Here is a 72,089-nt window from a genome sequence, read left to right as displayed (position 1 = left end):
AGTAAAAAATAGCAACCTAACTGGAAACGAGCAGTCTTCGTGCCCCAGCCTGTTGCCCAATCCAATAATATTTTTTTATTTTTTTCAATTTCCATTTCTAGCGCCCGAGGAAATTGTTACTTCCGCGGATTTTTTTGCTTGTCAAACTGTGGCTGTACTGTATTTCCTCTTTACTTAGCTGGTGACTGCTTGATTTAGATCATGGATTATACTCGCTTTTTTATTGTTGTCTTCAACAAAGGAGAATTTTCGTCCATTAAAATGGCAAATCAACGTCAGATGTGCGCGAGTATCCTTTTTTTCATAAACTAGCTTGTGTGAGTTTCCTGCTATAATTTGAAGCGCACCGACACAATGTATGGACGAGCTTCATGTGCATGCCAGACGCCTTTTTAAAAAACAGCCGAGTATTACACAATACTTGCACTTGGTTGAAGGCTAATCGAAAATTTTAACTAAAAAACCACCATCTCAGCTACAATTATCTCAACTATAATTATTTTAATGTAATTAATTGTTTATAATTTAAAATTATATTAAATTTATTAATTTTTTTGTGAATAACTTATATTTAAAAATTATAATCATATTTGATACATAAAATATGATAAGATAAAATTAAATAAAATTAAATAATATTATTTTATTTTATATTTGATATATGTAAAATTTAGAATAAAATAATTTATTTATTTATTTATCAAATTTTATTTTTTAAAAGTTTATATAATTTAAATTATTAATATAATTTTTAAAAATATAATTAAACATGTAAATTAAATTTCATAAATTAAAAATAATTCTTTTTACTTTGGATACAAATTAAACATAATACAGAATGATAATCATCTTATCATATCAATAATCTTATACATCAAATATAACTTATAAATCTTATATAATTTTTTACTATAATTGAACAATTATAAAATTATAATAAAAAAATTATAAATAATACACTTTTAAAAAAATAATTGAATAGTTAACAAATTTTTACATTAAACAAATAAATAGTAAATATCTTTAATTAATTTAAAATTAACATACAAGATTCACCTGAATAAAAGTATTAAATATAATTATAACATGATTAATTTAAAAGACAAATTGTCTAGAGTTAAATTCATTAAAATTTTATGAAAAAATAATTTCTTATAAATTTGTTAATTTCGACATAAATAAATCTATTTAGATTAACTCAAAGAAGAGATATACTAGATAATATCTAAAAACTCCTTGCACTAAATAAAAAAAATATTTAATATAAAAATTAAATTAAGTAAATATAAATTATGAAAAAAATATATAAAATAAAACATTTATTTTGAATCAAATTAAGGTAAAATATCGAGCAGAACCCTTAAAGATAAACAATAAATTTTATTCATCTTTTAAAAATAAAATGAAATTTAATATTCATCATGATAAGTTTATTTTATCCTAAAAAATAAAAAAAAATCCTGAATTAAAATTAAATTAATTTTTAATTATTCATTCATAATTGCAATCAAAGGATATGTTTGATATTTACTTGTTCAAAAAATAAAACAAATAAATGCATAGACACTTAAGCTTAACCATATAACTTTTCAAGAAACAGCTTCTTCTTTTTTTTTGTTTTCATTTGAATGATAGATGAAACGTGATTTTTATTAAGCCATCAAATCATTTTAAGACTGAATCTTTTCAATTTCAAAATAACATAATGAAGCAGTACAAATCCGTCCAAAAGAAGCCTTTATCAATTGTATTGATTAATTTTTTAGGAAACTTTAAATTGTAGTCACCTTATCTTTGAATATAAATTAAGAATCATTTACCAATTTTATTACCTTAATCTTCTCTAAACTCCGCAATCCTTCTATTTTAGGCTTTTTCTCCAAAAATAATTTTTTCATTTTCAAATATTTGTTTTACAAAGAATTGATTGATCAATAAAAAATTGTTGACTGATCAACAAAAAATAAGATAATTTTTTTGAAAATTATATTCCTCTCTTGAAAAGGAAAAAATAATTTTTGAAAAAAAAAATCTGAGTAAAACTACTTATAATAATATGTGATTGAACATAATTTTACTTAAGTCAAATCTTGTAGATGATTTTTTTAAACTTAAACTTAATTTGATATGATCCAAAATATTATTATATTAATAAATAATATTTTATTTAATTTTACTTAAATATTAAAATATTAATATTCAAAGTTTTCTAATATTTTGATTTTAAATATTTTTATAGTTTTATTTAATTAAGACTTTAAATATAATATTTTAAACTTAAATTTAACTTGATTCAACTTAAAATATTATTATATTTATAAAATATTTTATTTAATTTTAATTAAAAAATAAAATATTAACATTATTAGTTTTGATATTTCAATTTTAAATATTTTAATTTGTATACTATAAGCATAAATATTTTTACCATTTCAATAATAAATAGTATTATATTATTATTTTAATAATAAATAATAATATATAATATTTTTATTATTTTAATAATTAATGTTAAATAATATAATAATATTATTTTCTTAATATGAATATTTTAAATTTCTTACTATTTTTTAGTTTAAAAAATATAATTTTATATTTTTATTTATTAAGGTACATAAATTATTATTTCAGTAATAAATATAAATAAAAATATTTTTGTTATAATTTAATAATAGACATTTTCAATATAAAATATAAATATTTTAATAATAAATATTACTATTTTAATATTAATAAAATAATATTTTAAGAATAATAATACTATTTTAAATATTTTAAAATATTCATATAAAAGTAATAAATAGTTTTATTTTAAGTATTTTTATATTAATATAATATTTAATATTAAATATTATTATTAAAATATAATTATTCTTGAATATTAATAATAAATAATTTTAATATTTTAATAGTTTTATTAATATTATTTAAAAAAACAAAATTTTCAAAAAACAATCAAATAACAAAAAATATTTTTCATTAATACATCCAAACAATTAAAATTTTCTAATTTTTCCAAATATATATATATATATATTTTAAATATTTTCTGAAAATCAGTTTTAACAAAACAAACTAGCCTTAATCACCCACCAAACCAGCCGAATGGTTTGATGTGTTAGTATGGTAAGTGTGTGTATATGTGTGTGTATATATATATATATATGGTGTCCATACCCTTTTTACAAAGAATAACATTGTTACAAAAGAACTACATTTTTTGTAGTCTTAAAAAAAAAAGGGAAACAATTCTAAAATTTAAAGAAAAGCAAGCAAAACTTACCGACAAATATTGATATATCAATTATGTTACAATCCCAAGGCCACTTGATCAGCAAAATCTGGTTGTCGTTTATTGGGCATTCAAGAAGTCCTGTGATTCGGAGCTCTGTTACAGCCCTGCAAAAGCATGCTCTATAGCAAGAATGGTTAAGGAGTCTCATGGATGTTTATTCTCAAATAGGATTTAGTATGTTACAAAATTAAATAACAGACAAAAAAAAAAATCGAAGCAGAGAGGCAATGTTAAGTGAAGGCAGACTATATACAGGACATGAGTTTTAAGTTCAGCACTAATAAAATATAATAATTGAGTGTATCCTGCTCATAATCTGGATACCGAGTGGGCCCTGTCAATTTTGTTATTATATCTAAAAGAAAGAAATTTTATGCAATAAATATGCCTATCAATGCAACTTTTGATCACTCGATGGTGCAAGTCTCGATCTATCACCGCTCCAGTGCATGCCAAAAAAAATGTTACTGCATCAACTTACTGAAAATAAATCTAGAAGAGTGCTACACCGGAGCATACTGTATGGAAGCTTCACACTGGTTTTCTGATTCGTTTGTCTTTTCTTTTCTTTGGTAATGGGGACTGCATTGATTTCCTTTTAGTACTACTTGGAGAGAGAACTACTGATTTGAATGATTGGTGCCAGTCATGGAGATTGATAAGATCTCCATGCTCTTGAGCGAGTTTATACCTAAAACCACAGAGATGGCAATACACAAGTTTCATTGTTTCAACAAAGATGAGTTCTATGTCTCAATAAGAAAAAGAACTGCATATATAACTCCAGAATTAGCCAAGCTGGTAGTAATGGTCCATTAAGGATGTTACTACATAAAGGTACACCAACGACTAAAAGAAGACAGGTCTGGAGAAAGTGGGTTAAGGAAAATGCATCTCTTCAAACCCTCCACCTCATAAATCATAATATGCAATATGAGAAGCTAAAAAATACGTTAATGGTCCACTCATTGTGTTTTTTAAGAAGGAAATTATGCATAACTTCTCATGTGCTAAACTGGAATCTTAAATGAAAGGCTAAAGATATGAACACACTGACATTTGCACTCTTTCACAGGATGGATCAATGTAAGCATTAAATTCTTGGAAGGGAAGGAAGAAAGAAAAAAGAAAGCTTTATAGCTTATTCCTCTAAGTATCTGAAATCGTAAGGGTGAAGGAACTGATATGATAATAGGAGTATGTCTGATGTCTCATGGAGAACTCAACTCAAAGAAGGGAAGGAGGTTTGTCATTCAGTAGCAGGTCCTGGAAGCAGTGAGCTAGAACAATCAGAGAACTAGCCTTTTTTTTGATAAAAGTCACTGAGAATTTAAAATCTATCACTTATCACTTCATTAGGGAGACAATAGAGAAAAATGTCATATGGCGGGAAATTCATTGATGGTCTAAAATGCTTAAAACCCATCAACAACATGAGTGGGACCAAAAGAAAAGGGGGAAAGAGATCCAGCAAACTTGTTCATTATCCCAAATAAGATGCTGTATTAATAAAATTAGGTCATGCAATCTAGACTCATGGGCAGAAGGACCAAAAGAATGAAAACTAAATCCGATCCTCTCAAAAATTTGTCCATAACTCACAAGTCGTGTAATAGGATAGGACATGAGATGGCAGTCCTTAACAAGTTGGGGATCATAAGTACGATTTCAAATAGACCATGGCTACCATTTAAGTTATATGATTGTTCTCTTCTCTGTCACATAACTGAAAATGAAAAAAACACTTACATTATGGATGTATCTTGCATAGATGGTGATAGGGCACTGCAGCCACTGGTACAGCAACTACAGCTGAGGAGTTACTCGAATTCGAGAATATCAACTTGAATCCTACTTATAGGGTCCCCAATCAAAGCCGAATATAAAGTCAAAATATAGAACTTTGAGAACACTAAAACTTAAGTTCCAAGAACTTATAAAATGGAAAGAAAGTTAAACTTCATTCAAACAAGGAACAGGGAAAATTAGATACTATAATGCTATAGATTATTGCTTATAAAAAATTCCTATCCTGGAATGATTTTTTGGGAAACGCAAAGAGGATTTTTGCACTACACAGTTGAAGGCAAGGTTCATTTGTAGTCATTTACTCTTTTATATCAGTATTAAATAGCTAAGCCCACAACATAAACATGAACAATTCCCATCAGCATCCAATAGCCTCTTATTTTCATTTAAACAATAAAGACTAGTTTGTTCTTGTGAGAAATTTTCATGAACCAAAGAAATAGAAGAGACTCACCATGTCACTGCAAAAAGTTTAAAACATATCTGAACTACTTTACATTCTACAATAAAAATGTATATTTAAAATTGAGGACCAGCGTTTGTGCATTTTCATTGATTGGACAGAGCTGGAAGAACTTGGAAGGTACAAAGACCATCTGGACATGGAAAGCTAAATAAAGATCGGATATGAGATTTACACACAACACCATAACTGGAAGATTCATCACCCACAATTTGTTAAGCAGTTTATTGTTCAATCAATCCCCACAAGTAAAAATGGGATTAAGTAATAAAATTGGCATAAGATAAAGGTGGAATTAGACAACCCAAAGAAAGCAACCTTTGTTAAGCCTGAACTTACAGAAGAAATTTTGTTGTGAAGATCAACACTAAGTCAAAATTATTGTTGTTAGGACATATGAGAAAGATCTACACTCCATTTTCATCATCACGCAAAACATTAATCTAATTACAGAGTTCCCGCAAATTAATCGAGATGCGGAATCAGGTTATGGGTCAAGGAGTTTGACACTAAGAATTCGATTCTTAAAAACAGGAAGATTTGGAATTGCAATCATGTTTCAGAATACATACGTACATATATAGACGCATACATTTACTGTTATAACAGAGTCAAACTAGAAAATTTTCAATTATACTGGAAGTCAAATTCATTTCTCAAGATTGACATCAAGGATTAAAGTTTGAAGTCCATCTTTTTCGACTTTGTCACTTTCCCCTAATGAGATGTAGTGAATCCAGGCTTCAATCAAACACATCAAACAATGTTTTATTCCTAATTTTCACCAACCCTAGTCATAACATCAAAACGGGGCATCTATTGCAGACAAAAACTGTAAATTGATTCCATGACAAGATGGGAGACAAACATAACTACGTAAGTCATAACAATTTGGCATATCAAATTTACAACAGCCAGCAATTTGTTAACACAGCAGAAACTGTTATGATTGCCAGGAACTTGTATTAAGAAATATTCTTTGCAGTTTTAGAAAAGATTGCTTCAATGCATTTAAATCTTGCAAATTAAACCTCAGTGCTCACCAGTCAAAGTTTGTCAACATTTTTAAAACAGAAAATTTCGTGAAAAGGTATGCACTCAATGGGCTGCATATAATCCTGTTTCACAAAAAAAGTACAAGTCAGTAATTTAGAAACAGGGTATAAAGTGAACAAACCTGTCGAAGAGACAGATATAGCAAGGAACTAGAGTTGTTTTCACAATACAGTACCAACATGCGAAGGCTATAACAGTTTTACATGTTATCTACAATGCAAATAAGTGGCCAGTATGCCAATACAGATTAAACCATAGAGTTTCTCCTTCATTGCCTTGAAATAAGAATGCAATTAACCATTTCAAAACTGCTCGCCATAAACAGAGGCTCCCACTGGTATGAAGAGAAAAATGTGTTCAAAGAAAAAAGGGAAATATTGATGGAACTGAACCAAATTATTTTTGTACAAATAGAATGCAATCGGACTTTGCACCAAAGAAGCACAAGAAATAAAATATATCCAATTCAGAGTCAATGCACATGAAACAGCACCACATTTAGTACTCCGCCTCATTTGTAAGTCCATCGCAATTCACAAGAATGTGCCCCAAAACATAGCAAGAAACAACCTAGGCTATAAAACAATGTTAGGCATCCCAACTAAACCAATTGGCAATAAACGATGGAGGCCTACCAAACCTTAATAGAAGGCCGAAACAAACTTCTAGCCACATTGATATGGAATCTTCATCTCATTCACTAGGTTATTTTATGGAATTCACCTTAATGCTATTAGCACTCTGTGCTCTCAATTTTTACTTTCAGTTGTCTGATATGTTAATGCCATCTCAATTATTCAAATGCAGGAAACTTTTGAGAATGTTTGGACATAGGTCAAAACTCCCAGACAGGAGTTTTAAAATGGAGTATTAAAACACAGCACAACACAAGCTCAACAAGAGAAAATTTTGAAGCTTAAAATAGTGTTGCTCCTTTTATTTTGGATGTTGTAGATTATTCAGCATCATGATACCAAAGAGTACAATACTCATTAAGAACTGAATCAATTATCTATAATACATGATAATGTATAAAAACAATCATAAGGTGGTTGCATTAAACAGCTTATCAACCTGCATTACTTTCTTTTGCATAGACTAAAGTAGAAGAGAAAACCAGAATTTATAGATACAGATCAGTATCAATTCCATCAAGTATAATGGATAGAGGCAAGAAATGTAAAAACCAAAACCAAGAATAGAGATATAAAGATGGCCGCCCCTACCTAACCATGCACTCTATTAGTTTAGCAGCCCTATCACTCAATGATTTTGAGTTCTTCTCAATATACAATTGGATTCTAGAAGCATGTTTCCTGTCATATAAAACAGTGAAAATGAAATAGTAAGAAATTAGGAAAACAATAGCAAGTCAATTCTGAAATCACAAGCTACTACAATAACTGAAGCTTAGAGGAAGAGAGCAACTGATGGAGATTGCTGTTTTTACGAGCTTCAAATCTGTCAACGTTTCTCTATGCCTTTTTTCTTTATTAAACAGACGACATAAAATGGTAACCCAACAAAACTAATAACAGAAGGTACAGTAAAGTCTTTATCAGAAGATGTTAAAAGTGATAAAGCCTAGTATTAAGATTGTCTAACCAAAATATGACAATAGTCTAGAAAATATTTCACCATACGACACATAAAATCTTACTAAAAAGATCTCAAAGGTTTCAGGTAAAGTTGGTTAATCTTCAAGTTTACTAATTGATTGCAACATCAAAGATATCAAATACTTGAATCCAAGATGGTATGTGTATATTCATAAGACAGGAAAAGAAATTTTAATCCCAAGCTTATCATATTATGTGATCAATTTCTCCAAATACAAGGGTATTATTATTTCTGAAGCAATTGAAAAGCAACAGCAATTACTGGGGTGTTCCAATCAAATCTTTCTTTGAACTCTTGCCATCCTCTCTTTTAAGTAAAGACTGCAACTCCTTCACATTGTCATTTATCTATAACAAGAATACAAATAACTTAAAAGTTATATGGGCTGCCAGGTAAAAGGAACGTTAAAGCAATTACGCAAAAAGAAAAATAATAAAAAGTGATCAGATAAAAGAAGGACAAGGAAGCTAGAAGCCCGTTTAAACTTCCCTATCATGAACAAATAGAAAATAAAACTGGTGACATTTTGATCCTTACACAGCAGCTCATACCAAAACCATCTTCAGGGTAGCATCCATTTGTGAATTTATATATGAAAGTAGAATAGAACCAGCCATTTTGCTTGGCTAAAAGTAGCTACAACAAGATCTTAACTCTATTATTACTGTCAAGTAAATAGTCTTAAAAGATGGATAAAGAGAGTTCTTCATTTTCTTTTTCTTTTTCTTTTTACTTATTGAGAAACTACTCCATACTCTACGCTATCAGAAACTCAAAGGAATCTGCCCAATCTACAATGAACCATTTGCACTGGCAATGAAACCTTGATCAAAGAACAATAAATTTTAAATAATGCCCACAAATACAGTGGTTTTTATATTTTCCCCTTGCTAATAGAATACCCTTGGATCTTTATCCCCTCCCCCTAATAAAACGAAGAGGTCAACAAATACATCAGATCAAGAATAAAAAAGATCTAGCAAATATGACCTGTATTCTTTTCCAAACTTATTTGGAACCCTCCATAAGCAAAATTACAAATACTTAGTAGTGTCATTTCTATAATTCTTCGAATGGGAAAGCTGATGGTTTTGTTTGAGACTATATAAGTTTTAGGCATTAGGAGTAAAGCTGTATGCGTGTGATTGTTACAGTTGCAGGAGATGGCCTCGATTATGGCCCATGTATTTTGTTTGAGTCAAGTAATGTTATTAGGTTATTATCCTACATGTAAAATCAAACTTCTATAGATTCTGATACTAGTCTAAATCTTCGGATATCACACATTTGCATGTAATGCTTTGGTTTCAGTGAGGAGCAATCTAGAAAGGATACAAGTTCTACAGCCTTGGAGCTCTTTTTTGGACCATGTGATAAAATTCTACCTTAGGTGTCATGTACGCGAAAACTTGATGCCATACTTCAGAAAATTTTCTTCTCCCTTTATTTTCTAATCTATGTATCTGAGTCACATATTGCTGTGATAAGAATCTTTTCCATGCCCACCTAACAAAAACCTAAGTTGCATGGAAGCTTAATCCATCCCTGAATTACTCCCTTTTTAGATGTGCTAATTGATAATAATTTTTTCTAAAAAAGTAAAAATTATTCAACATGGAATATACATTAAAATTATAATTGTGCATAAGCAATGAGACAAAACATTTAATTTGGATGCAAATTTTATAATTAAACTGGTAGGGTTTTAAGAAATCTTAATGAGCAACTGCTTCATGCAAAAGCTTCGAAGAGACAAGCTGAGCTTCTTAAACTTCTATGGATGATAGTCAAGAAAAACAAATAATACTTTATTATCAAGATAATCAATATGGTGATAGATTTAAAAAAAGGAAACTAAGGCTAACAGAGCCAACCAACATAGTTGTTAATGGCATGGATCAATGCTTCATGAAGTGTCATACCTCTGTAATGCCCACAGTAAGCTTTTCCCATGTAATTATTTATTTTTAAAAACATAATTTTTTATTCATATTTAAAGATTATTGTCTTATATTTTGTTTTTGTTCATGTACTCTTATTTATTTTCGATTATCTTCTTTTATTTTAACATGTTCCAACAATTTTTTTAATATTTATGATTATCAAAAATTAATTTTTAATATTTTATCAATAAATCATATAACTGTTGTTGTCTAACAATTTTTTTTGTTATGATATGTTTTAATTATCAAACACAAAAACATATTTGTTTGTTCCCTTACATAATTATGAGTTGTATTCATTAATCTTCAAGGAACTACTTTCTTCTTGCATTTATTAAAATAAGCAAAACAATTAATAGACCAAATCTTGGAAACCCTTTTTTTTTTTTTTTTTTTTGTCATTTTGGTAGCCTTGTAGTCAAAGTTAGTTTGAGTAGATTTGATGTTTAAGATTGGCTCTGGAAGAAGTTTGATCATCTCATCCGTACGACACCACTCTATCATTTATTATTGAATTCACATTTATCTCAAAAACGTATTTTTTTCATGTCGAATGTATTTAAAATTTCCTAAAATGTTTTTCACAAAAATCAATCTTACATTGGAAAAGCTTGAAATATGATTGTGCGAATTTGTAATGATTAAAACTTGATATGTGTTGTTAAAAGTTACAACCATTGGAAAAGCTCTTTACAATTTTGAAGAAAAAGTTGGATTCCTTGAGACATAAGATTTATTATAAGTAATTTTCTAAATTTTTACATGATTCTTGTAATTTGTGAGATATTATAGCTGGACAAGACAAAGATCTTCCTAAAAGAAAATAATTTTGTTTATAATTTTAAGATAAACCAGATCCAAATTTAATTTTGATTTGAGGGTTGATTTTGTAATTAATTTTTAGAATATAAAAATGTGAGGCCAGAATGATCTTTTCAAATTTTCAGTTCTTTAGTTTTTCGAGACAGTGAAAAGAGACTTGTGTGGCAGTGCGTGATGAAATGAGAGAGAGGCAAATGAAAAGGGTTACATCACCATTTTTGAAAGCCAATTCACCACTTCCGTTAGGCTGCCCACCCTTTTTGCGCGGTACTAGGTTGCTGATCAACTAAACATGTTTACGTTTTTTTTTTTTTTTTGTTGAATGGTTAAGGATCATTTGCTAATGTAAAGCCAATTCTAATTATTTTTTAGCCAATATGATGATGATAAATAAATTTTTTTTCAATGAATAAATTTGATATTTCATTATTATTCTATCAATTGTACAATTTTTTTACTATGTATTATTTAATTTTTATATTAAAAGAATGAATCAACTTATATCAATAAAAATTATAAATTTTTTATTTTTTTAATTATCAAATTTCAAATTTATATCTTCTTAAGACGTTCTTAGCCACTAAGCCAAGACGCTTAAGACTTATTTACTGTGTTTTCATACTTTATCATTGGGTTCCTTCCATGGGAATAATTTGCAAGAGTGTGGCCTCTCAAAGGCTTTCAAGAAAGCAATGATGGTTGCTTTGAGGGTTGGTTTTGCCCTTAATTTTTAGGTATAGTCATGATTGATTTGTAGGGCATTTTGGTACGGACAAAGAATCAATATGTGGCCTTCAATCCTTTTTTTTTTTTTTTTTTTTATTATGGCGGATTGGTGGGAGAGTGAGAACCAGCTAAGCTTTTAACTCTTTTTGGGAAGCAGCCTACTCTCTCTCTCTCTCACACTCTTTTCCTTTCTCGTTTCTCTTCACGTGAACATGCGGAGAGAAACCGAGCTAACATTTTTCAGTGATAATTATATTCTGGATTTTTTTTTCAGATGTGACTAACTTCCTCGATGCTCTTTCTCTTTTTGATCACCACTCATCGATTAAATGAAATAGCTGGCAACATCCAAAACAATTATATGAATTCATTCATTTTTTTGGCAATTAACCCTAAACTTTTTTTCTTTATTTTCTTCTAGACTTTCTAGCTTAAGTTACTTCAAATACGATGTTGTTTTAATGTTATTCTAGTCTTTTTATATGCCTAAATATAAATAAAAATTAAATAATTATTTAATTTTAGTTCAAAGATTTTTTTATATTTATATTTTTTATATAAATGATGTCATAATTTAAAAATAAAAAATTTTAAATTTTAAATTTATTAAAACATATCAATTTTTTAAAAATAATTACACGAATATCTTTCTAAATCTCAAATTCAATTTTGTTCACATATAAGAATATTTGTCACCACATTTTTGGCATTTATAAATGTAAATTAAGTTGGAGTATCAACTAATTTTCCTTAAAAATTAAATCTAGGTGGGTAGGTAGCCAGTAACAGAACGTCAATGGGGCAGACCAAAGACTGAGATTTGACGAAGCAAGATCTGTAGAAGATCTACTACTTGCAGTACTACTAGATGGTTTGCAACTCCTAAAAATAACTAAGAGAATATTAATAAGTGTATTAATTATTTTTCATATGTTTAGTTTCAAAAGTTCCACACATCATATATCTATATCTATATCTATATATATATATATATATATGGTTCATTCAAAATTGGGTTGGCAGGTTGGTTAATGGACTTAGAAAAGTACGTACGTATGGCCAAAATGTCCCCCTAGAAAATATGCCAACAAATGAAGTCAGCAAAATAATAAAAAAAAATGATAAAATTTAGATGATTTTTTAGGTGAAGTTTTGTAAAGCTTTTTTTTTTAATAATTTAATAAAAATTTTAATAAAAAATACAAACTTAGGTTTTAATGTAAAAATTAGTAATATATAAAAAAATTTATTAAAAATATTATTTATAATTTAAATTCGATAAATATTTATTTAATGATAAAAGTTTTGTTAAAATTTTTATTTAAAATATCTATCTAAAAAATATTTTAAAAAAACTTTTTTAATTTTATATATTTGAGTTATATAATAATACATTTCAATTTATTAATTTTAATTTATTAATTTAATTTTTATTTAATCTTTTTAATAGATAATTTTATAAATTTTATCTCAAGTATTTAAAAAAGAAATTGCTTATTAAAATTCTATGCAATGATAAAGTTCACTCAACCTCTCCAAAATTCCAAATAAAAATTATGTTTGATATAATATATAGATATTATACATAATCAATAAATCATACAGTCATATTTCATATAAATTTTAATTTTAAATATATTTACTTTTTAAATTTTAAAATTAATTTTTTAAATAAATTATATAATTTTAAAATTAATTATATATAATATTTATACTCTAATAATACATTAAATATAAATAAAAAAAATCAATGCTAGGGTTTCTTTCCTTAGATCTTATCTAGGAGTTTATTTATTTTCCCTTCTTTTTATCCCCTATTTCCTTTTATCAGAAAAACATGTCACTTCCTGGTCCCTGTCTCTGTGTCATTATTTCATTGGGAGGGGAAGAGAAAATGAATCCCCCCCTCTCCTCTTCCACTACAACATGTGATGGTGGGTCCACACTTTGGAAAATTGTCTGTAAAAAAATGTGATTGTTTTAACCTTATTCCCAATCCCGTCAATTTCACTGTGGATGTAGGATACTAATGGCACCCTAAAAAAATACTATATTCATGGGAATGCTTTTGTTCAGATAGTAAGATGACTCCAAAAGCATGGTGGCGAAGGGTCAATTCTATAATTCACATCAATTTTAATTGCCCTCAACTTAATTAAAAAAAAAAAAATGGTGTCATTTTCACGTTACAAAGTTTTTTCCCTACTTTAGCATTTTAGATTTTCACAAATTTTATCATACAATTTAAAAATAATGGGATAGATTTAGTATTATATAAAATATTAATAATTTATATATTTTATATTATATTTCATATAAAAATTATATTATATAATTTATATCGATATAAAAATATAAAATATATATTTTATTCAAATTATTTATAATTTTTATTAAAATTTAATTTATATTATTTTCATATCATATTTAAAATTATCATATTTATATTTACGATGACATCAGCCATAAAATGCAACCTCTGACTCAATGAAAGGGCTTCATTTACTTGCCCTTACTCCCTTATCGAATAACAGATCTTTGCTTTAAAAAAAAAGAACTTAAAAGACTCACCATAAGCATGAGATCTAGAGTTCAATTAAGGTGGCAGTATTAATTTTGCTTTTCTGATACATATTTTAAGCTACTTTTGTACTGATAATTTAGAACCACATGAATAAAAAAATATATGAACTAAAATCCACCGGTGAATTACCGAGATGCTTCGTTCATTATTGCATAACCAATTTGTTATGTGACTTCTTCGTTCACATTTTGTAATTTTAAATGCAAAATAATCTATATAGCTTGTTGTACCATATTATCAAAGTGCCACAAGTTGTTGCATCCAACTATAGCTCGGCTTGGTTTGAGGTGATACTAATAAATAATTAAAGATCACACTAAATATTAAAATATATATATAAACTACAGTTGAACTTATTTTGAGAGGATATCTTGAAAATTAAAATTTTAAGATTTTAATTTGAAAATCTCAAATATGAATATCAAATGAATCGATTGAAATTTATGAGATACAAGAGAATATTATTATTATTATTATTATTATACAAGTCAAGATATCGAAAATATTAAATAAAAAAAAACTATACTTCTGCATGGCATTAATGTTGTGTGTCATATCTTCCTCAAGCTTCACCTTCCTTCATTTATTATGTAGGATAATGTGTTGGTAGTCAATTTGGCTTTCCAACAATTTCTTGGAGTAATGGCAAATTTCATAGTACACTTTAAAGCATTAATTAAAATATTTCTGCTAGCAATTCATTGTTTATAAAGGAAAAAACCAATTATTTTAGCCATCTAAAAACAAAATTTAAAAAAAAAATCATATTTAAATTAATTTATCGTAAAATAAGATAGTGCTACACACATTAATATATTGTACTTGAAGCATGTACTCATCTATTTTCAAGTTTATTACCATAACTTAAGCCAAAACTATTAAAATTCTGTGAGCTATAATAAAATTTTATGTCAATATGAAATGAGTATTAAATGAGTACATATTAATATTTTTCCATATAATATTAGTCATTTTTATTATTGTTTTGATAATTTTTATATAAAAGAAAGCAAATGCTAGGAGAATTAGAGAAATTAAATTTATGTTTTGGGGACTGAAACTCAGGTTTACAAAGAATCTAGCTCCTAATGGTCTAATGGAGATGGGTAAATCATTTACATTCAATTCGTTATTTTGATAATATGATAAAATATATTTCAAAATTTGTTTGAATCTAAATATTTTTTAAGATCATCAGTTTTAATTTAAATATCAATTTTAATAAAAAAATTTTAATATGTATTTTACTGTTATTTTTTTTCATAATTACAATAATTTTTATTAATATTTGTAATCTCATCAAAATTAATTTTACTAATTATCTAAATAAATAATAAATTATTCAAGACAATAATAATAAATATCATAACTCCTAAAAAGGGAAGATTATTATAAAAAAATGAGGTGCCAAATTCAAGAAATATGTGAGAGGGGTGGTCCATGGAATTTATGAAGAGGCAGTCCCACAGCACAATGTGATGCAAAACCCCAAAAAGCATCAAAACCTATGGACCCCACATTTTGTTATTGGCTTTTTCTCTTTCTATCTGTTGTTGCCCTAATCTGATGGCTGTGAGCCCCACCGTTGCATGTCACCTGGTTTCCGGCAACCAGCCGGTTAACTCACTCCGTGGTTGACCGTCTGCAGCCGGTTGGTACCTTTGGGCCTTTGGTCCAGCCCATCACGTGTGGTTGCTGTCAGGTAAAGGGGTGACAGTGGGTGGGTGAGGGGACAAATGATTAGGGGTTCTCAAACATTTTTGTTAAAGCTACTCACTGGTGTACTAGATTTGGACAGGTCACCATACCAAGGAATTGCATTACTTTTTCATTAGATCATTCATTGTTTGAGGTTTTTTTTTTTTTTTTTTTTAATTTACGAAGATATTAAAGAAAAAAGAGTGTTCAGATATTAGATCTAAACTTTTTGAAGAATAATAGCAATAACTTCTAAATCAAGCTTGAATTGTTGTTTATTTTGGAAGATTTAGGTTAAAGGGATAGATAAGAAAAATTATTGAAATCATGATTTAAGGTATGATAGAACAAATTTATTCACTTATAATCAGGGAAGGTAAAAATATCCGAAGTCGAAGGAGTTTTGATCCGATCTAACCTTTTAGAGTCGATTTTTTTTTTTTTTAAATTGAGTATCGGGTCAATAAGATCGAGTGGTATAAAAAAATTCAGGTTTGGATCGAGGTTCGATTTTAGGCAAACTCGACCTTATCTCGACCTGCTATATATATAAAAATTATTTTTTAATTAATTATTTAATTTTATATATTATATATATAATTTTATTTATATTTAAAATAATATTTTATTAATTTCGAGTTGGATCAGATCGAATCGAATTTAATTTTATATAATATCAAATCGAATCGATTGGAGTATTGAAAATAAAAAATTTGTTGGGTCGAATACATGTATGAATTTTATATGTTTAAAGTCAGATTAGATTCGGGATGAGCAAAAACCCATCCCGACCCGACCCGTTGTCATCACTAACTTATAATTGTGCCTTTAATCCCGTAGTATCCAAATCCAAATTGTTTTATCACTTTAACATTAGTTGTACACTAACAAAAATATGATAGATTGTGATATCTTAATTATATAAAATAAAAAGAAAATGTTTTGTGGGTAACAAATGAATGATTTTTTTTTTCCGATTTTTTTTTAGCTTAAAAGTCAGTGATTTTTTTATTAAAAAAATAAAAAAAGAAAAGTCATCTTTGCCACATGAACATGACACGTGTTAATATTTTGCCACCTAGCAATTGTTAATGAACCTCATATTTTATGACAATTTATCCTGGGGTGAAAATTTTTCAAAAAAGTCATAAATTCATATTAAAATTTGAGATTATAATAATCTTTTAAATGTGCAATATCACATTACCTTGTCCTATTTTTTAGGGATAAATTTTAATAATAACAATAATAATAAATATTATGATTTTTTTCCTTAAAAAGAATTTTTATTTTTTTGTTATAATTCTTTTTATTGCAAAAATCTCGCAAGCTAGAAACAGTCAGATTTATTTATTTCATTTTGTTTTTGAAGAATTTTTTTATTTATTTTTGAAACCTACTTTTTAATTAGTTATATTAAATACATAAACTTTCAAATTTGAAACAAAAAATGCACTTACAACTTAATTAATAAAAATATATTTCCTCCTTTGGAAGACTCACTTAAAGAAAAATTTTACCTTTTTAACAATCCCTTTTTTTTATATTTTTTATTTGGTTACTTTATTTTAAGTAACAAAATTTTTTTAATTCATTGATGATAAAATTTTTAATTTTTGTATAATACATATTTTAAAAATATATTAATTTTTAATTTTATTTATGAAATTAAAAAAATTTATTATCAACATATAAAAATAAACTAATGTACTATCACTTTCATCAACCCTTCTTTCCAATTGCACCTATCTAAAATAACCCTTTAAAATTATAAAGGTCAAATTATTTACTGATTTTTTTGTTGACAAATATACTAATTTCTTTATTTACTTCAACATTGCCAGCTAATTTCAAGCTGTTGTGGGCCCTAACCTATTAAAACTCACGTCACTATTGGATTGATGGCTCTACTTTCTTTCGTTGTTGATTGAGTTCATATTTGTTGGATGGCTATCTAAAGTTAAACTTTTTATAAATACGTTACGTTTAATGTAAATAAATTTATTTAAATCAATATAAAATAAAATGTATTAAATAAAATTTAAGAATCATTTGTTGCTAAATAAAAAAATTTACATTTTGATCAAATTTAAATGTAAGAAAAAGGATTTCACAAACACAAAAATGATAAAAAAATACATAAAGTTAATATAATTTAAAATTTTAATAAAAATTATATATAAATATAAAAAATATAAAAAATATATTATATTTTTATATTAATACGATATGTAATTTTTATATAAAATATAAAATAAATACATAAATTTTTAATATTTTATATAATATAATAAATAAATTATTAGATCTAAAATATATATTAAAAATAAAAATTTTTAAATTTAAATATATTAAATAGATGTTAAAAAATATACATTTAAAATGGTTAAAAAATTAAATTCCCAACGCTATCTAAAAACATATCATATAAAAATGTGTATTTAAAATAAATTGAAAATAATTAAATTCATACAAAATTTAAAAATATTTTTATCATATTATAAAAAATAAAAATAAAAAGAAAAAATTTTAAAAGCGAAAGAAATAAAAAAAATAAAAAAAAATTCAAAAACAAAATATACATATAAAAATAAAAAATTGTCCGTGCTCTCTCTTATCCACATTAGACTAGTTACCGAAAACTGTCTCACACATCACTTCATCTCAAGGCAACGCTACCTCTTCCCAACAACAACAACAAACAACTCTTATTTCAGACACCAGAGACTCTTGTCCTTTTTGAGGAAATCTCTTTATTACCATTAATTAATTAATCAATGAAAACAAACAAACAAACAAACAAAACCAAAATACACTCAGCTCTATTAATTTAAGTATTGTTAATGTAACCAATAGTTACTCAAACATCATTATTAACGCAATTAATTCGATATTAAGAAAAAGGCGAGAAAATATATGTATCTGTCTCCCCCTATAAAAATTAGACTAAACGTTGGGTTTTCAGGATTTCTTCTCACAGACACTGCTCTCCCTTTTTTTCTTATCAAAGCAAAGCAGATATACATATATATATATAATATTTATTATAGATAGAGACTCTGCGACATAGTAATACAAGGAACAAGAAATATGTTAGGCAGAGGTTCTTGTTGATCTATGTCCCATGTTCGTGGCTTTAAAAAGCTTTTAAAGTTAGAAAAAAAGTGGGTTGTCTTATAGGAATAAAAAATAAATTAGTTTTTTTTTTTACTATTGATATATTTATAAATACAAGTTTCTTGGGTGGTGGTGGTGGTGGCGGCGGCGGCGGAGAAGTGGAGATGAATACTGGTGGTGGAGATGGTGGGGGAGGGGGGGCTGGGAGTGGTGGTGGAGGGATGGGAACAAGAGCAGGGATGATGGCAATGAGGTCATCACCGTTTACAGTGTCACAGTGGCAAGAACTGGAACATCAAGCTTTGATCTTTAAGTATATGATGGCAGGTTTGCCTGTGCCACCTGATCTTGTGCTCCCTATTCAGAAGAGCTTTGAGTCCATTTCTCATAGGTTCTTGCACCATCCCTCCAGTAAGAACAAAATGAATTTCTTTCATCATTTCTTTCTTTTTTTTCTCTCTTTTATCTTCCTCAAAACCCTCTCTTTATCTTTTGTTATTAACTTTTAATGATTTGATGTTTTCATTTTCTTTTGTCCACTTTTCTGGGTGTGTGTGTGTGTGTTTTTTTATTTTATTTTATTTATTTATTTGAGGAATCTTGTTTAGTGTGTGGGTGTTTTCTTGTTTAAGAAAACTGGGAAAAAATTTTTCTTCTCTATTTTTCTCTTTCTTTTGCAAAGCATATGCAAGCATAATCAGATTTTTTTGGGTTTGGAATTGCTTTAAAGTTTTTGTTTGTTTTTCATAGGTAAAAGATGACCAAAATAAAGAGATTGCTCATTTGCAAGAAATGGTTTCCCCCTTTTTAATGGGTTTTAAGATGGAAGTTTTTGGTATAGATGAGTGAATATTTGATATCTCATGGATGTTTTTAGTTTCAATGGATAGTTTGGGAAACATTCCTTTTACCAGCTAAATTAATTGACTTTGAATAGCAGTGGGGGTTTGAGGGGAGGTCTCTTTACTTAGATCATTAAAATCATGTTTCAAGGACAAAGATTGGTCCCTTTTGCTATTTTTCTCAAAATTCTTACAGATAAATTCCAAAAATATTTTCTATGCTTCAATTGCTTTCCTTTCTTTTTTCTGTTAAGTTGGTTTCTTCTGGTGACATTACCTTCATCATGGATTTTGTGCTCATCTCATGTATTATCTTTATTGTTTCCTTTACTTTATAGTTGTTTATGTTAAAAGATTCTCCTAGCTGATGCCAAATCCTTTTCTTCTGTATTTCCTTAGTCATCCATGTGATATTGTAGATGTCTTAATCATCAAGTGTTTTATCACTTTTGACATTTTTTATTCATATTCTGATACTTGTGATATAGAGTTTAATAACATTTTTGCTATAATCTATTATGTTGTTGTCATTGTTGCTGATGTTATATTTTATTTAACTTGTAACATAATTTATTTATGTTTGGTCACACTTGTTCCCGTTTGTTCATGTAAACCTTGTTATAAATCAGAGTTGAGGTTAATTTTGCAGTGGGGTATTGTTCCTTTTATGGAAAGAAGGTGGATCCGGAGCCAGGACGATGCAGAAGGACTGATGGCAAGAAATGGCGGTGCTCCAAAGATGCATACCCGGACTCCAAGTATTGTGAGCGGCACATGCACCGTGGCCGTAACCGTTCAAGAAAGCCTGTGGAATCACAAACTATGGCACAGTCATCATCTACTGTGACATCATTGACTGTTTCTGGAAGCACTGGTGGGGCTGGAAGCTTCCAGAGCCTTCCATTACATGCCTTTGGTAGTACACAAGTCACTGCTTCTGGAACCACCAGTCAGTCCCATTATCATATGGAATCAATCCCCTATGGAATCCCAAGCAAAGATTATAGGTAATTCATTTTATGTGTTTAGTTTCACATAGTTTCATTCTTTGCACATTATAGAGAAAATTGAAATCAGAATTGGATCCCTTCATTATATTTCTTTTCCATTTTCAATACGTGACCATAAGAAAGGTTAGATACTATATTTTGTTGCCTTTCATTTGTGGTAATGTCTACACAATTAGAGAAAGGTATGTAACTTTGCTCGAATAATTTTTTTTTGGGGTTAACAATGTTAACCTTTTCAGGTTGTAAATTTTTGAAAATATGCTTTGTGGTATAAGTTTTGGATTTTTTTTACCTGTGGTACTGATGTGAGATATATTGTTTGTTGGGCCCATATCTGTTAGATTGTGTGTTGGGAGTAAAATTGCAGGTTCCTGCTCATTTGGGTAATGGAGATCCTGCAGAAACTTTAAAAGTTTCTGTTAAGCTCAGGGTTCTGGGCCCTGGTGTCCTCAAAGATGGATGATAAATTCAGTATCATCACAGCTGAAATATGTTCTTGGCTGACAGTCATTCTTTTCTGGTCTGTTTTTGCTTTTGTTTTCTGCGTGAAGTTCGTTTTATTGTCTGACGACCATGAGAAATTGTCCATAGCATGCTACTGGGTGAGAAATTGTCCATAGTATGCTTCTGTTTCTGCGTAGTGGGATGGGTACTTTTTTGAAGATTTGATCCAAGGATTGCCTAAAATCCGGCAACAAAAGGAAATTACTATTTCACTTCTAAATTTCATATTGCAAAAGATGGTTGTCCAAAGTTAATAACTCTTTTTTTTAACTTTTTCGTTTCTGGGTTCATGGTGATATATAAGTCTTATTATCATTGTAATTAGTTGTCACTCATGGTGTTCAAAATCTAGTTGTTCTCCGAAATGAATTTTAGAAAGCTATAGATAGTTAAATTTGCGGCTAGATTTGGTTCTTGTTGGGCCCAATGATAGTATAATGTAGTAGGTTTTATGTTGATATAGTCTTATGAATGTGGATAACGGATTGGTTCCTTGAACTTTTTAATTTTCTGCCATTTTCAGGGTTCTGGGCCCTTATGTCCATTAGGACAGTGTAGAATTCCATTGTCACAGCAGAGTGTGTTTTTTACAGTCTTCTTTTGTGTCTGTTTCTTTGCTTTCTGTTTCCTCTGTTTAAATCATTGCAGAAATCTGACAAGAATCCTGAACTAGTGGCATGTTGAGTTATTGACTCTCTGTTATCTGTCAAATGGGAAAGATGCAAAAGGCAGAATTTGCATTTAGCGTTGTTGCTGAAACCTTGTTTTAAAAGATACCTATAGAAAGTGTAACAACTGTCTGTGCCTATGTTTTACTTTCTATGATATGGTAATAAGACTTAGTAAACATCAGTTTCACAAAATTACTTTTGCCTGCTAATTTGTATGCAGTCTTTTTTTGTCTGTCCTGGTTAAACTAATCATTTCCCTTTTTATCTACAGTTCTTCACTGTTGGTAGGTTATTCTTAGCTTTAATATTTTTAAAAGCATGAGCTGTTCTACATTGCCATTAGCCTTTACTGTATAACTCTGTTGGCTTTGGACTCACTTAGTTTCTGAGTCTTTTATTGCAACGACTGCAAAAATGCTCGAGGAATTGAATCATTTTCATGTTTTTTTGGTTGCTATAAATGCTCTCTCATATGAAAACAGTATAATTTGGATGTCAGAGGTTTCAGTGTCAGACTGTGCAGATTCATTTAAATCTGTCATTTTCTCTAGCACATATGCTTGACTTGCATGAGTTTTGACCTGTGATGTTCTTATCATTTGAATTCCATAATTTTTGTTTTTAGCTCCTATTTTCTCCTGTTTTCCGGATGAGTTTAGAACTGCTTTTTTTCAGTGCCTTTATTTTATGTAGCTCCTAGATCTTAATCAGTTCAGGCTGCTATTGCATTCAGACAATGTTGAATTTACGTTCTTTTAATCATACTTAGTTTCGTGACATTTCGCTTTTGCTATTCTATTCAAATTGTTTGAATTCTGTGATTTGTTTTAAGTATATATGTGCATGTCTTACATCCTGTAAATGATTCCGACATAATTTAGCTGGATTATAATATGGATGTATCATAGTTTCTTATGCAATATCGAAAAAAGACCACGTAATCCTTGTCTATAACATCATTATAAAGATACAAAAGAATGAATTAAATGAACTTGTTCTGAATTTTCTGTCTGAAGATGCTAAGCATTATCTGTTTGTGTATTAAACTCCATGTTTATTGGTTTAATTATATTTTTCCCACCAGTATGCTGAGTGTACAAGCATGTCAATTTGTTTAATAATTAATAGCACTTGATATTTCAATCCGAAGCTGGTTGAACATATTTTTAATGTGTTTTACTTAATTTATTCTAACACATAGGTATCTTCAAGGAATTAAACCTGAGGTTGGTGAGCATAGTTTCTTCTCCGAAGCTTCAGGGAGCAACCGCGGTCTGCAGATAGAAACTCAACTGGACAACACATGGCCTCTTATGCAGTCTAGAGTCTCTTCGTATCCTCAGTCAAAATCCAGTGGCAACCCCATGTTACAGAATGATTACCCCCAGCATTCATTTTTCGGCGAATTCAACTCAGGAGAACCTGTGAAGCATGAGGGTCAATCTCTTCGACCTTTTTTTGATGAGTGGCCTAAAACCAGGGACTCTTGGTCAGCTCTTGAAGACCAGAGATCCAACCAGACCTCATTTTCAACAACCCAGCTATCGATATCCATTCCAATGGCTTCGTCTGACTTCTCCACAACTAATTCTCGTTCTCCACAAGGTGAGTTTCAAACTGCATACATGTTCCCCTCATATGTTTCTAAACTCTGAAAACTGCCTTGGAATTCTGCTGCAGATAGTTGAATGAACCGAAACTCGAGAATTCCGGAAGGGAATGCCCAGACAAGTTCTAGCTACTTGACTAATATTGTACTACTTGATGTTTTTCCTTTTACCTGTCCTCTATTGTTCTAGAACAGTGGGTTTTCAGTTTTCAGCTTCACTGTGTAGTATTAGTACACTGCCAAGGCTGAGGTTTTAGGTATAAAATAAAACAAACTCTAGCAGGTAACTGAAAAATCCAGAAAATTGCAGTTTTAATTGAATGAATGAAAGAGCAACAAATTTTCTGCGTGGATTTTTATTATTAAGTTGTTCCTCTCCATTAAAATTACAGCTATGTTTATAAATCTGAAGTGGTTTTGCCTGTCTTTGTGGTTGTGATTTGCTGTTATAAAATATGATAACATGCTGGTATTTTGTGTATTTATTTTATATTAAAGATGTATTTATTAACTTAAAAAAAATAAAGTCAAACACAACCTATGTGATAAAATTGTTATAAATCGATATTCAGTTCAAGGAAGATGATTGAACTTATAATTTTGACAAACGCTAAACAAACTTTAACAAGTACTGAAAAGGTTGAACGAATTAAGATGAAAATAAGATGAGAGAATTTAGCATTGAGCTGTTTTGTCGAGTGCGTAAGAAACATAAGATGACAGCACACAGGGTTGGTTAAGTAGCTGCAGGAGCCGGTTTTGATATATTGGTGGGTGGTCCTCTTTTTGGATGAACTATCAGGCCACGTCTATCATTCACTTTCCTAACTATTCGGTTCAAGCAGAACTTATTTCTTTTAGGTATTGTTTGGATAAAAATGTAAATGAATAAAAACTTTTTATAAATCGTTTGTATATATTTGATTTTTGTTTATTTATATTTATTTATTAAAATTAATTAATTATTTTAAATAATATTTTCATATTCATTTATTAAATAAATCAAATATAAATGAAGGTTTGTTTGATTTATTTATGTTATAAATAAATTTATTTAAGATTTGCTTATATATAAATAAGATTCGTATAAAATTCAATAATAATAATAATAATAATAATTTATATTTATTTTTTTTATATTTTATTCTAATCTTTTTATCCTAACACTTTCATTCTTTCAATTTATTTTATAACTAGTGACAAACAATTTTACACTTTTAACTTATTTATTATTTGTTTATTGTGTAAATTTGTTTGATAATGATTTGTTTATTGTTCATGAACATATTTACTTATTATTTGTGAATGTGTTTATTTAATATTCATGAACGAGTTCATTTCAATTAAACAAATTAAAAACAAACGACAGCGAATATCTTATTATTTAAATAATCAAACTTGAATGTAATGAATAATTTTCTTACTAAATACAAATTGATCCCAAACAATTTTAAAAATAAACGAGTAAACCACAAATATATATTTGCTTGTTTATATTTGGTTTGTTTACAACTTTATATTTGGTATAGAGTGCTCACTCAAAAAAATTGGTGGCCTATATGTGGCTATTAGATTACTTTATTTCATAATCACTTAATGATATTGTATGGTGATGATCTTAAATCATTAAAAGTGATTATATTACTACATTGAAAAATAATCTAATTTTCATAAAAAAATGGAATGCTTTTATCATTAAGGTAAAATAATATGTAAAATTAATAATAATTAATATTATCAATTTAATATATGAATTAAAAATTTACCTATTCTCAAAATCAATTGCAATTATTTTATATTATAAACTTTATATTTTCGAACCACATGCATTATAATAAGTTCAAAAAATAGTTTGTGTAATTTCTTTTGAAAATGTTAATTTATATATAATATAATCTTTTGATTTTATTTTTTCACTCAAATATTTTTACATAGTTTATAGTATAAAAACTAATTTATCTATCAATAAATATATTTTTAACTTAACAACATTTTATTATCAAGTAAATAAAATATTAATAATATTTTATAAATTATTAATTTTAAATAATATTGAAATCATTAACTTGTTTAGTTATTATAATGTGTATGATTATTTTGATATTTAAATAAAAAATATTTGATTATTAGTAATAACAAATACATTGATATTTAATTACTAAAAATTAATAATTATTAATCAAAATAAAATAATTTCAAATTATGAGATAATTTTGATAATTAAAATTTTATAATAATTTTTAAATAAAAATAAAAACAAAAATTAACATATTAACACTTGATAATTGAATTTTGAGCCATGATAGGATCTTGGGCCTTTGAGATTCCGTCAGATGCCTTGTGTCAGTCATCCAACAAATGATAAAATTATGTGCAAACACACGTGGTTTAGCATTTTCCTAGGGTTTAAAAAAAATTTTGTTCCTGTTTCTCCAAAGAATATATTAAATAAGGCTCCCACATCAATGACAGGTAATGAAACGAGATAATAAATAAACGACTATAATCACTCTACATTAAAAAAAAAAAACTCTTGCATCAATAATAAAATTAAAAAATTTCATCAACGATATTAGTAATGTGATATATATTTTGTAGAGAATATTTTAAAAAATTAATTAAAAAATAAAATATGTGATAAATTTTTTATTTGTTTGCAAAATTATTTTTTTAACAAAAATATAAATTAAAAAAAATTTGATTCACTAAGTGAACGCATATGATTATAAGATTGGTAATGGATCAGGTCAGAATGAATTTTTAATCATCTTGAACCCGACTCGATTTTGTATCTATCAAATCTGAATCTGATTGACCTGAAATTTTTTTATTTTTTTCTTACTCAATTGATCTGATTCGAAATTAATAAAATATTATTTTTTAAATATAAAATATTATTTTTAAATATAAATATTTGAATATATAATTATATAAATATATATAAATAAATAAATAATTTAAAAATTAATTTTTATATAAATATTAGATCAAGTTGAGTCGGGTTTGTCTAAACCTAAACTTAATCTGATCTTAATTTTTTTAATAATATCCGATCCGATTCTATTTGAAATCTAATTTTAAAAAAATCAATCTTATAAAATCAGATCGAATCAAAACTTGTCGAAAATGAATTAAGTTACTGACCTTATATGTGTTATATACGAATAACGCAGGTGTAGGCTTGAATGATTGAAGAAGTGTATTTAGGAAAGAATTTAATGTGGTTGGTAGACAATCAAATTCACGTTTTAAATTTCTTTTGTACTTCACTATAGTAAGCCTTTTGAATTCAATTATTGGGTGGGCAAGTAAATTTTAATGGCAGGCAAGGTTTTTCACAAGAAATCATAGATGCAAAACATTGATTTATCATTTATACTTAATATTCTATTATATGAATTTTGTTTTAATATTGATTAAGAAAAAATACTTAAGTTTGAAATTTTCGCACTCTCCAAAAAAAAAAAAAAAAACTATAAGAAAGAAAAGTGGTGGGGGCCCAAGGCCATGCTGGTGTTAAAGCCGTCGGTTATTGTGGCGGAAAGTTAAAGCTGCCTCAATGTAGGGTGTGCAGTCGGTTAATTTGATTAATTCGATTTGAAAAAATCAATAATCGAATTAATCGATTTTATTTTATCAGTAATCGAACCGATCAACAAAATTTTAATTAATTGATTTAATCGAACCGATCAAAAATCGGTTTGATTCGGTTAATTCGATTAAATAATCGAATTTTTCATTATTTTTTCTCTTATTTTGAATAATTATTTAGCTACAAATTTAATATAATAAAACTCAAATTAACATACCATTCAAACTAAATCACTAAAGAATTTAATAATTTCTACAATATTTTACAAGAAAAAAGACAAATAAATACTCATTTAAATTTATTTAATCAAAATAAATTAAATAATAAGTTTTAAAAAGTATTACTTTAACATATATCAAATAACCAACAAAGCCGTCAATACATAATAATTGTCATTTCAACACATAAACAAGTTTTCAAAGATCAACAAGCCAACTTAAAAAAGCAAATCAAGCAAATATGCATCTCATAACTTTGGTGCAAAACATAAAAGATATTTTAAGTTGACAAATTGAGTTAACAACTCATACAAAACATAAAATAAGACAAGAACACTCCGAGTTGACAAATGGATATAAAAGTTCATAAAAAAACATAAAACAAGCTAATTAAAAGATATTCCAAGTTCTAACAGCATTCTTCATACATGAACCTCATAACTTTGGTGCACATCCTTCATTTTTTCCTAAAATGTTAAAGAGATTAAAACCTTAATTAGTTGTCAATGAATACAATAAATATTTTTTAAATGTAAATATTCATAGAAATTAATAATGAAATTACCTCAAAAGGTCCATGCACCTTTGTTTTAATCAATTACTGGATCTAAGGCAATTTTTGACAAATCTAAAAATATATAAACAAAAAAAAACAAAAGTAAGCTTTAAACAGATAAAAAAATAAAAAATAATAATCCTTAAAAAATAAATGATAGTATAAATAAAATATTACCTAAATCCATTTTGTCAAGCTGTATCAAATCATCTTCAGGTTGAAATGAATCAAGATTAGAAGATCTACGTAACCAATCTTGAGCACAAATAAGGGCTTGCATAATTTTAGGAGTTAAAGAGCTTCTATATGCATCAAGCACACGACCACCAGTGCTAAAAGCAGATTCGGAAGCAACTGTGGATATAGGAATTGCTAACACATCACGAGCTAGATGGGAAAGGATAGGAAACCTATGGCTATTAAGTTTCCACCAAATTAAAACATCAAAGTCATCACTATTATCATCATCAGGCTCCTCACTCAAATATTTAGCCAATTCTGATTTATGTTCATCTTTGCCATGTTCAATCCTATACCTCTTATACTTGGATTTAAAGCTTTCCTTTTTCTTTGTCGTTTCATTTCCACTTTCATCATCGGTGGGCTGTGACATTTGGCTCACTTGACTACTTTCACCAACTTGCTCAGACTGAGGTTCTAACATTCTTTTGTATTCATTAAATAAGTCCTCTATTACTTGTTGTACTTTTTTAATCATCAATGAAGCTTCATCAGAAGAATACATTTTCATGAAGCAATATTCAACAAAAGAAAACTTTTTTGAAGGATCAAGAAGAGAAGCAATATAAACCAACATATTCATCTTCTCTATATTTCCCTAATACTTATCATATTTATCCTTCATTCTCTTTGCCATTGCATTCAACTCAACATCAGGATTTAATTGCCATTCTCGTAAAGTGGAATAAACATCACATATATCATCAAGAAAAGTATTAGATGTGACGTAAGAAGTACCTGAAACTTTCACGGTGAGATCATAAAATTGTTGCAAGAAAAGGCAAAACTTTCTAACAATTGCCCAATCATTTTGATCGGGTACCCCATCTCCCATCAAAAGCTCACTTCTATAATAAGGATTAACATCATCAAATGCATCAAATGCCCTTTCAAACTTTTGAGCTGCATCCAACATCAAATAAGTAGAATTCCATCTAGTGCTAACATCCAAACACAATAAACTTTTACTTAGAATATGTTCATTCACAATACATTCCTTAAACTTAGCTAACCTGGAAGGTGATTGTCTCACATATCTTATTGCCCCTCTAACACGAGCAATTGTTTCATTCATTTCCTTCAATCCATCACAAACAATAAGATTAACAATATGTGCAATGCATCTCAAATGAAGATATTTGCCTCCCAAAATACTAGTTCCAGCATTGTTAAATTTTTTCCTCAAATATGCAATTGCAACATCATTAGAACTAGCATTATCAACTGCAACAGTAAAAATCTTATCAATCCCTCAATCACTCAAACATTTTTCAACCGCCTTACCAATAGCTTCACCTTTGTGACTAGAAATGGGATAAAAATTTAATATCTTTTTGTTTAGTTTCCAATCTTTGTCTATGAAGTGAGCCGTAAGACACATATAATTGACCCTTTGTAATGAGGTCCATGTATCAGTGGTAAGAGATACTCTTGTAAAAGATGATTTCATGAATTGCTTCAAATGAGTTTTTTCATCAATATAAAACTGATAGCAATCCTTAGCAACTGTCCATCATGATGGTACACGAAATCTAGGACATGCAACTGACATGCAATGCCTAAATCCTTCCGACTCCACAAATCTAAATGGCAACTCATTTAGAATGATCATTTTAGCTACAGCTTTTCTAACAGCATCTTGATTAAATTTCCAAGTGCCTAAAGATTCCACTCCTCCTGACGATAACACCAATTCTGTTTGAGTACCATCATCCCCACTAACACGAGGAACCTTTTTACAAGAATTCATGTGATTCTTTAAAGCGGTGGTTCCATTCTTTTTAGGATCAGCAAAAAATTCTCTGTCACAATAATTACACCTAGCTTTACGATTACCTTTCTCATTAACAAATTTAGTAAATTGATCCCATACCTCTGACCATGGCTTAGATGCTCGTCTCATCACTTTGGAATTTGCAGTTGCACTTTTTGTTACCTCATCATATGCAGGAAGTTGAGAGGCCAATTGTGTTTGATTAGTTGTAGAATCCAAAATCATATCATTCACTTCATTTGACATCTTCAAAAAAAAAAAAAGCAAGTGATCAAATTATATCCAAACAATAAAAAATAAATAATTAAATTATATTAAAATAATAAATAAAAATAAAATTATATTCAAATAATGAAAAAAATAATAAAGTAATATTCACACAATTATTGAACACATTGGATATTCAAATAATGAAATAGTTTGTTAATCAAACTATATATTAGTTGCTTATTTTATCAACAAACAATGTAAGTGTCTAGCATAGTTTAGGCTAATTTATTTTAACTTTTAATTTAAGTATCTAGCATAATTTAGATTAATTAGTTGCTAGACCTAGTAAGAAAGTTAAAACTTAAAAGTGCTAGATCTCTGACAATAGATTTCTTTAAATTTTTTATTCCCAAATAGTTATGTTTTAAATTTATTTCTCTATGTATACATCCAATATTTACACACTCTACTTCAAGGTGTAAATCACTTAAACTATTTTTGTCTTTCGCTTGTGAGTTGTGGGACCATTCTTGAATCATCTTAGTCCACATCATTACCATGTTGCCATACCATCAGTCATCCCTAAATTACCAAAAGAAAGCAACAAAATCTGCATTTATTAAAGCTGCATCTCATTTCATAACCAAATGATCTCATTAATCTTTTGATTTCATTTCTTCTCATTTATTCCAACTGTGTTCTTCACACTTTCCACAGCACCCTGAGCCATGCCCTTCATTTGCTCTCTAGTCTACAACAGTACAAATTCCTATTTCATTAATTTCCTAACCAAAGCTCAAAATAACGTAAACTTTATCAATTGTCTATTTAATGTACCCTAAAATGAGGTATTATTATTATTGAAAAGCAAAAGAATTGATGAAAGGGAATGACAGATAAAGAAAAAACTTGCTGAAGGAAACCAGTAGTCTGCTGCAGGAAACCAGCAGTCTGCTGCAGGAAACCAGTAATCTGCTGCAGAAAACCAGCAGTCTGCTACAGGAAACCAGTAATCTGCTGCAGGAAACCAGTAATCTACTGCAGGAAACCAACAGACGTAGGAAACCAGCAGTCTGCTGCAGGAAACCAGTAGTCTACTGCTGTCTTTACTGAGCAGACTTTTGAGCTGATTGCGTAGCATTTGTTGCCTGGTCTCTAGCTGTATTTGCAGTATCCTTATAATTGCAGAGCTTGAATTTTGCTTGGGGAATAGACTTAACTAAATCAGCAGATAAAATTCATCAATCTGAGAAAGGTGCGCTTCACCACACATTAATTGGTTTCCCCAGTCGGTTTCCATGCTAGAAAATAACATTTTCTTTTACTTTTTCTTGAGTCCACTGTCCACATCGTCTTAATCCAAATAGTTGTTGCTTTCTTTTGGTAATTTAGCAAAGCAAGTCAAAACTGGCAGAAACTGTTATTAAAAATCTTGCTCCCTTCATTTTTATAAGTTAAAGTGCTTTCCTCGACTAAAAGGAGTATTTTCACAACTTGCTACAAATACTGTAAATCCAACGTGAGGCATGGAAGGTTTTGACTTTTGATCCTTTTGTTCTAAAACCTAGTCAATTAACTGGAGGAGTAAACAAGCCACTGAAAGTCCTAGACCTATTCCTTTCAGGCTAGAGATAGTGTCCATCTATCGAATCACTCTAAACAAGTAAACAACAAAAGCTACTGAAAAATACCAGCAAAAAAAAACATTATCGTGAGCACACCTTGGGGCTGAGGTTTGGCTGTTTGGGTTATGCTTTAGCTTAAAACATACAGGAAAAATACAGCTTTAAACATCACGCTAAAAGAAAAAATAAAGGTTATTAAGATTTAAGAACTTATGATGGCGTCTTGGGCAGATTGATCTCTACAATTGTGGATCTTGTGTAGCAAATTAGAGGGAGTAAGAGATTATGAGGCAAGTAGCCAAGCAAGAGAGTAAGAGGGAGGCAAAGATGCAGGAGATTGAAGGAGAGCAAACTACAAAGGGCATAACACAGTAAGCTGTAACAGAGAAAGAGCAAAGAGCAGAAAGGGGAAACGGCTGGGTGGACTGGATGAGTTATAAAAAAGGTAAGTTAAATTTAGGTTTTTTTAAAGAGAATTTACATATTTACCCTTAGTTATTATAAGATCGGTTAATTCGGTTAATTCGGTTATCAATTTTAAAAACTGATAACCGACCGATTTAACTAATTTAACCGATCTTAAAACTGATTACAACCGAAAATCGATTAAACCGAACCGAAATGACCATATTTCATAATTTCGATCGGTTAAAACCGATATATGCTCACCCCTACCTCAATGAACTAAACATCATAAGTTAGTAGTGTGCTTCCTCTCCTTTGCTTTTTAATCATTGCTTAAAAAAATATTAATTATGAAGTTTTTTATTATTCGATAAAGTTTTAATAAAACATTTTATCATATAATTATTAATCTTTAATTATATTTAAACTGATAACTTAACATCAATTATCAGTATCATATCATGATTTTATTATATCATTTGAGATAGTATTGTTGATATAACAATATTTTTTTCTCATTTTTTAAATTATTTCAAAATTCTCTTTTTATTTTTAACTTTTAAGTGCTTAAAACAGTTATTTTATTACATTAATTTTATTTATTTATGAAAATTGAAAGAAAAAAGAAATATTTTACAAATAAATTTTGAAAAAATAAAAATCAAGTTTCTTGATTTTTATTTTTGTAAATCTAATTAATAAATTAATACTCTTTTTGTTCTGAATTATTTTGATAGTATTAATTTTTACGGAGTTTAATAAAAATTTTGATTTTAATATATTTAATATTAAAATTTAATTCTTTTATAAAATTAAAGTTTCATAACTTTTAATGTCAAAAAATTTAAAAAATCATAAAAAATAATTTTAAAATATAAAAGGTAAGAGTTTTAAATACTAAAAAAATGACATAATTTTGAAATATCTAAAAAATGGACCAAAAAAATGAGACAGAGAGAGTAAAATTAAATATAAGTTAACAAATCGTAATTAAGAGAAAATTTAACAGATAAATTTAAAATTAAATTTATAAATGATGGAACATGATGAATATAAGAGTCTATTGGGTCAAGAAGAAAGGACATTATTGGGCCAGAGTTTGAACTACATTGGACCTATTTTCGCTTTTGGGCTTGGTCTTTGAATTCTAACAAATTCTGACATAAATTTTTTTTTTAGATATAAAAATCAGTTCAAGAAAACAAGCGAAGTAAAAAGAAAGAAACGGAAAAGGGGACGTTTCAACTGTAAATGGTACCCAAACCAACCGAAACCGAAACACAGCGTCCTCCCCATTGCTAAGGAAACTACTCCAACAGATCAGCAACATACAAACAGAAGAGAGAAAATCTAGAGAACAAGAAAGAGCAAAAGATTTGGAGAAAAGAGAAAAAAGAAAAAAGATGGGGTGGGGATGGGCGGTCTACGAAGGAATGGTGGTAATGGGATCGCTAGTTCTGCTAGGATGGACAGGTCTTTGGTTCTTAAACCGAAGGCTTTACAAAGAGTACGAGGACAAAAGAGCTTTGGTTCAAATCATTTTCAGTATTGTTTTCGCTTTCTCTTGTAACCTTCTCCAGCTTGTTCTTTTCGAGATCATCCTTCTTCTCTCCAGAGAGTAAGAGCCACAGCTTGTTCTCTTCTCTCTCTCTGTCTATCTGTCTTTGCATTTTCTTTTTGCTATTTTGGTAATGGGTTTTTGTAGTTTAGTCTAGGTGTTGCTTTTTTAGGAGTTAACTAAATTTCTATATATATTTAGGGGTTTTGAGTGTTTTTAGTTATATGGCTTTTGGTTGATTTGTTAATGGAAAAAAGGAAGTAGAAATTGGGATTGTTCCTGTTATTCCGAGACTGATTCAATTCTTGGAGACTGGTGAATGTGCTTTGCATATGGGGTTATTAGTTGCTTCTTTTTTTTTTCATTACCTTTTGGTTGTTATTTTGTTTACTTGCTGTTTGCTTTCAGAATATTGGTGTGCTTGTTCGTTTGTTTTAGAAAATCTATGGGGCATGGCTTTTACCTATGTGAATCTTTATGTCTAACTAATTCACTTCTATGTACATATGATATTTAGTTTCTCGGAAGAGAGTGTGATTAGGAAAAAAAGGGTGTTTTTAGAATTGATTTTGATGGTATTGGTTTCAAGGCAACTACTGAACTTGCTCTTCTATCCAAAGGGTAATTTCTAGTAAATTGATCCTTTTAAAATATGAATGTTTATACGATATATTATAAGTCCCCTTTTTGAAGTCATAAGATTATGAAGTACATCAGACTTCTGAATATTAAGTTTCTTTTGTTGTTCTGGAGAAATTATTATTGGTTTGTGATTCTTTTGTTCTTCATTTTATTAATTCCGTCTAGGGTGGTTGTAAACATTGATTTAATTATTTGAATGTCATAACACTCATTGTTAACTCACATTTTCCCTTTTGTTGGTAGGGCAAGATTGATAAACTGGAAGGTGGATCTATTCTGTTTGATTTTGCTACTAGTTTTCATGTTGCCTTATTACCATTGCTACTTGATGCTCTGCAACAGTGGTAAGTTTTTTTTATGATATTGTTTTAACTCCAATTTTCTTTTACAATCTAGAATTGTTTTCTTAAATTTGCTATTTCTCTTATGAGGGTTAATTTTGAGATGTTAACATTTTTGAGAACTTTGTTGCGTCTCCTTCCCCCAAATAAAGCTTTCTACATTATTGAATACAACCATCATCTTTAATCAGTTACCTCACTGGAGAATGGTGAACATACTATGTTTTTACAAAGGATTTATACCTCCTTGTTACACAATTGAGTTCTGAGCTGAGAGGGATCTGCAAGAGTGGTTAGAGTGTTTTTAATAGTGTCACTCCGTGCCTCTGTTTGTGGCAATACTACGAGTGAAAGTTTCTGAGGCCAGACATGCAAGTTGTGAAAGAGAAAGTAAATAATATCTTTATATTGGTTCAGTATTTTCTGTTAGGCCTCTTAATGTGTTTTGGATGTTCATCTCAGGCATGAGGAAGGAGCGGGCTGGACTGGGAGCTATCCTATTCTTGTTGGCGTTTCTCTATGCTTTTCGGCGCATGGGCATTCACTTTCCCATGCCCTTTCCTGACAAAGGTTTTTTATTTGCTTTTACTTAAGTTCACAGTTTCAATCTGTCTCACATGCATCGGCACAAACTCACCATATTGTTATCTGTTTTGATTGGATTTGGTTTCAATCCTTTACCTCTGACCTGGACAAAATGGCATCAAAGGTTGATCTTAATGATATGAATACTGCACCTGAAACTTGGGGGCTTGGCGCCAAATATTGGAGGATGTGTATAATTAGATTGCAATGAAGAAAATTTGGGGGCTTGTAAGATTTTAGAAAAATAATATAGGCTGCAGTATCCCTGGAATATTAGCTGGATGACAGGGTTGGAACTTATTTTATAGTTTTTGGAGGCCTAAGAGACATTAGGATTGGTTTGGAGGTACCAATTACAAACCACTGCAATAAAATTATGTGTTGTGGATAAGCCAAGGAGATTAGTCACACGCTTTATATTTTTACTTATCTCTTTAGAATATTATTCTTCTAACCCACTAATAATCTGCAGGCATAAAACTGGAATTTTCTAGCTTGTTGTCAGTAACCTAGATTCAAGGATAATGTTTTAATTTTAACTTTATGCATACATCTTTTATGCAAGTGTTTTAGAAATATTAGCTAATGCTTTCCAGCTGCTCAGCTCCTCCTGATTTTTGCTTTTCAGGTTTCTTGACAATGCCTCAATTGGTCAGTTGAATTGGTGTTATTGGAGTAACTGTCATGGCTGTCCTATCTGGTTTTGGTGCTGTAAATTTGCCATACAGCTATTTGTCACTTTTCATCAGATACTAACGTGTAATGATTATCTGATTTCTTGGTTCTTGGATGCAGGAGAGTTAAAAAGAAATTTTTTTCCTGCATGCTTCATATTAAATAACCATTTCCCCTCTATTATGTTTTAGATATCATTTTCTGCATTTTTGTCATTGCTTGCTTAGTATTTTGTTTGGTCATAACTTGTTGGTGCAACCTTAATTTTCTCTTAAATTTTCTTTGATTTATGTGATCCTCCAATGATTAGTTGGAAGTAATTCAGAAAGATGGCATGTCCTTGAGCAATATAATGGTATCATGTACCATATATTTGCTAGGTACTGATGAAAAGTGCTCAAGGATTGTATAAGGGGAAAACCAAGGGAGTAGTTACAGAGTGACCAATAAATGCAGGAGACATGTTTTCTTGTTATGGGACTTTTGCCTGTAGAATATAAGCGGTTGGAAGAAGATGGAGTGGGTGCTTATCAATTGAAAACTTTTAGAACAGCCAGACTCCAAGATAAGAATACTTAGTAGTTCTGTGTCATGTCCAAGGAGTGGCAGGTCATGAATGAATATGTTATGGTTTGAAAATAAGTGCAGTTGTAAGAAGTTGGAGGTTGCAACTGTTTCAGTTTATGGCATAGGAGAAGCAGTCCGAGATGTGTCTACTTGAATTTTTTTGGTTGAAATTGCAACTTTAAGTTTTCTGATGCACAAGTGTAGAGATTTAGAGTTAAATATGAAATTTGAATAGGTGCAGATTTTAGGGAACATTACTGAATTCAATTGTGGCAGCAAGGTAGATTCTCTTACTTTTTTAAAAATTTATGTACAATGTGGTGAAAGTGGTTGGAAAACATATTTGGGTATTTGACTTTTTTTACGGTGCAGCAACAGGGAAGGTCTAAATCAATGTAGTTCAAAAATTGATGTTTTGTGTGTTTAGAATATTTATTGCTATAATAAGCAGGAAGAAGAAGAAAATAATTGCAAGCTCTCAAGTAATCTCCAGAACTTGAGCAAGAAGACTTAATTCTAAGCTCCCAAATGATTGTAACTGCATAAAATATTTTCGGAAACAATATGAACAACCATGTTCTTGTATAAACATAAATGATTATAAAAGATTCTCTGCTAACTCTAAATGATTGTAAAAGCTCTGTTAAGTTGCTGAGTATGCAGCTTTAAAATATGTGGGTTGATAGCTCAGCTTCTTTACTTGGAAAATAGATGCAGCATGCTGTCCATGCTATTATAAACGGATACTGCCTTTGATTCATATACTCAAATGTTATGTTAAAGGTTCAATGTTGAACCTGAAGCTTAGTTTAGTTGGTTCATTCAGCCATTTTTAAGAGGTGGCATCCTGTAGGTCTGGGTTCAAATCTGAGCACCTACAACCCTTTCCCCTATCCCTAGGCTGCAGCCTCCTTTGTACCAAAAAAAGAAGGTTCAGTGTTAAACTGAATGAGGTTGATTACATGATAAGTTGAGCCTAGAAACAGAATAATGTCTGGAAAATAGCCCACTGAACTCTTATATATTGCTCTCATATGATGATAACTGTAGAAACTAACATGGTAACGGTTTGCACAAGCCAACTTTGGGTTTGTTACTCATGGTTGAGCCTGTAAACAGCACATGCAGTGTTAAGGGATTTCAAAGCCTTTTTTTATTCCCTGTCAGGCTTGGAATTTGTGGTTTTGCCATCAACATATTAGGAGTAGAAGATTTATATGTAGTTTATAATGTTGTGAAAGCTGATACTAATACTTTATTGACATTGATTAACAGATTAAAGCTGCCCTTTCTAGTATTTTTAGTTTTCCGGTATCATGTTTGTTTCTAACTTTCTATGTATCTAGATGATTTTGATTTCTTACATATTTATGCCTGTAATTATGGCAGAGAGATTGAGGAATCAGACATTAAGGCATTGGAGAGACAACTAATGCAATCAATTGAGACTTGTGTTGCAAAGAAAAAGAAAATCATTCTTTGTCAAATGGAGATGGAACAGATTCAAGTATCTGACGAGGTTTACTGATCTTGCTCTTTTTGTCTTAGTGCTTTGAAATTGATGTAATGTTATTGATTGGGTTATTTAATGACCCCAATAGAAAATATATAATGTTATGCAGTTAAGATGGAGATAGATATAAAAGGTATTTATATTCTGCTTTAAGTTAATTTATTACTGTTTTTAATTTCTGGCAAGTTTGAATTTGGTTTGGAATGTTCTGTCACAACGACTATATCATGTTGCCAAAAATTTCTTGACACACATTCTAATTATTTGCTGTTTTGTGTTCTTGTCTGGAGTGTTTGTTTTTTTCTTGCCATTATTTTTTAAATTTATTTAATTTTTTATATTTCACCCTAAAATCTAAGTACTTCTCAAGTCTTGTGATTGACAGTAATTATGACTAACATTTTCTTTTGGCTAATTAAAGATGTATGTTTCAGAGCTTAAAGGCCAGATCCTTCTTCAAAAGGATTGTAGGCACGGTCGTACGGTCAGTGCAAGATGATCAAAAGGAACAAGGTCTGCGTTCATTTTTCCTATCTTCAATATGTACTATAAAATTCCCTATAATGATGAACTTGTGATGGTATGTTCTACATAAAATCTTCAACTTATTTAGCTTTTGTTTTGATTCTTTTCGTTTTTACCTTTTTTAGGTTGCCTCAATAGAGTTCTTATAGTTTCTCTTTGGATAATCATCCTTTTTAGGAATCACAACTATCATATAATAGTCTCAAATTTGGAAACATCATTCATTAGTGGTTGCAATGGGCTTATGTGTTGATATTTGATCATTAAACAAGTGATGGCATATGCATTCATTTGTCACGCTTATTTTTCTCTTTTAATTTGATTTTTCTACTTTCTTCTTCTTCTTCTTTTTCACTATAACTTTGGATATATTATCTTTTTTTGATATTTGCATGCATCATGGCACTTCATGGATATGGAATTTTTTTATAGCTATTACACCTTAACTGTGAGATTGTAGATTGTGTTAGAATGAACTAAAGAAGAGGTATGCAGTATTATTTTCCTAGCAGTACTTTTTTCCTATTAGTTTTGGTGCAATTAAACTTTATATTTGCATGCTGCAAACTAGTTATCCACATCTTAGATAGGTGGTTCAATCATTGAAAGCAAGTTCTAGTGTAAAGGCATAATACTATTTTGCACAGGATTCTTAGAGATCAATCTTGCCCTTGAGTGTACTAAAGGATAAGATGGATTAGCTATAAGCATTAGGGAGAGAAAAGCTGTTGCCCTACTTTATCAGTCGAAATTGGTATTGAAAATGGCCTTCACGGCCTTATTGTTTTCATAGTTTGAACTTAAAAATTTCAAAGTTTTGTAGACAGTCTGAATTGCCAATTTAGATGTTTTGGATGTACTGATGTTATATTTTCACAGTCCTTTTGATGTTTTAGTGTTTTGCCAGTCATCTATGCTTGTTTCTGGCTGTAGCCTCACTGTGGTTTTTACTATTTTGCGTTGATGTACTTTTAGAATTTCCAGGGAAGATGTCTTATTTCACTTTCTTCACATTAGCATTAGACTTGTACATTTGAAGGGTACATAATACTTTTGATTCAATCTTTTCGAATCTATGAAAGGGTTAATCTTCTTTCTTTGCAGAAATTAAAATCTTGGACGACGAGGTTCAAGCTTTGGAAGAGCTTTCAAAGCAACTATTCCTGGAAATCTATGAGCTTTGCCAAGCTAAGGTATTGCTTTGTTTATAAATTTGTATTCTAAGTTTCGAACCATATTAAATATGATCATGTACCGTCTGTTAAGGTCTTCTAAATCTTTTAAAATGTAAACAAAAGAAGGCTTACACTTAGTCAAATCCCTTACTCTCATAGAAGCATTTTAAAAGCTGATTTTCTAGATGGCAGATTTATGTCTTAGAGCTAGTCAGAATTGAAATCAAATTGACATGTGATATTATGTTGTCACAGTTTCTATTATTTCTCTTGAAAATTGATATAGTGCACTGTTCTCATGTATAAGATTTACCATGTGTTAGACCAAAAAGATGCTGGAAAACAGAAAAAGATATGATATTAACAGAATGGTAGCCAAAAAATGTTTGATATGATATTAACAGAATGGTATTCAAAACGTATTTTCTTTTTGCTATTTCCTTTTAGTTTGTTAAGACCAAAATACCACTACTTGTTTGTTTGAGTTTCTTACTCCATGTTAAGTATTTTGATAAACATGGTCATCATGATCCTGGCTACTTGGTAATCTTCTGTTCACAAAAGAAGTACAATTATACTATATTGGTCCTCGAAGGCTGTAGTTGTTTGAGCTAGAGTTTTTCTTTTTTCGCATTTCCATTTAGATTTAGATTTATCTCAGGAAAAAGCAATGGTCAGTTTTCTTGTTTATGTTTTGCAGGAGGCTGCTGCTTATTTGCGAACATTGAGGGGCCATATGCAGAATTTGCTTGCTTATTTGCGAACATTGAGGGCCACATACTACTGATGGAATTTTTTATTGACTTGTATAGTTTGTTTTCTATGATCTGTGCTTAAATGATATTGATCAGTTCTTAGGTATTTTGTTCATCTGTAAAGTGCGAACTAATAATTCTAGCATTTCATTGGGAAAAGTTAACCATCTTGTTGCCTTTAGTTTTCACTCAACACTTTTACTAGCTATGATGTGATTGCACAGTCTCTTTGCTGGGATTGATGGTGGGCATCTTCTTTTTTGTATTTATTCTTTGCAGTATATTTCCCTGTTGTTTATTGGAATCTTGATTGCCGTATCAGTACGGGGTTTCTTAACAAATCTAATGAAGGTAATCTTGTACTCTTTTTGTGGGCTGTCATTTTAGTTTTGTGTTTCTTATAGTTTAGCAGTTTACTTGATTTTATCTGAAAATCTAAAAAGTCTGTCCACATTGCCTATCCATTGTTGGTTTAGCAAATGTTTACTCATTGAATTCTAATTGACAACTTTAATATCTTTCAGAATATAAACAATCAAACACAAACTTGTTCTAGTCATATCTACTGATTCTATGTTCCTAATTTGGCAGCTTTTGTGACGGTCATCTTTGTCATTGGTTGTTGACTCATCACTATTGTTGTTATTAGTATCAATTCACCTCTTCCTATGGAGAATATTGTGTTTTTTGTTTTATATATTCATTTCATCACTATTGGCATGAGCAGCACAAGCTTATGGCATCATGTCAACCTTGTGTGCCCTATCATCAATGTTAGAAACAGTATGTCTTTCCTATTATCTAGTATTCTGCAGCTTAACTTTCAATGTTTGGCTGCATGCAGTTCTTCTTTGCAGTCTCCAGAGTTGGTTGTGGATCTTCAAGCAATGTTGTCCTTTTCCTTTCCGAAATTATGGGAATGTACTTCCTCTCTTCAATTCTTCTGATAAGAAAAAGTTTGAGGACTGAATACAGGTATGGCCATGATTAATGTCAATTTATATATCTTTTGTGTTGCTTATTCAGGAAATTATGGGAATGTACTTCCTCTCTTGAATTCTTCTGGGCGTTTATTGTAGATCCCTTTCCAGATGGACAGAAATTGTTAATTCATAGTGTCAAGCATGTAGAATGCTATGTAATCGTTGACTTGAAAGGATTGTTTCTGCAATCCCCAAAAGTTTGTTAACTTTCTTAGCAAATTTATAGCATCGCCTTCTGTAGTCTCCCTGTCAAGTTTTCTCTTGAATCAAGTCTTTCTTTATAGATGTGAGTTTGTTATCAATAGATGGAAGTAACTGTAAGAAACCATACGAAATGCCAGTTTAATTTAATTTACATGTAAAATCCAAGTTATAAGGTGCATAGTGAAACCTAGGATTGAGAAATTATATTAATTGCTTGGGTATGCTAATATTGCTGAGAGTTGTATAGACAAAGCAGGTAGCTTCGGGATAAATGGATAAAGCAGGTATAACTATTCCTTTGTATCATATCTGAGCTGCCTTTCTGGCAATTGGGCCAAACTTTTGGAGATTGTTGAGGAAAAAGTTAAATCTATGATATTGAGCCTCTTTGTTTGGCTTGTCTTTGATAAATTAGAACACAAGACAAAAGAGAAGAAAAGAGAAACGGGTGAAATGAAGTGCTGTGCAGAAGTTAGTCTTGCTGTGTCACACATAATGGATAACTAGAGATGACTAAAAAGGCTGAGGACAAGGGGATGGATGCAGTCACTTGATTCAAACTTTCTGAGTAAACATATATGTTATGTGTCAAGTTGGTGCTGTGGTAAAGAAGAAACAAGACAAAAGAGAAGTGAGAGAATGGGTGAAAATGAAGTGTGGTTCTGTGCAGAAGTTACACATAGAAATGGATAATTAGAGATGACTCAGAAAGGCAGACATGTAAGGGATGAATAAGGTCATTTAATAAGACAGCCTGCTCGTCTGGGTAAATATAGATGTTCCATGTCAGGTAGGTGATGTGGTAAATTTAACACATCATTCTTGGTTAACTATCATGGAAGTCAAGCTGACTCAATCTTGGTAGACTTGCCTTTAGACACGGAATGAGAATGTGCATTGGGATCTATTAGCTATTATGCAGCCAGGGTCTCTGCATTCTAAACAATTTTTCTGAAATGTTCTTAAGTAGGAAATCAGGATGGACATAGACTTGAGATGGTGGTTAGTTTTATCAATTAGGATGGTCATAAGTAGCTATTTTATAAAGTTTTATGTTGCTTAAAAGAGACTTAATTAGAATATTTCCTTTGAGTGTTAGATTAACTATGTAGAACTCGATATGTTTGTGAATGGGGCCATTCCTTTTTGATCTTTAAGATTAGTTTTCCGATGGGTACCTGATTTGGTGTTATAAACTGTTCTTTTAACCATGTAGAACGTAAGGCTGGACTAAAGCTTTGAGAGCTGCAGGGCAAACCTTTTTCATTTGTGCATTTGGGAAATATGGAGCTACTTTTTATATGCTTCAGTATCATCTGGATGGGTAATAATCACATCAAATTATTTTTACTATTCAATGGACCTTGTACTGAATGTGCTTTTTTTATATTTTTGGTCTTGTTCTCTATGTAGTTGTCTTTGGCACGTATCTCATGACTGTAATTGCAATATTATCATGGTTGAGTTTCTCAGTTTAGGATTCTGTAAAACAGTGAAAACATCTTTTCATGAACTATTATGACTTAAATTGGACTGGGCTCTTATTATTATTTATTATTTTAATTGTTTAATCCCTACACTTTACAGCTTACAGTTAGTTGCATTTAAAACCTGGAGCCATATAAGTCATGTGTATCCCTTGGCAGGTTGATTATAACAGATGTTTTGGGTGGAGATATTCAGTTTGACTTCTACCACCGATGGTTTGATGCAATTTTTGTAGCCAGTGCTTTCCTTTCTCTGCTTTTGCTTTCTGCACATTATACATCTCGCCAGGCTGACAAGCACCCCATTGATTGATGTATTCTCATGTAAGTAAACATAAACAAATCACTTTATTTCAGTCATCGTCACTTTTAATCCCTTTCAGTGAGTGCAACAACATAGAATTTTATTTGTGCCAAAAGTAACATATTTTAGTGTGGAAAAGAGTAATGGTACTTCTTGCCTACTTATTTCACATACTGAATGCATCTTATTGCGCTGTTTTCCTTGTTTTAGATTTGCCACAACGAAGCATTAATATACAATTTCTATTCAGTTTCTAGCCTAAAAACTGGTTCCAATTTGTATGAATCCAACACTATTCATACCATGTGATGCCTCTTCATTCCTTTTATATGTGATATTCATATTTTCACTTTTTCATTTTTTTTTAAAAATTGAATTGATATTCATATGCATGGAATTAAGTCTGTTATTATTGCTCATTATTATAAACTGAGTAATTGTTGTCTCTTATCTTTTAATGCTTAAACTGGTGGCTCATCTTGAAGGGCAGCTGTCTCTAAGATCCCATGAATCATGTATGTTAAAACATTATCGTTCTGTGATCATTAAGATTGGCTTGGAATGTTTCTTTTTACCCCTCAAAGCAGCTAACCTGAACTCACCTAAGATGTAGACCAGTAACTTAAGGACAAGACAGCCATGATTCCTAAAATCAGCATTACTCTCACCCAAAAGTTCCTGAAAACACCACAAATGTCTAATCCTATTTAGGAGATCAAACCTTTAGTTGATATTTTGAAATTGAAATTTTAGGTATATATTGATTATGTCTATATGTTCAAAAATAATGTCACAATGTTAATTTACATTAATATAAATAAATAATAATAAGAGTTTTATTCCCCTCAAAATATATGTACTGTATAATTTTGAATTGGTTTGGAACTCGTATAAAAGCAGAAGATTCTTAAAATATTTCCTATTGTTTATTGAAGAAAAAAATTAAAAAAAATTTTAGGTTTTTTTTGGTGGTGAAGGTGATGATATCTAATGATTTTGTCCTGAATGAAATATTATTTTTTGGTCAAAATAGCCCGGCAGGAGTAAGACAGGTCTCACTGGATTATGGTGGCACCAAATGCAAAATACCAATAGAAGGTTAAAGCGTATTGGTTTTGCCCCCAAACTACGGCATACCATTTGATATCATCACCAGTACCGGTACATTATTGACAACTACGAGGATAATGTCAAAATGCTATTGGATTTAATGTAGCCGGTGATTCCCTAGCACAACATCCACATGCTATTGGAATCCATTAGCACGTTTGTCCTATTAGTTGATCAATTATTCAGAATCATAATTATTAATATCATATCGGCATCGATAGTATCGGTCTCTATATGCTAAATTTTCATAGAACCATTACATACATCCCTATATTTTCCAGTTTGCTTAGTATGCTGGTCTTTTATTGATTATATTCGATCATACCAACCTGTTTTGGGTTGTACCCATTGAAATATTAAGTTTAGCTCAGCAGAAGATCACTTTACTGTTACGTGTTTTTTCCAATCCAATTCCACAGATGACATAGAGTAAGTAGATTGCAACCGATATATCCCATCAAAAACCACAATCATGGTTTGTTTACTCCTCAACTAATCACATTTGCTGGCTGTTGCATGGTTTTAGTGCTTTTTGCAAGTGATTTTTGTATCTTCTTTTGTCCCCTTTCATTTCAGGAAGATGAACCAAAGCCACTAATTTGCAGATTGCAAATTACTTGTGTAACAAAACTTTGTAAATCCCTTAAGAGACTGGATTTGTCAACATCACCAATTAATCGATTGCAGGCCTGTTAACGGCCTTGATGTTGGCAGATAGGCAGCTTGTAGAGGTGTGTGGTGGTCGACCATTTGGGCTGCAATCCTTAGTTGGCAATGCTATTTTCTTGCATGTGAAAGGCCATTGAAATGAAGGTTTGGAAGTTGTAGCGTTTTCCCAGGGGAGAGATGGGACTGTCCCTCCTGATATAAGTTTAGAGATTTGCAAGTTCTACAACTACATAGGCTGTATTCTCTTCATGTTTTATGTTACAGCTAAAAGGAATTGTAGAAGGTAAAATGGCACGCAAAATGTGGCTTGAAGTAACAGATCAGAAACACAATGGGAAACCATAATTTTGCATGATTTAGACAATTTTTCCCATATTGTTTTGGATTTAGTGACTTGGCCAGAAAATGTGGTGTTAGCTTTTATAAACAATTTCTGGAGCTTTTACGTCTAAAATTTCATTGCAAAAGTTAGCTCCAATGGTCGGGTTGGGTGGAGATTAAGATAAATGTTTTTACGAAATTATTATGTTTTTCCATTTTTTACGGTCAGAAGAATAAACTATTCCTCCCTTTATTTCCTTTAAAAATAAATTATCATAACTAAAGTTGAAGTATATTTATACAAATTTGTGATGAATAAATAGGATTGTCTGATGATAGTTGACTGTCTTAAAATGAAAATAAAAATAAAAATTAAGGTATTTTTAATTTTTACAGTCTTATAATTAATTTTAATTTTATCATTAAAATATTTAATCTCATGTAATATTTACTGTTATTAATGTTTTCATTATTACGGAAGCTAATCTTACCATGCCTACACTATTTTTTAGGAATGCTCGTTGCATAATGTGTCATATGCATACACTGCTATGATTAATTTACTTCAAAGGGGGGGGGGGGGGGGTGGTCGTCCCTTGTGAACTGAGGTAGCTATTATTTGGATCATCACTACTTTCACATCAGAGTGAGAGCCCCTGTTTGTTCTTTGTCCTTCGGCCTTTTTTGTTTCCACTGAAAAATTAAAAGCAAGTCGCTAGAAAATTTTTCTCCCCCTAAAATTCATAGGGAAGGCAAGGACGGGAGAGGCTTATAGATCAGGTAATAATGAAAATCATGTTACTGCCAAAAAAAAAAAAAAAACAACCAATTATATGCCATCACACCCCCTCCCTACACCCTAGCTTGAGAAAACCAAGCCTCATCCATGGAGAAGCCTAGCAGCAGCCGTAATAAGTTTCGAATTAAGAACCCGATACGACATACGAGGGTGAGAAAAAAAATTTAAAAGTTAATTTGAAATTATAGTGTTTTGTTTGATTTGAATTAATTTTGTTAAATTAAAAAATTAAAAATTAAAAATTAAATTGAATTAAATTGTATATATTTTTAATTTATAATATTTTAAATTTTTATAAAATAAAATAATAATTTGATATCAAAATTTATTTAAATATATTAAAAATTTTTATTAAAATAATATAAAAAAATTAAAAAAAATAAATCAAATTAAATTCATAAAATTTAATTTGATTTGAATTAAATAAAAATTTAATTTAAATTTTAAATCAAATTTTAAAATTTTATAATATTTAAAAAAATCAAATCAAATTCAATTTAAATCATTATCGTCCTATCCTCCACATCAAATTCAACTTAATTGTTGGATATGTATTTGTTTAAGCAATGAAAAACTAAACCTGATTCATGTGTTCACAAGGCTCTATAAAATATACCCTTCTCAAAAACTAACCCCTCCATATTATCGAATGCTGTGAAAAATTCACGATGATTGTGCTAGAGGGGCCAAAAAAATTTAAAAAAAAACACATACAAACACGTACCAAACAAGTCTGACAAAAAAATTCACCCTTAACACTTCATTTCATAATAAGGAAAAATTTTCAATCCAAAGATTTAACAATAAAACATCAAATGTGATCATAAATCCCTATTATTAGATTAAATAAAATTTCTTCCTTTCCTGTTTCCGGTCTTCCGTTTTCATCGCTCATATTCATCACAATCTTAGAGTTGCATGGAAATATGAACAAAGTTAACCGGTTCAAAATCCAAAATTTAATCTAATTAATATATGTAATCACCTTAAAAAAAAATATTTCGACACTTTGAAATCCTTTTTTTATTTTCCAATTACAACCTAAAGAAAAAAATAAAATCAACCTATTCAGATTTTGGACTTGGGCCCCTCTAGTTTTTCACATTAAATAATTCAAGATTTATCCTACCTTTAGCTCTAGCTAAACCCACTTACTATCCGTAGCCTCCCATGTGACCCCCTCCGGCCCCTTATTATAGCAATAACACATCCAATGTCCCCCTAACCCTCTTTATATCTTTTTAGTACAATGAATTACCTCTCCTCCAATGACCCTCAAAGAGAAATAGCCTCCTTCCAATAACAACTCTATCTGCCTTATCCTAACCTAGCCTCCTTCCATTGAAACTTATCCCTGCTTCACATTGAAACATCCTACCTATATCCAACTCAAAGACAACTCTCATAATCATCCACAATTTGTAAGGACATACTTTAATGCAATGCAATGAAGATAAGAGCAATGTATTAAAGCAGTATCTACCTTCAGGTTATTTGAATCCAGAACGAAGAATTATACTGTAACATTCAAAGAAATGAATTCAATGCAAAAGTAGAAGAGAAATGGCAACAGTCAAAGCTTTCAGTAATGTGATGTAAACAATCAGTTGCCAACTCGGAAATTGATTTAAGGTCAATTATTCTTCTGAAGAAGCATAAATGGGGTACAAAAACAACAAGAACAAATTAATGACACTGAGAATATAGAAACCATAACAGATAAAGGCTCGCTGGTCTTCCAGCAGTCGATGTTTGCACCAAAGATCTGTGGCAAATCATTAACAACCCATTACTGCACAATTGTACACAAAAGCGCCTGCTCGATCCTTGACAGCAAGCACATTCCACTCTGGTTCATACCTGTTTCCCTCCTCTGGATCCCAAGAGTGCAGAACAATTACTCCATCATCACGCCCTCCATGTCCTCCAGCTCCTACTACTAGTAAACTGTTACCACATGCTTTAAATGCTAGTCCCCAACCATTGGAAGAGTCAGCCCTAACAGGTAGTCTCTTCACAACACTCCAAGAGTTATTAAACTTGTCATATTTCTTCACTTCATTAGTTGCTTGATCTGCAGAGTAAAGCTGATTATTCACAACAGCAACTAAGGGAGGTGAACGCATGGCAGGATGAAATGGACCTGCATTGGGTCCAGGGTACATATTTTCTATCCTCCTCCATGACCTTGTCTCAATATTGTACTCTTCACCACAAGTCAAACTATCAGTATGACTTGACATGCCCCCAATGACAAAAAATTTCCCATCCATAAAAAAGCCCGAACACAGTTTACGAGGGGAGTTCATATCTGGCAAGGTTTGCCAAGTACCCAGTTCGGAATTGTAGAGCTCAGCAGATTTTAGAACATTGCCATTCCTATCACTTCCCCCAGCTACAATGGCAATCTCCCCATGGCTGCTAGAACCAAACAAACATCGAGGCAAAGTCATTAACGGGCATCTGGACCAATCATGGGTAATCAAACTATACATCCAAATAGCAAATCCAGACAACTCACGACCAAACACAAGTAATGCAGTCCCCACTGCCAAAGACTCCTTATCAGCACAAGTAAAACAATCATCACATGGAATCCTAGGTAGCCTCATCCATTTCTGTCTCATAGGATCAAAAGCTTCCCAAGGCATCATATTACAGGCTAAATAAACCCAGTGCTCAATTTTGCCACGCTGACATCTCAGTTTATATAAATATCCACTGCCTATTAGTGACCTAAATTTTCTGTTTAAACAGGCCAGATTTGGGTAATCAGATCTGCTGCTCCAGGCAAGAATGTCCAGTGCCATGTCATCATTAAGACCTGGTAGGAGACTGTTATCTGATGCTTGTTGATCATGATTTTCTCCAGAACTTGTCACAATTATAGGTCTCTTTCCATTTAGTCCTATATAGCCAAAAGTTAAAGCATGCACTTCCTTGTCCATTAAACCTTGCCCAACACCTTTCTTATTAGTTTTATTAGCCAAGAGAATAAATGCCAATAGACACCATTCATCTTGCGAGACTCTCAGACAGTGAGTAAAAGACAGTGGAGGCTGCAACAAGACATGACCTTGCAAACCAGCAATTACTGGTGATTCATGTTCTGGCCGTTCTACTTTCATCTTTGACTCCTTAAGTGAATCTCTGAACACCGTTTGATAGAATATGCAGTACACAAAACTATTCCCTGAGAAAGGGAAAAAATTTTGATTAATAAAAAGTGACAATTACAAAATATAATCAATTATAAGAATATTTTATCAAAATTTCCCTTTACTATCCATCCTTTTATCCTACCAAAGGATAGGCTTTCTTCAAGTCTATCCATGTTTGACTTTAAACCAAGGTTTTCCCTTCTTAGAAGGGAACAGCACTGGCAGCTAATCGCAAATAGCCTTGATACAGACAATTTGCTTCTAAATTTTGCTTGTGACTAGTCAAATTAATGAAAACAATATTATTTTCCCAAAAGCACATAAATGTTAAATAAATTGACAATGCATCACTTCATCATCTTCCTATGGTCAAATTAACAACACTAAACTCATACAAGGATCAAGCCTGAGCTTGGATCCTCATTGATTTGAGTATGACCCAGGAAAAACAAAGATGAATACATGAGTTATAAAATCTGCATGAAAGAAATATATACACAATCTATGCAATATTGCATAATACTGATTCAAATCAAAGCTCCAGCCTTTTTTCATCATTAATGTCCCTTTTTTATTCAAAAGGAGCAGGAGGAACATATGAATAACAACTTCGAAATAACTTCTTCGTAATCAGAAACAACTATCATCTTTCCACCTAGAGATACTGGTTATTAGTCATTCCCCGCTCCCAGACATAACCAGTTCTTCAATCCTAGGATGAACCGATCCCATGAACAAAATTTTGTGCAAAACTCAAACTTTAATAGTAAAGGACTGTTTAAATTTATTAGACACTTAATGTGAAAGATAAGTCGATTCACAAAAAGATGATCAGTAGCATTCTAGCCAAATTTGCATGGCTTTGCATCCCAGACCAAATCACCCTAATATCATATAACTAGAACCAATTGATAACCTTCCAAATTGAAATTAATCATCAACACAACTTTCTACGATTTAGGAAAATATAACTAGCACTGCTAATTGAAAGGGGAAAAAATCACAGAACTCAGCAGGTTTGGTTACATCCCTGGCACATTTTAAAGTAAAAGTTGGAAGGTTTGGATGTAGGAGTTGGCTGCAGGGGCTTATCCATATTTTCTAATTGATTAAACAATTTTTTTCTGCAGATATAATTATGATGGAATCATTATCAAAGGTTGAATCTGAATAAAGTAAAATAACATTTTAAAACATCGCTGACTTTTTTGTGTCTTGATCCGCCATTCATCTCAATACATCTCCTACCGTAGTTGTTTTTAAAATAAAGAATTTTTTTTCCCAAGTCAAGATCAAGAAATTTTCAAGTTCTCTTATCAGGTAAAACTTATGTAAAGTCATTAAATTTGGCTAAAAGTTAAATTTATTAAACAGTTTCCCCAATAATAAGCTAAAGTCATTAAGGATTAAAAAAACAATTACAACTTATCAAACGTAAAGTAAGGTCTATTGCACTAGCCTTAGATGATCTCGTATTTTTGACTTGATGATTTTCTAATCAAGAACCAAATGAAATTGACCAACAAAAATTTACCTATCACTTTTGCTAAAATCATACCAAGTCATTGAACTTTTTTTTTTTTTCAAGTACACTAGAACTGGAATTTAAAACTTCCAAAACAGATTTATATGTTTGCCACGTGACCATCTAATTATAAATGTTAACTTGCAATTCGATGTTGATTTCTTTATTTAGAGTCAAAATGGATAGATGAGAAACTTTTAGCACCACTTGTAGTAGAGATTTTAAAATTTTTTTAGCACACACAATGGGACGTACCCTTCTCTCATTCCATCCCAAAATTTGAACTCGCGACCTTGCACACGAGGTCTAAGTTCTAGACATGGGGATGACAACGCTATGGATAGGAGATATGGTTACTTATGATCGTTATCAGCTAAAATTTAGTAATGTTTTGAAAAAAAGGTAATTACTGCTATAACTTTTCATTTGTTCTTGTTTTCGACATTAATTCATCAATAACCCAAAATTCGATTTTAATTACAATAAACTGATAAAATCTAATAATATATATAATTCTGGAAAAATAAAAACAATATCATATTAGAAACAAACAGAGCCCTGCAGATTTCAACTAAAAAGAAAAGGAAGCAATATTTTTAAGAAAAAAAGAAAATGAAATTAATTCAACAATTGAAGCTAAAATCTCAGCAAATCTCAACATGCAACAAATTAAGATTTAGGGGTAAAAAAACAAGAAGGAAGAAGAAGAAGAAGAAGTCATCAGTCATCACCTTTGAGTTGATCAAAATCCGACCCGATTCTTTCGCTCCCGGAAATTTCGGCAACACACAATCTCTGACGAAGATTTCAAAACCCAAAAAAAAAAAGAAAAAGAAAAACCCTAATTCACATTACTCTAAAGCTTCGATTATCGCAAATTTCCCCAATCTCTCTCTCTCTCTCTCTCTCTCTCTCTTTTCTCTCTCACCCTTTTTTTAAGCTTTCCGTTTCTGCATGATAGGAATCTCATTCTCATCCATATATCTATATATATAAAAAATGATATTATTTATTTATTACTATTGTTTTTTTATAAATATAAATATGTGAAGAGGATTTTTATCATCTTTCACTCTCTCCAAAAAACTTAGGGAGAAAGAAAAAATTAGGAAGTTATTTTTAAAAAAATAAAAAATATTTTCCGTTTTTTTAAAGGCGATGGAAACAGAGACTCTATCAACAGTTTCTAACGCCTATAGGTTTCCTTTTCCCTTTTTTTTTTTTTTAATAAAAAAATGTATTTATTTTGTTTTTTTCTCCTTTACGTGTTTCACCGCATTTTTTTTTCTTTTGCACTCCGTAAAATTTTCTTCTTCTTCTTTGTTTTTATTCTTCTTTAACTTCACTCTTTTTTAAGTTTTTTTTTTTTTTTTTGACTAGTCAACTTCGTTTTTCTTTCTTTTTCGCCTAAACGCTTACTTGCTGCTTGTGTTTGTACACGCGCTTGTTGCTTTTCCAGTTTCCTTCTTTACTTCACCATTTCCCTCAACTTTTTTTTTGTTTCCTTTTCTTCTTTCTTTTATCCTTTCCAAATTAAGTATGTTTGGTTTTCATAAAAAATACTTGAAGCTTTTGTTTTTTTGTTTTTTTTCTTTTGATAATTCTCACTATACCAAGCCAATGGATCAAAACTCGTGTATTAGCATGAAATTTGTAATTAAGTGAGGGTTTAAATTTCACTACACTTTCATATAAGTGAACTCATTGCACATTAATTAAATTTAAATGTCAATTTAAAATTTATTTAGTATAAATTTTTTTATAAATCATATAATAAAATTTTTTAATCGTAATTACAATAATAATAATAATTATTTTTAATTTTATCGTCCATTCAAATGAATCTTAAATTATATTAGTTAATAGTTAATTAGAGTTATCTTTAATCCAGTGTTTTATCCTCTCTCATGATTCAATTATTGAGTAATCTTATTTAAATGAAATAAAATTGAAATATATGAAATGTTTGTATGAACCATTTCAACATACAACATAGTTATTTGATCAATTCTAATATTTTGAATTTGTTATTATCAAACAAAAAGTTAATTTCTTTATCAAAAGGAGTTCGATGATTATCCAATTAAAATGATGGTAAGATGGTTAAATTTTTCACCGTATCTTCAAAGCTGTTGGCTGGTTATGATTTAGTATAACCTTATGAATGCGTCTCTTAAGATAATTTATAGCTTGACAAATTGATGGTTTAAAAGAATTTGTTTAAAGAAACTCAAATTTAATCTTTGAGATTTTTATTTGATTAAATTTGCCTAATAACAATAATGAACTACGAATCCGGAATTTATACTCAACAAGAGTAAATTTATTACATTAACTATCAATACTATTGACATAATAATTTTATATTTACATTGTGAATCATTATTTTATTTAAAATTTTTTTAATATAGTCATATACCTTTCAACATTATAAAAGATTCACTTAAATATCTCTTTTACAATTAATAAGGTCTAAAACCAAAAAAAAAAAGAAATTTCAGATTTATTTCTAATAATTTTACTTACTTTTTTTATATTTTAATGGAGACAAAATATAAAAATTATTAAAATTTCAGATAAGTTACTAATAAATAAAATTAAAATTTTAGATTCCAGTGGAGATAGTTGCTCCCATTGCCCCGATCCTGAACCGTCCCTGACTACTTATAAGCCAATCAAATTTAAAGTGATAATAACAAATAAAGATGTTGTAGCTATGGTAACTTGAGATCAAAGAAAAAAAAAACTCAAATTCTTGTTCTTTTGCTCTAAAATCTTTGAACGACTTGATTTTTGACAAAATTATTCATGTTTTTAGGTTTTATCAAATTCATGATTTTATCTCGTGGATATACAATAATCAGACACTAACCTTCGACTAAGAATAATTCTAAAAATAAGGTTTTACAAATTAAGTCATGAGAACATAGGGTTAACTCCTTAAACATGTATAAAACTTTATTTGTTTAATATTTGAATGGTTTTGCATATAAATAATATTTGAAGTGTTTTTGGGCACTATTATTATACATTTTATTTATTAATTTTATATAAGATTTGTAAAAATTCATTTGTATCTGGGGTCAATTGTTGTTATTATTTTTTTTCTTTTTTTTTTTCTTAATATGTTATAATAAATAAGGAAATTGAAGGGAGAGGGAATCATATCAATTCCCTGAAATCAAGCAATAAATTTGCATAAAACCAGGAACCGAATCGAAGGAATTTAAAGCCTAAGACTATTGGTCAAATCGGATAAAATTTAATTTCGGGATTCAAACCTAGACTAAATTGCTTTAAGCCCTAAAATTTTTATTGGAATCGGCTATAAATTGAGTGCGAAAATCATACAAAAAGGGGAGGAAAAAGGGGGAGGAGAGTCTGGGTTCTGGGTTGATATTGTTTGGTCGATTTTGTTTAAGGTTAGTTAACATTTGGGTTTCTGAGTTTGGTGAAAAAATAAAATTGTTAGGAATTTTTGAAAAACCTAAAAGAGGGGAACCTTTTGAAAAAATTTAGGGAATTCCTACATAAATCTAGAAAATTATGAAAAAAATATGGGTTTTAGGTTAAAGGTTTGAATTTTTTGATTGAATTTTTTGGTAAACTTTAAAGTTTTTGGCTAAATTTCGGCTAGTTTTCTAGAAATTAGTGATCAAACTCACTTTTCGATGGCTTATTCTGGGGTTTCTAAAGAGAAGATAGAGCAAAAAAATTATAAGGAGAGAAGGCTAAGGATTTTGAAGAAAAGTTGAAAACCTTAACTTTTATACTAGCATCGAACAATGTTGTTTCATTTAGAGTTACCCATGTCCCAACTCTAGACGATTCGTATGTGACCTGTTTCTGGACCTGACACAATCGCAGGTTTTCCTTTTTTTTTTTCTCATTTTATTTTCCAATTACATTTTTATTTATATATATATATTTTCTATTTCATTTTATTTGTTTTATTTGTTTTACATTTTTTTAAAATTTATTCTACTTGTTTTTAAATTAAATGATTAATTTTAAATACTTTCATAAATTTTATTTTTAAAAAAGAATAAAAAATAAAAAATATATAATAAAAAAATATTTCTAAAAACGAATTCATAAATTCAACCAAACTATTAGAGGTTTCTTCATGAATTTAAATTTTTATGAATTCTACTAAACTATTAGAGAATTTCATAAGTTGATTGCAAAAAAATTATTATCAAAATATTTTGTATTTTTATCTTACTAAACTACTGGATGATTTGCATCTTAAATCTTATCAAACTATTAGAAGATTTAATACACTTTCTAAAAAAAATTTTACAAAGAAATCTCACCAAACTATTGAGAGATCTACATCAAAGTAAATCTTATCAAACTATTTGAAGATTTTATCGATTATTTTTTTAACTAAAATTTAAATGAATCCAATGATAGAGCCTTTTCAAGGTAAGATACTAGTCTTTATGAATATTTTTAAGGTGAAAAAATTACCTTAAATGGCTACCAAACTATTGAAATAATTTTAAGATTAATTTTTAATATTAAATATTTTGATAAATCATAAATATCGTTAAGGCTTGGATAATTTGAAATTAAACTAATACTATTTTTGGGATGGGCACTGTAAGGATGCTATAACCTTCCTCATGCATAACTATACTTTCAAATCTTAAATATAATTTCGTGGACTAAAATCTACTATTTAACAACACCTAAGTCAATTTTGGGACTCTATTTTAAATAAGACGGATTCAATCAGGTGGCCAATCACACCTAAATAAAAAAAATTGGTGGTGACTCCTTAAAATCTATACCTAGCTATAGGTCCACAGATCTATACATTATGATAGTTTGACAATACCACTAGAGATACTAAGAGTCAGGTCAGTAAATAATTTCTTATTATCCAAGCTTAACCTAATAAATTTGAGATCTTTTTCTTCTTTCTTTTTTTCTTGCTTATATTTTATTTATTTATTTATTTATTCATTTTCATATATCTGTCATTCACTTGCATATGTATAACATGAGCTCTACACTCGAGTTTTATCATTTAGGAGGAAGTAAAGTACCTAAACCTTCGTGAGATTTCATGTTTTTGCATGAGTTAGTGAAATACCTCTACTCAAATTTAACCATTTCTACTTGTAACCTATAAAGGGTGAGGATTAGAGTATCTTACAAGTCTATGAAGGACAATAACGTAAGGAATAACTTGGGAACCTTTAGATTTCCAAACCTTTGAACTTGGCATGTAAATAAACCCTAAGGATCTGAACCTAGGTTAGTTCCATATCTTTTCTTATGTTAGAAAATCTTAAATAGGATGTATGATTGGATGTTTATTTTACTTGTAAGCTTATGTATTGTCTTTTTTGTATATATATATATATTTTACATACTAACCCTATATGTTGGTCTTTGTATCTATATTATCTTTTATGCCTACTAACTATTTTCGTTTACTAAGCATTCACATCATTAAATTTATCATAAAGAATATTTGCCATCAGATAATTTTAAATAGAAAAGTCTCAATTACACATATGAAAAGCCTAGCAAAGTCCTCTACTGGCTTGAAAAGTGAGTATGATGAGTTGAATCTTACAAAAAAAAGGCTAAAAAGGGAAGTTCAATCACTTGAACAACAAAATGATGAATGGAAGAGTTTGTTTACTGACCTTAACATAATACAATCATCCATTAATTGAAAACTGGTCTAACTTTTAAAAGAAAATGGACAGTTGCAAGCAAAGCTATAAGAAAATGATGAAATACTCTTTAAAGCACAAAGGCATATCCAAATGCTGAATGGAATGGTGGTGGAAATTAAAGCATAAATCAGGGCTGTGATAAAAAAATGTGAGCAAATGAATGAAGCATATGTGAGAAAACATGACCAGTTGGAGTCTTTACTTGATCGAATCACTGTGACTATTTATAAAGTTAAGGACATGATAGAAAATATCAAAAAATGGAAGGCAAGCGTGCCACCAGTGGAAGCACAGGTCAAGAATTGATATATTTTCTTAATGAAGTGCAAAGCCAATATCAACGAGTTGTGGATTTTTTTCCTCAATAAATTTTAGACTTGTCATCGATGTAATGTTGGATTTGGTTAAAAATGACTTTTAATTTAATAAAGATTTTCTTTGATAACAATTGTTATGCAGTAAATTCTCCTTATTGCATTCATGTATTTTACTTTTGCATTTATTCTCATGCATAATCTGATGGTCATATAAAAATCACCTAAATATGTACCCTAATTATGAAAAATTAAGGTTCAAGGATAACTTGACTAAATCACTACAAGTACAATATTTAGGCTCAAGCTAGAAGAATGGAACAAGATAATGCAATCTGTATTGAAAAGTTATAGAGGGCCCAAAAAGAGCTTAAAGGGGAGTTGAGCAAAATTTTAAAAGAGCTAAGCAAGTTGAATAAAAGAAAAAATATAGAGGAAAGGGCTAGACTTAAAAACCATTCGTTATAGGATGTTGTTGACTTTCTATATCTTTCTAGCTACAGCCCATATTAGGCCTAATCCATTCAAGGCACATCACCATAGTAGTTTACATTCCCTATAGGGTACACTTACACAAGAATGCCATTTGCCTCAATTTAAAGACAATATCAAAGTTTTGCTAATTTTGTCTTCACTGAAAAGGCAGCAGAGCTAGTCATAATTCCCAACTTAAATGACTTTAAAGAGAACGAGAAGCTAAAATTGAAGGTAGTTAAAAGTTTAAAGCACTTAAGGTCTAAACATAAAATGAACTTGCTAGAGGAGAGACTACGAGCCTTAAAGGTATAGACTTTTATGGCTCTATGGAGGTAGTCAACTTTTGTTTGGTCCCAGACGTTGTAATCCCACCATAGTTCAAGGTCTCTGAGTTTGAGAAGTATAATGGTACTAAATGCTCGATCACACATGTCACTATGTATTGTTAAAAAATGATTGCCCACGCTAGTGATAAAAAGCTACTCGTGCATATGTTTCAAGACCACCTTACTGAGCTGTTACAATATGGTATGTTCAATTGGACATGACTTGTATTCGAACATGAAAGGACTTGATCCATTTATTTATTAATCAATACTGCCACATTATAGACTTGGCCCCTAATCGCCTTTCTTTACAAAGTATGGAGAAAAAGATAACAAAATCCTTCAAAGAATATGCCTAACAATAGAGGGATATAGTTGTTCAAGTTCAACCTCTTTTGATTGAGAAAAAATGATCATATTGTTCATTAGCACCTTTAATGCACCGTATTATGAGAAAATGATAGGGAATGCAATAAAAAACTTTGCTAACATGATGATCTCGGGGGAGATTATTGAAAATGTCATCAAAAGTGGCAAGCTTGAGGAAGGAGAGGCTAGTAGTGCCAAAAAAAGTGAGATGCCTAAGAAAGAAGAAGATGAAACCCAAGCAATAAGTTTTGAGGGGTAGCAATCCATAAGTTATGCTTTATATCCATCATATGTTCATCTTGCTTACTACCTATTAGCCAATAATATTTCACAACTCTCTTACTAGCCTCATTGCTAAGCTATGAACAACATTGCTCTAAGTCCTTATTAATTAGTTTTTTAAACACCTACATATAGTCCTAATTTTGTTAATACACCAGTTTCAAGGCATTACAATCAAGCGAGTAGTTTGGAAAGATCTAAGGCCAATCAAGAAAGAGCTTATATTGATCATATCCTTATAACCTATACTAAGCTATTTTCAGAATTGGTAAAAAATAACCTGGTATCCTCGATCTTTTTGAAACCATTAAAACCACCATATCCTAAATGGTATAATGTTAATACTATATGTGACTACCATAATGAGAATGTAGGTCACTCTATAGAAATATACCCTACTTTCAAGCACAAAGTATAAAATTTGATCTGAGCAGACTTAGTGAGCTTTAACGAATCAAGAGAATTGAATGTTAATAAAGATTTTTGCCCAATCACCCAAAGGCATGATTTTGAGAAGGCTAATTGAAATTGCTTATGATCTTAGGATTTCTTTAGAATATGGATCTCTTTTATGTACTTGGATTTCATCTTATATTTTATCATTTCAATAAAAGTGACAGATTTGATCTATTTTCATACAATTTCTTCTTTTATGTGAGTTTCAGTTACATACTTTTACCTTCTTACATCTTTTCATTTCATCCCTTCTTTGATTCTAAATAATGAATGTTCAGACAATCATGACAATAATTTAAGATTCGATTTTGAAAATATCATTCCTGATGATTCTATTGATAAGTTGAAATTGTTGGTTTATTAAGATTATTGAATAAAAAGAAGATAAATCTAGTGAAAAATTTTGAAAGTGATGCAACACATGATCTTTACAATTGTTCATTCACAAGTCTGCTCTTGATCAATAAATATTCTTCATTAAGAGTATTATGAAAAATGGCTATTTTTCTTCTATCCTTAAAAAAAAAAGTAAAATTATCTCTTGTTACCTTATTTAAGTTTGTTGAAATTTTTTTTTTGAGGAACCATAACCAAAGATCATCCTTACATTGGGGGCAAAATTTGATAAGCTTATTTTAGGGGCAAAGCCCTTTTGTGCTCAAATTTTTCTTGAAAAATAAAAAAAAATGAAGAAAAAATTGATAGGGGAAAATGCTAATATGCTCCACATAAAAAGAAATGATTCTTGGTTTGATAACCCTTTAAATACAATTTAGGCTTGTTTTTTCCTAACGTTTCATCTTAGCCTACGTTGCGTTTCTTAAAAGTCCCTTTTAATCGAATGTAAATATTCGAATTAGATAATCATGAATTGAATTAAGGAAAATCTACTATTGGATTGCTTGAGACTTTGATTAAGATGTCATTGATGGACAATAGGGGAAAAAATGAAAAGAAAAGATGAGAAATGGGTGTGCAAAAAAATGATAAAAAAAATAAAAAGCAAAAAAAAAAAAGAAAAAAAGACTTAAACTGAAAACCCGAGAGGACGATTTAAATAAAGATGAAAACTTGAAAATATAGCTTTATTTGAGGATCACAGGGATATGAATAATGTCTAAAGATCAAAAATATCAATCGAATGTGTTTTGAAAGAGGATTTTGAGTTAAAGTTCAAAATTGTCTGAATAGTCATTATTCTAGATATTGATATCTCATTTACATAATCGCAGCATTTTACTTTCATTCATCTTTGAGTTGTTCTTAACCTTAGTTTTTTTTACAACGAAAACCTATGTTTCTTATCCTTTACCTAGTGTACATCTTCTTAATGAATTGAAAAAATGTATCATGTTTGTCATAAATTAGAATGATGATAAATAAATGAATGACGATATTCGTAAAAGATTTTTCCATCATTTTGAAAGAAATCTAAGATAAAAAAGCAAAAGAACTTAAGAAGATAATTTGAAAAAGGTGAATGAGATGACTTAGTGATGAATACAATACTGGGTTGGTCAACATAACCTTTAAGTTAGGATCGAATATGGAAAATAACATGGATTGAAAGCTAGGATGTGTTCTGAGATTGTTAATGCTAAGAAGTTGAGAAAGAATATATAAGCTGGTCGAGTCTTGAGAACTTTGCTACCACACTTGTAATTTCATGGTATTGATTTAGTAACATCTGCATTACATATAATGTGTTTAAATCCATGATAATCGCATTGGCATCATGGTTGAGGCATACATGTAAAGCACATTTGAATCATTGTATGACATTTGCATTTGCATCATTTAGTGAGAATCTTAATTGTTGCATTTAGAAGGCATTTGCATTATTAGTGTGACATTTATTTTTTTTAGGAGAAAATATTTGACTTTTGATTCCTCGAATAAGGAAGATCTTTCATTTTTGGATAAGTAAAAAATTTCCAAACTTCTAAAGTTCTAAAAGAAACTTTTTAAATGTGAATCCCAAAATTTTTTAAATGAGAATCTATGAAATTTTGGATATGAAACTTTGAAATTTTTCAGATAAGAATTTTTTAAGTTTTGGCAATGAAATGTTAAAGTTTTTGTAAGTGAATTTTGAAATTTTCTATGGGAATCTCTAAGTTTTTCAAATAAAAATTTTTTACTGTTAAATGTGAATCTCTAAAATTTTTAAATCTTTCAATTCGTGAGGTGAGCCTTGAAACTTATGTTGTGAATCTGTGAATTTGAATGTGAATTTTTCAATATAGTTTGTGAATATTTACAATGATGAAAATTCTTACGAACCTGAAATTCTTACAAATCTGAAACTCTTGTGAAACTTGAAATTCTTACAAACTTTTGTGAATTTTAAAATCTTTGCGAATTTTTTGTGAAACGTGGAGTATTGGGATCTTTCAATTTCTGTTGTGGAACTGTGCAAATCTTTGAATTTTTAAATTGTGAATCTTTGAGATTTCAAGCTAAAAACTTTTAAATTTTTTGACCTACGGTTCAATCCTGATCGCTCAGTTTTGATCTCGACTCGGTCTAAATCATTTTATTATTCAAGCCTGTAATTCAATCCTGTTCACTCAATTTTCATCTTGGTTTGGTCAGATCATTTTATTTTTTAGACCTGCGGTTCAATCTCGGTCACTCATTTTGATCTCAGCTCAATCCAGATTATTTTATTTTTTTGACTCGCAGTTCAACCCTGGTCACTTATTTTCGATCTTGGCTCAGTCCAAATCATTTTATTTTTTTGACTCGCAGTTCATTCCTGGTCACCTGTTTTGATCTCACCTCAGTCTAGATCATTTTCATTTTTTGACTCGCGATTTGATCCTGATCACCTGTTCTGATCTTGGCTCAGTCTAGATCATTTTATTTTTTTGACTTAGGGTTCAATCCCGATCACCTATTTTGATCTCAGCTCAATTTAGATCATTTTATTTTTCTGACCATGGTTCGATCTTGATCACCTATTTTGATTTAGGCTCAGTCCAGATCATTTTATTTTTTGACTTGCGATTTGATCCTGGTCACATGTTTTTGATTTTGGCTTAGTCCAGATTATTTAATTTTTTTGACTCGTAGTTCAATCCCGATTATCTATTTTGATATCGACTTAGTCCATATCATTTTATTTTTCTAACTGCGATGCAATCTGGGTCATTTTTATTTTGGCACAACTCGTTCACTTTCGACTTTGATTTAGTACAGTCATTTTCACATTCTAATTTGACTTCGTTTGAATCATTTTAACTTTGAATTTTGATTTGATTTTTTAGACCAAAACAAAATGGATGTCTTTTGTCTTTGCGCAATTCCTGTTTCACAGAAACTATCCAAATATGGACAGTTATAAACAACCATTTGTGTTTGGGGTTAACTTTTGTTATTATTATTTTTTTTTTCTTTCTTTTTTTTAAATATGTTCTAATAAATAATGAAATTGAAGTGCGAGGGAATCGTATCAATTCTTTGGAATCAAGCAACAAATTGGCATAAAACTAGGAACCGAATCAAAGGGATTTAAAGTCTAGGACTATCAATCAAATCGAACAAAATCCAATCTTGGGATTCAAGCTTGGACTAAATCGGTTTAAGCCCTAAAATTTATACTAGAATCGGTTATAAATTAGGTGTGAAAATCATACAGAAAGAAGAAGAGAGTCTGGGTTCTGGGATTGGTTTTTGTTTGATTGATTTTGTTTAGGGTTAGTTAACATTTGAGTTTTTGAGTTTGGTAGAAAAACAAAATTGTTAGGAATCTTTGAAAAATCTAAAAGAGAGGAATTTTCTAAAAAAATTTGAGGAATTTTTGGAAAATTCTAAAAAAATATGGGTTTTAGGTTAAAGGTTTGAGTTTTTTGGTTAAATTTTTTACGAACTTTGAAGTTTCTGATCGAATTTCAACCAGTTTTCTAGAAATCGATGATCAAATCTAGTTTTTGACGGCTTATTCTATGATTTATAAAGAGAAGGTAAAGTAAAAAAATCCTAAAGGGAGAGGGGGCTAAAGGATTATGAAGAAAAGCTGAAAATCTTGACTTTAATACTAATGCCGAACGATGCCTTTTCATTCAGCATAACGTATACCCCAACCTACAAAGATCCGTGCATGACCTGTTTTTGGACTCGATCTAAACATAGGTTTTCCTTTGTCTTTTTTCATTTTATTTTTCATTTTTATTTATTTTATTTTTATATATTTTTTATTTATTTTCTATTTCATTTTACTTGTTTTATTTTTTAAGATTTTTTCTATTTCTTTTAAATTAAATGATTTATTTTAAATGCTTTCATAAATTTCATTTAAAATAAAGAATAAAGAATAAAAAATATATAATAAAAAAAGTTTCTAAAAACGAATTTATGAATTTTATCAAACTATTGGAGGTTTTTTCATGAATTTAAATTTTTTCATGAATTCTATCAAATTATTGGAGAATTTCATAAATTGATTGCAAAAAAATTATTATCAAAATATTTTATATTTTTATCATACCAAACTATTGGGTGATTTGCTTTTTAAATCTTATCAAACTATTGGAAGATTTAATACATTTTCTAAAAAAAATTTTTTAAAAAATTTTTACCAAACTATTGAGAGATCTGTATTAAAGGAAATCTTACTAAATTATTGAAAGATTTTACTGATTATTTCTTTAACTAAAATTTAAATAAATCCTATGATGAAACCTTTTCAGAGTGGGACACTAGTTTTCATAAATACTCCTAAGGTGAAATAATTATCTTAAATTGCTGCCAAACTATTGGAGTAATTTTAAGATTAATTTTTAATATTAAATATTTTGATAAATCATAAATATGGTTAAGGCTTAGATAGTTTGAAATCAAATTGATATCATCTTTGACATGACCGCTATAAGAGTGCTATAACCTTCCTTACGCGTAATCACATTCTTGAATATGAAGTCTGGTTTTGTGGACTAAAATCTACTATTTAAAAATACCTAAGTCAATCTTGAGACTCCACTTTAAATAAGACAAATTTGATCTTGTGGCCAATCACTTCTAAATAAAAATATGTTATGGCGACTCCTTAAAATCTATGTTTAACGATACGAATTTATACGTTATAACAAGATTAATTAAAATTTTGATTTGGTTGATAGTTTTACTATTTACTTTTGTTTTATCGAATAAAAAACTCAACAAACAAAAAACAAAATATCAATCAATTAGAATTGAAATAATTTTAACAAAAAAATAACTCCATTAATTATTTTGTATTTTACTTGATTTATATAATATACAGCTATAAGTCTAAAAATTAGAAATCCAGCTTGTGTGGGCTTGAACCAAATTAGAGTACTATTTTTTTATCAAGAATAAAAAATGCTATTTAAAAATGTTAAATGTAATTAAAATTGCAAAATGAAAAAGTAATGTATTTACTTAATCTATTCTTCAAACATACATTTTTCAAATTGTATATATATATTTTTAAGAAATCAAATTGTATAATTTAAACATCTCTATACACATAATTGATATGATATAATATCAATATATATATTTTTTATAATAATAAATAAATAAATGTTTATTTATTTTTATATATTATTAATGTAATTTTTTAATTTTACAAGTATAATTAAGAGTTTAACATATGTCTCGCTTTTTTTTTTTTTAAGGTTTTAATATATTTTAATGGATATGTATTGTCCTACTAATTTACTTAAGAAATTTAAAAATTTTACTAAAAGTTGAAATAAATTCCCATAATAAATAGTATAATTTTGAACTTTGTAAAAATAAAAAAAAAATCCCATCATAAACTTCTTAAGATTCTTTAAATAAAATTGTTGTTGAAGAGTTGAGAAGATTGTTAAGAAGGTAAGTATAAAAAAAATAAAAAGATAAATATGTTTTAAAGAATCTACTTTTAGTAGTAGAAGAAAATTTTGAGAAGGAAGAAAGAAAAATTTAGGCACGGTTGATAAATTGAATAAATTTGTTATTACAATTAAATATTGAATTTTTAATTTTAAAAAATTTAAGTTTATCTAAAAGTTGTAGAATGTTATTTAAAATTAAATGTTAAGTAAAAATTTTTATTAATGTTTTATAAAAAATGACATATGCTTGGTAAAAACTAAAAAGGAAAAGAATAAATTATTAAAAATATGAAATTAATGCAATTAGATTACTTTTTTTCTTTAAACAAAATTGATTTAATACATTAAATAGGTAAAAGTTACTTCGTATTTTCAACACTTTTTCATTAAAAATCTTTAATTAAATGGTTTTAAAAAATAATTTATCAAACGTCTTGACAATATAAAATCATTAAAAATTTTAATTTTTAATAATTTAAAAATTTTCAATGGTTTATCGAACACTTAATTAAATTTGTAAACTACATAATAGTAATATTATTTTAATATATTTGGAAGAATTTAAAAATTTAAATAACAATAAATAAAAATTTCATCTTTAAAAATGTGTATGAACTTTCTTAAGAATACTGCTAATATGTTTGTTATACTTGGGCGACTATATCATTAAGACTTATATGTGGAATACACATGATTTTTAAGGTACATGACATCTATATAGAAAGTCATATAATCACTCATGAATTATGACAAGGAGTTGGTAAAGACATTATTAGGTAGTTTGTGTCTGTATTGTATTTATTTTGTGCTAAATACATGTAAAACATGAAATTTATTGTGTCATAATTCGTGAATACACACCAAACATAAAACTTATTATTTTTTTATTTTTGCCAAATCTATATATAGTTTTTGCTAAAATTTTAAATTGTGTAACTTTTGTGTTTTTTTTTTTGTATAATTTTCATATCATGTTTTAATTATTAGGTCTAAAATCACTATATTCTCTGTTGCTTTATTTACCTCTCTTTTTACCTATTTCTTTCTCTTATCTTAAATATTCCACAGATCTTAGCATTTTAGTGTGTCCTTGAGTCTTAATTTCTATGTTTCCTGACTTTTTTCTTTGACAAGTTTTACAAATTCACTAACACAATCTTCAGCAAGTCTTGCTTCTATTGAATCTAGAGATACCTTAATAATGTTATTGAAAATGAAAAATATAAACTTTAAAAATTTATTTTTCTCAAATTCATACAAACTAATGTTCACTTGTTGTTGACTATAATTTACCTTACCCACGTGTCACATTTTTCCCTTTTCTTTTTTCTGCTTTTGCTTGTCGTATTTCCCATCAATTTCTTGGGGGTTAAGTTGCCTTCCTTATTGCTTTTGTCATTAGTAATTTTGATTTTTTCTTAATTTATGTATCATGTTTTTTCTTTAATTGGTTTCTTTTTATTTTTTTATGTTTCTCTTTTTTCTTTTGGCTTATTCTTCTAATTTATCTCAATTACTTTTCCCGTCTTTTCAATTCCTCTTTATTTCTTTCCTTATTTTCTATTTTCTCACCCAAGCTTCTCGTTCATTGCTTTTTCAAGTTGGTTTTTTGTCTATATATTTTTGTTTAAACTTTTTGTTTATTTCATGAGTTAAAGTTTGCTATATTAATTTGTTTGGTCTATCATGTGTCAAATTGATAGGGATATGATATTTTTTATATAGAAGGTTTGTTAGGGTTGGTGTGTTTCATACTTTTTTTATTTGCTTTGCTCTTTTTTGTCTCAGTTTTCCAACAATCTATCATTCCTTTCAATTTTACAATAGTAACGGAAACCTCATTACTTCAAGGCATTTCTTCTTCATTACTTTCTTGGATTAGTTTTTTTTTTTTTTTTTTTTTTTCATCTTTAACCTATTTTGTGTTGTTATTCAATTTGGTTCCTTTAGCTTTAGGGTTTTTTTACCATTATTATTATTAAGGTTGTTGTTTTGTTCCTGGATCTAGTATGCACAATTTTCATACTATATTTTTTTTTCATTTTTGTTTCTTGTTTGATGATTTTTTGTTTGCTTTGGGTTTTCATTTTTTGTCTTATTTGATTTTTTTGGTTTTGATATTTTTTGTTCACTCTCATAATTTTGATGGGTTTCATTATGCAATTACTTTTTTCAAAATCAGTATTAAATGTTTGGTTTGAAGATTATTTTATTTTGATTCTTTGTGTCTTAAGAAAAAGTTTTATTTCTTTTATTTTTTTATTTGATATTTGTAGGCTTTTTTTAAGGGAAGGGTATTCATGATCATTTTCTCTTTTATTTGTTTTATTTCATCTTTTATGTCTTCAATTGTGCTTTTATTTTGTCCATGCTTTCTTATTGTTTTGCTGACTTTGTTTGCCATTGTAGACACTTAATTTTGTCTAGCTCAACTCAAATTTGTGCAATTCTTAAATTTGATTTTAACATTTCAGTTAAGGCTAACTTAGTTGGATTCAATTAAATTAAATTTGTTCAGGTTTGTACCAAATTAATAATTTTCAAATCAAGTTGCATAATTTGGAATTCAATCTAATTCAATTTGATTCAAAATTTGATTATTTGGGTTTAAAGGCCTAAACTTTGATTTTAAGTCATAATTAAATTTCAAAGCCCAATTTTATTTTTATTGTTTTATTTTTGTTATTATTTTTATCTTCGTTATTTATTAGATTAATTAAAAAAATGAAAAAGGATAAAAAAAAGTAGTAAGAAAACAAAGATACAAAACAAAAAGAATGGTTGGCAACTTGCAGGCAGAACAAGCCAAATTGCCTCCACTACCCTGCATGTTGAAAATTTTGGATGGTTGCTACATGTGACCAAATAAAAATTAAGGATGAAAAAACTAGAGGGGGTTCGAAGAGAATTTTTTTTCTGTAAGCACCTCCATCACTCAACCCCAATCTCGGCACATGTTTTTGCTTCACCTCACCTATACCTAAAACCCAGCTCAAGCTCTAGCTCGAAACCCGTTTGCATTATACATAGCACCCAAGCCACGCGTCTTTACAACCCCAGTCCTTTCTCCCAAACACCATCTTGAACCAGCACCTAACCCTTTCCAAGCTCTCAAGAACTTCATTGCATACACCAGACCCCTATTCATATTTTCCCCACAAAAAACCTAGCAATACCAGCCCTGGCACCTACCTAGAACCAAGGTCACAGCTTCAACCTACTCGTACCTTCACACTTAGCACTAGCTGAACCCATCACAACCCTTCATCACCGGTCTCTCCCACATAAACTCAACCTTAACCCATTCTAGGAACCACTATACCATTACCTTAGCCACTCACCAAGCCTTTGTAAAAGAAAAAAAAAAAAACCTTTTTAGTCATAGCCCCAAATCGACTCTACTTTTCATTTCTAGGGTCGACCTTCCTCAAGATCCTTCCCAAGCTATCAACCTTAACCTAGCCCTTATCCCATTCGGCTAAAAACCACCAGGCACTAGCCCTCACGTTGAAATAGTCTCTTTCTCTCCCTTTACCAATCCACGCTTAACACCTAACACAAACCCACTGCCACCATTGAACCACCACTTATGGTACCTCACTAAAATAGCCACCACCAACATCCATATCATTTGCTCTAAAAAAAAAGAACCATATTCCTAGGGTAGGGGAACCTCAGCATCAGTGTAAAAAAAAAATATAAAACATAAAAAAGGCAAGACGATGGTAAAATGGTTTTTTTAGGCCTTGAAGTTTCAGGTTAAAATTTAGATCTATAACTTTGTGGATAAGTTTCAGGGAATCCCAATGGTAATCAGTGAAAGGTGGAAGGAAGACTTGGTCAAGGTTTGGTGGTCATTGAAGAAGTTAGTGGCGATAGATAAAAATTTTTTGGATTTAGCTTTCTGTAACCTTTAGCAAAAAAAAAAAAAAGTCTGTTTAGGGAAATCTAAACAATTTGATTGAAAAAGGAGGAATAGAGGGAACTTTTGCATTTTTTAAAATTTTTTGGCACCGATAAGTGATTATCGACAGTAGCTAGTAGCTAGTGTGATGGACAACGATCGAGATCTAGGTTTGTGTTTGAAGGTGGTTGTTGTCTTTGATTTTGATTTTGATTTTTAAAGAGTTTATGTAATTTTTTCAGGGTGAAGTGTTGGAATGAAGTAAAAAAAATTTCTAGACTTTTGATTGAACTAGATTCGACCGATGCTCATTGACCTAGTGACTCGTATAAACCCTATGCTGTGACCCAATTGTGTGCCCGACCTGCTTTAAAGTTGGTAGAACCTCTGATTTGTTGACCTCTATTGACTTTTGACTTATGTTAACCAATGTTGACTTGCCTTATTTTTTGGGGTAATTTTTATTCTCGTTGTTGGGTTATTTACTTAGTTTATGTATGCATATTTAAATTTAAAATGTTTAAAACAAACATATCTATATTTAAAGGAAAACAAATGCTTTTTTTTTTCTAAAGGAAAGAGAAAAATGAAAATTTCGATGATGGGACTCCGAAAAGTCCAAGTAATGATTTATGAGAATTCTTTAGATGAGAAAAGATTTCTAAAAATTACCAAAGTATTGAAATTTTCAGAAACTCTTTTCAATATAAAGATTTTTCCCCTTAATTTGAATAATTTTCTTAAAAAAGAAAAAAGAAAAAATATTTATAAAGTATTCATTTTTAAGAAATAAATTTATTTATAGATAATTATATTATTATATAATTTTTAAATATTAGTAATTATTATAAAATTAAAAGAAAAAGTTTCCCAGGATAAGATCCTATAGAAATTTGAGTAATGATTCTTTAGGAATCTCTAGGTAAAAAAATTTATCTAAAATCCTACCAAGGAATTGGAGCATTTAGAATAATTTTCGATAACGATTTCTCGTGTTAGTATAAAAAATAAACTTTAGAAAATATTATTTAATTTTAAATTATAGATATCATGTTCTACAATCTACTTATTAAATATAAATTTTGATGATAAATGTGAATCCCCGAGGATAGGATTTTTGAAATTTTCAAGTAGAGGTTCTTAAGAATTTTTTAGGTGAGAAAGCTCCTATTGATATTGCCAAAAAGATTGTAATATTTTTGAAAAATTTTCAATATGCAAGGTTCTCATTTATTTTTCAAAAAATAAAAATAAAATAAAATATTAAAAAATAAATATGTTTTTGCAATAAAATTTAAGAAAATTAATTTTTTAAATTCCAACATTAAGACCATTTTTGTCATAATTAAAAGATAATGCATAATTAGTTAGTATCGTTTTAAATGGATGCTGTAGGAGTGTTAATCCTTCCCCACGTGTAATCGACTCTTGAACCCGAACTGTTTCGCAGATATAAAAAATTATCATTTTAATAAGTTTTAATTAACTTTAAAATTTTAGTAAAAGGATAAATTTTAATAGGTGGCCAGTCACACTTAGCCAAAAAAGATTGGTGGTGACTATTTTTTTTTTATTTTTTTTAAAATTCATCTAGCGGCCTTCAAAATCGTTACGATAGCTTGGTGACTCTTTTGGGGACTTCATTTTTTTAAAGAGTCAGGCCAAAAATTAATTAGGTGTTATCCTCAATTTTGATTTAATGGTCTTAATGGGTATTTAACGTTAATTTTCTTAATTTTGATTTTGTTTTTAAATAGCAATAGTAATAAAAATTTACATTTAATTATGTCATTTGTTTATTATTTATTTTATGAATATGTTATTCTCAATAAATTGGGGGGTATGTAGGATAGAGATTGTGATGTTATTTTCTTTCACACACAATAACACATTTCATATTATCCTTAAGCTTTATACTCGGGCTCTGTGCATTTTAGGAGGAAGTAGAGTACTTATGCTCTTGTGTGAGTATAACTTTTGTAATGGCAAGTGAAAAACTCTCACTCGAATTGAACCATTTTCGTTCATAGCCTATAATGTGTGATGATCAGAATGCTTTATTAGTTCAGTGTGGATGCTAAGGAACAATTTGGGAACCTTTAGACGTATAAATCCTCACTTAGCATATAATGAAATTTAGAGACAAACCTTCGATAAAAGCGTTACAAACCTTTTCGTAGAAATAACCCAAATATGCATTAAAATTTTGAAAAAAGAAGAAATATAGAAAGAAAAGCATTTTCTTGAAAAAAAGAAAAGAAAATTTTCTTTTGACATATAGTTCATTTATTTGGTGGTTATCTAAAATTTACATTTTTAGAAAAAGGTTTTAAAATAAAATGAAGGAGTTTTTTTTAGCATTATCCAAGAAAAGAAAAGCAAAAATGTTCAAGCAAAAATAAAGGTTTTTTTTAAATTCTTTGTTTATTGGGTAAATAAAGATTAATGAAAAAGAGAAAAATCTTCGAATCTAGTTATTCTGTGTGATAAAAAAATATGTATTCTTGAATTTTTTTTTTTAAAAAAAAGAGAAAAGATGGAAAAAATAAAATTTTAAATTTGAATATTTTTTCATTTTTCACATTTTCATTAGATTTTTTTCATACATTTTTATCATGGTTAAAAAAAAGAGAAATAATCAGATAGTATATACATCTCATCCTATGCATCCTTATAGATAATATGTGCATTATATTTTAGGCATCTTAATAGATAGTACATGCATCCTATCTAATGCACATCATAATAAGATAATACATGCATTCCATCCATCCACATGAATAGATAGTACATGCATTTCATTTTATGCACATGTATCCCATACACATCTTAATAGGTAGTGCACGTACTCCATCTTATTACATATTTTAAGGTAGTGTCAACTTCATAAGGCTAACACAACACATGCATTGCATTTCATGTAGACATATCTCAAGCACATGATAGGTCAGTGCATTTCATACAAGTATGTTGCATTAGTCATAGGAATATATCTCATCACTCATATAGCTCATGTAGTATGTTGTTGCATTTCATGCACATGGATTCATGAATGGTAGGGTTTTATAGAACATGCATTACATTTTATATCCCACAATCCCTATAACATAGCATTACATTCCTTGCATACA

The 72,089-nt window shown here is 29.5% G+C and overlaps 1 protein-coding gene and 2 pseudogenes across 4 annotated transcripts; 2 read left to right on the top strand and 1 right to left on the bottom strand.

The window, feature by feature from the left end:
* The first annotated feature begins 18,967 nt into the window (after nt 1-18,967).
* LOC111277747 (growth-regulating factor 4-like) lies at nt 18,968-24,158 on the top strand. Of its 2 annotated transcripts, XM_089763759.1 has the most exons (4): nt 18,972-19,544; nt 20,625-20,982; nt 23,362-23,765; nt 23,841-24,156. In XM_089763759.1, exons 1-4 carry the CDS (start codon nt 19,298-19,300, stop codon nt 23,846-23,848), a joined length of 1,017 nt encoding a protein of 338 aa, XP_089619885.1. In that variant the 5' UTR covers nt 18,972-19,297; the 3' UTR covers nt 23,849-24,156. The 2 variants fall into 2 exon arrangements, with proteins under 2 accessions (XP_089619884.1, XP_089619885.1); XM_089763758.1 differs by having other exon boundaries at nt 18,968-19,544; nt 23,362-24,158.
* Nucleotides 24,159-33,590: 9,432 nt separating this feature from the next.
* Nucleotides 33,591-45,912, top strand: LOC111276923 (GPCR-type G protein 1-like; annotated as a pseudogene). Its single transcript, XR_016343569.1, has 11 exons — nt 33,591-34,007; nt 34,833-34,933; nt 35,393-35,500; nt 36,144-36,272; nt 38,149-38,276; nt 38,705-38,783; nt 39,900-39,988; nt 40,671-40,785; nt 40,886-41,076; nt 41,570-41,700; nt 43,559-45,912. The product of XR_016343569.1 is annotated as a GPCR-type G protein 1-like (transcript).
* A 2,243-nt stretch (nt 45,913-48,155) lies between these two features.
* Nucleotides 48,156-52,247, bottom strand: LOC111276922 (F-box/kelch-repeat protein At5g60570 pseudogene; annotated as a pseudogene). The gene is made up of 2 exons (XR_016343568.1): nt 52,020-52,247; nt 48,156-49,795 (listed from the first exon to the last, which is right to left on the bottom strand). The product of XR_016343568.1 is annotated as an F-box/kelch-repeat protein At5g60570 pseudogene (transcript).
* Between the last annotated feature and the right edge of the window lie 19,842 nt (nt 52,248-72,089).

The sequence above is a fragment of the Durio zibethinus genome, chromosome 7 (genome assembly GCF_047325235.1).
Source record: "Durio zibethinus cultivar Kanyao isolate XHJ-2024 chromosome 7, ASM4732523v1, whole genome shotgun sequence".
Lineage (NCBI taxonomy): Eukaryota > Viridiplantae > Streptophyta > Magnoliopsida > Malvales > Malvaceae > Durio > Durio zibethinus.
The sequence above is the reverse complement of the archived record's forward strand: the minus strand, read 5'-3'. Positions and strand labels throughout refer to the sequence as shown.

Excerpts from the sequence above, each read along its gene's own strand:
- LOC111277747 (XM_089763758.1), top strand. The coding sequence starts at position 19,298 with ATGAATACTGGTGGTGGAGATGGTGGGGGAGGGGGGGCTGGGAGTGGT. Across the intron at positions 19,545-20,624 it reads GTTCTTGCACCATCCCTCCA|TGGGGTATTGTTCCTTTTAT; the intron begins GTAAGAACAAAA and ends TTAATTTTGCAG. Across the intron at positions 20,983-23,361 it reads ATCCCAAGCAAAGATTATAG|GTATCTTCAAGGAATTAAAC; the intron begins GTAATTCATTTT and ends TCTAACACATAG.